Source organism: Scaptodrosophila lebanonensis, unplaced genomic scaffold (genome assembly GCF_003285725.1).
Source record: "Scaptodrosophila lebanonensis strain 11010-0011.00,11010-0021.00 unplaced genomic scaffold, SlebRS2 tig00000113-arrow-arrow-pilon, whole genome shotgun sequence".
In the NCBI taxonomy this organism is placed as follows: domain Eukaryota; kingdom Metazoa; phylum Arthropoda; class Insecta; order Diptera; family Drosophilidae; genus Scaptodrosophila; species Scaptodrosophila lebanonensis.
This window is the reverse complement of record NW_022060575.1, coordinates 238856-308414: the sequence shown is the minus strand read 5'-3', so window position 1 is coordinate 308414 and position 69559 is coordinate 238856. Positions and strand designations below refer to the sequence as shown.

At 38.9% G+C, this 69559-nt stretch overlaps 6 protein-coding genes and 2 non-coding genes across 10 annotated transcripts; 4 read left to right on the top strand and 4 right to left on the bottom strand.

Annotated features, from left to right (window-relative positions):
• The first annotated feature begins 9307 nt into the window (after positions 1–9307).
• LOC115628342 (MIT domain-containing protein 1) lies at positions 9308–10509 on the top strand. Its single transcript, XM_030524406.1, has 3 exons — positions 9308–9745; positions 9809–10008; positions 10080–10509. Exons 1-3 carry the CDS (start codon positions 9380–9382, stop codon positions 10231–10233), a joined length of 720 nt encoding a protein of 239 aa, XP_030380266.1. The 5' UTR covers positions 9308–9379; the 3' UTR covers positions 10234–10509.
• A 19701-nt stretch (positions 10510–30210) lies between these two features.
• Positions 30211–33062, top strand: LOC115628384 (fork head domain-containing protein FD2). Its single transcript, XM_030524468.1, has 3 exons — positions 30211–30575; positions 32244–32490; positions 32556–33062. Exons 1-3 carry the CDS (start codon positions 30211–30213, stop codon positions 33060–33062), a joined length of 1119 nt encoding a protein of 372 aa, XP_030380328.1.
• Positions 33063–33212: 150 nt separating this feature from the next.
• Positions 33213–34871, bottom strand: LOC115628279 (60S ribosomal protein L28). The gene is made up of 4 exons (XM_030524308.1): positions 34844–34871; positions 33967–34066; positions 33542–33784; positions 33213–33351 (listed from the first exon to the last, which is right to left on the bottom strand). Exons 2-4 carry the CDS (start codon positions 34057–34059, stop codon positions 33277–33279), a joined length of 411 nt encoding a protein of 136 aa, XP_030380168.1. The 5' UTR covers positions 34060–34066; positions 34844–34871; the 3' UTR covers positions 33213–33276.
• Positions 34130–34201, bottom strand: LOC115628448. The gene has a single exon (XR_003995799.1). It is a non-coding gene; the product is annotated as a small nucleolar RNA CD11 (small nucleolar RNA).
• LOC115628447 lies at positions 34347–34420 on the bottom strand. Its single transcript, XR_003995798.1, has one exon. It is a non-coding gene; the product is annotated as a small nucleolar RNA CD11 (small nucleolar RNA).
• A 277-nt stretch (positions 34872–35148) lies between the features above and the next one.
• Positions 35149–36126, top strand: LOC115628322 (eukaryotic translation initiation factor eIF1). The gene is made up of 3 exons (XM_030524377.1): positions 35149–35306; positions 35548–35705; positions 35774–36126. The coding sequence occupies exons 1-3, from the start codon at positions 35279–35281 to the stop codon at positions 35918–35920; spliced, it is 333 nt and encodes a 110-aa protein (XP_030380237.1). The 5' UTR covers positions 35149–35278; the 3' UTR covers positions 35921–36126.
• A 239-nt stretch (positions 36127–36365) lies between these two features.
• Positions 36366–49193, top strand: LOC115628440 (la-related protein Larp4B). Of its 3 annotated transcripts, none has more exons than XM_030524544.1 (9): positions 36366–36705; positions 38713–39610; positions 39679–39928; positions 40020–40385; positions 41187–41745; positions 41808–42373; positions 42835–44866; positions 45260–45618; positions 45677–49193. In XM_030524544.1, the coding sequence occupies exons 2-8, from the start codon at positions 38727–38729 to the stop codon at positions 45448–45450; spliced, it is 4848 nt and encodes a 1615-aa protein (XP_030380404.1). In that variant the 5' UTR covers positions 36366–36705; positions 38713–38726; the 3' UTR covers positions 45451–45618; positions 45677–49193. The 3 variants fall into 3 exon arrangements, with proteins under 3 accessions (XP_030380404.1, XP_030380403.1, XP_030380402.1); XM_030524543.1 differs by lacking the exon at positions 36366–36705 and adding an exon at positions 37158–37993 and having other exon boundaries at positions 41187–41733; XM_030524542.1 differs by lacking the exon at positions 36366–36705 and adding an exon at positions 37158–37993.
• A 615-nt stretch (positions 49194–49808) lies between these two features.
• On the bottom strand, positions 49809–52274 carry LOC115628303 (probable protein phosphatase 2C T23F11.1). Its single transcript, XM_030524350.1, has 4 exons — positions 51983–52274; positions 51074–51408; positions 50583–50916; positions 49809–50508 (listed from the first exon to the last, which is right to left on the bottom strand). Exons 2-4 carry the CDS (start codon positions 51356–51358, stop codon positions 49982–49984), a joined length of 1146 nt encoding a protein of 381 aa, XP_030380210.1. The 5' UTR covers positions 51359–51408; positions 51983–52274; the 3' UTR covers positions 49809–49981.
• Between the last annotated feature and the right edge of the window lie 17285 nt (positions 52275–69559).

The window sequence follows — 69559 nt, the reverse complement described above, 5'->3', positions numbered from 1 at the left end:
CATGTGTCGTAGTCGTACGCATGGCATAGCGGTCTGTTTTGTATCTACAAGTACGGACGAATATCTCTTGCTTTTGTTGCGCGTGAATTGTTGGTTTGTTTACTATGCCCTTCAAATTATGCACTATCGCGCGGCCTGCCGCCCCCCCCTCCCCCTCCCCCTGCCTGTCTGTCTGACTGACTGACTAACTGAATGGCCAGAGGGGGCTGAAGGAGACTATGGGAGGAGCATTTGGCCGGGCAAGCAGGCGAACGAAGATTGCATTAAGATAAATTTAACTGAATCAATTTGCTTAATAGCCAATTGAAGAGCATGCCAGCGAAAGAAAAAACAAAGACACTGCCACTGTCACTGCCACTGCCACTGTCGCCCGTTTTAGTGTCATTTATTTTAACGTTGATTTCTTCCTATCCATTTATTTACATTGCATACTTCTGAGCGCCGCAGCTAGAGCCGTAGATACAACTCGGTAATGAAAGCGGAAAAAGAAAGCAATGTGGAGCGCATGGAAGATTGCGACTGTCCAGCAGCACTAACACTAGGTTTTAGCAGCAACTGATTGTTGCCATGGTCTTAATGTGCGCGACCTCTGCTTAAATATAATTTATAAATCTGATACTGGCAGGAAACTTACATAAGAATCAGTATAGTACATTCGACTGTCTATAATTGTGTCCTCTCTTTTAAAAGCAACTATCTACTCGTAAATCGGTGTTTAAGTTATTAAAGCAATGCCCCTTCCCTACTACATACTACATAATATTAGATACAATTTAGCATAACAAAAAATGGTAAATTGTAAATTGTTCATCGATTAACAATACATGATTAAGACAAGTATACAAATGGAGGGATATGGCTGATAATTTATTTACTCTCAAAAAAATTGTGCCTCGCCATTAGGAGCTTATTAAATCGAGTATAACGGTTCGTCCTTCAAGTGAGGTGTTAATAAGATTTAACAGTTACGTATGTAATATGTATTTTTTTCTTGTGCTTCAGTCCAAAATGTTTTTGGATACTATGTCTTCTATGTTGCCATTTTCGATTTCAAAACTTATTAAAATAGGGTTGTGACGTGTTCATTGTTCACCGGCTTTTTTCCTATGTTGGAAAAAAGATATTTAATCGAGTTTAAGGTATATTTTCAATATCTTAAACCTACCTTGCTAAATAGAACAAAAGCTATTATAAAGAAGCACAAGCTCAATTTTTATAAATGGGGTATTTCTGATTGCTGTTCAAAAAATTATGTTGATATTGTCGATCAGTCGCAAAAAACGCTAACACAAATAGCCGCAGATTTCAAAATTTAGTTTGTTTGTATTGCTGGAGTGATCTTTTAATTAATTTCTCTCCACCCCACGTTGTTTGGCGCATCTTTAAAATATGCCTTTCTTAGTGATTGCCGCGCTGCTTATTAATGGTGTAACATTTAAATAGTTAATAAAACCTACAATTATCTCAAAATATGTAATCACATAACAGCTATAGTATTGCAATAGGTCTTCAACAACCACTTGAATCTTTTTTCGACACACCATTTGGAAGATTTAAGATATTTGTTAAAATTAAACATACATTCCAAAAAAGGATTCAATAAAAAAATTGAATTCTTATATCAAAAAAGTAAAAAATTGGAGTTTATATTGGATATTTAAATTTGTTGAATCTTTGGCTTCTCAGCGAAACTTGTCCAAAGGCTCTGTAGAAGAAGTATATGTTTTTACACGTTACTTACACCAAATTGTAGCATCGGTTAATGATATTTAAATAATATGAAATAATATAATTCATAATATTTAACCCAGCGCACAGAACACTTCGGATGGGGCCGTTTTGTTTTCGTTGTGATTTAATTTTATAAAATCATATCTTAAGCAGCAATTGGCCGGCATAATTATCTTGGTACAGACCTACTAGTAAATAACATCATCCGATTTCAGTCAGCCAAAGCATAATTAGAAAGAAAAAACTGAATTATTATAAATAATTATAAAAACATAATTATATGTTCATGCATACATATGTGGTCTTATAATTCTAAGAAGTGAAATTCTGTAACGGACTGACTGATAAAATTTCCTTCAAGGTGTTGGGAGCCGTTCTTATCGCTATTATCTATGTTTTTTTCAAAATATATGTATATTTCAAGATAAGTTAGCAACTTCCGTGCTCCAACATTTCATTGGCCAGTGATATTTCCTTTAGTAAGTTGTATTCACCTTCGAATGCTGTTAATTTTATGGAAAATGATTTTGTCTTTATACTTAAGCTACATTTTAAGCAATGCATTTTAAAATTTAGTGTAGTATGAATATTTGATTTATTTAATGTTGCAATGCTCCAATTATATGTACTATATATAGTATGCCAATAACATACATGAGGAACACTTTAGTTTTATGTTGAGGCTTGCTCGATAAAAAAAGTTGAAGTTCCTTTTAAGTTCATTCTAAGGACTGCTATGAATATCTTATATCTGAGCTATTTTAGGAATGACGAAAACAAAACGAAGCATAACTGGTTTTTCTGCAGTTTTTATCCTTGGAAATAAGAATAAATAAAAATGTGTGCAATTAAGTCTATGGGGATCCGTTCAGGGACACACAAAATCTGTTCACTTAAAATGGCACTACGTACATAGGTGACGTATTGAAGAGTCAGTAAAGACAATATTGCTACGAGTGCTGCTGAATCGCAGTGAAGTGAATCGAATTGATTCGAATTATGAAAGTTGGACTGCCTTATGCGAGTGCTATGTATGTATGTATGTGTATAAGACTGTGTGAGCTGCATGGCAGCTACATGGAACTCTGAATTATGTGTGTGCCCTGGCACTTGGCAATTTCAATTTTGCACCGAAGTCTGGGCACCCGAGGCAATTGCAATCATTTGCCTGCGCCTTGGCCCATATGCCGAGTGCTGGCCCGTGCAGTTGGCCCGCAAACGACGTATACTTTGGCGCTTATATAAGCACAAAATGGCTGGCATTTAGAAGCGGATGTTCCGCTTCGCATTTTGCAACGCAATGATAAACTTCGCTGGATCCGGCTTTCTTCGCACATATGCATGTTCTACATGGGCTTAGGTGTTGTTGCCTGTCCGACCGACCGCGTCAGGTAATTTAGCAGGCGCTGCTTTTTTAACACTCACGCACGCATTTGTGGGAGGTGGGTGGTGGGTGGTGGGCGGTGGGTGGCTTTCAGTGGGCGTGGACTGGGCTAGGTCGCTTTAGTGCCACTGATTTGCATGATACGCTGGAAGGTGCGTAGCTTGACGGCGACGGCGACGGTAAAAATCGTTTTGGTTGGCCGGCCCACGCTTATCGCAGACTAGGGATCTCCGAGAGTTGCTGGATTGAAAGTAATTGCTGCGAAGCGCCCATTTTTCGCACGGATCGCGTACGCACATGTCTATGGAGATAGATAGAAATAGAAATGAAATTTACTTGGCCAGTACAAATGCAACTAATTACAGGGCGCGTTAGTGTTGGCGTCGGCGTTGGTATGTGTGCATGCATTAGTGTTGGTGTTGGCCAAAACAAAGCGGCGGATTTTAATTATCGGTTCGAGCGAACCAACTGTGCGCTCAGCTGTTGCCGGTTCGCTTTTTTATGGGTGCAGGTCTCGGCCTATTTCAAGAAGGCACGCCCTGAACGACAGTTAAGCACAAGCTAACATAAAGCACGCATCGCAATCGATTGATTGTGGCCAAGCACGCAGGCATAGGAAGCGTCGGACAGGATAAATCAACCCATGCCGCTACACCGCTGACATTTAACATCGACCCCCGACGGGTGTGCGTGAATTTCGTTAATGCAGGCAACAGACAACACACAACAGACAACAGGCAACAGGCCCCGGCCCTATAAAAGCCAATATCCAATTCCAGACCACACTCCCGCTTTCGTATTGTTGTGCGTAAATGGACTGAAATCCAATACAGAAATATGCATGATTTCTGATATACGTGTACACACACACACACACACACACATACAGACACACACACACATACAGACACAGACACACATGTGGTTATAACACAGATGTCAAGGAAATATGCGCCGTTTAGTCACAACTGTCAGTTTTCAATTGATTTGTCGAGCGAGCGCCAACAGTTAGCAACCCAATCCCCAATCCCCAGACCCCAAAACTCAAACTGAAGGCCCCAATGGGGAGGCTGGCAGCCATGAGTGCTGCCATGTCAGCTGCCACGCTATTCCAAGGCAACAAGCCAAACTATGAAAATATTAAAGTTCGCTTTCTGACCAGACATAATATGAATTACTCGTATACTCGTACAAGTACTATGGAGTACGAACAGTAGTTCGTGGCTCCGCTTGCCCACTAAAATTGTTTGCCAGTCATCGCCGATGAATGCGGAACAACAGTCCATTTTTGTTTTGTCATTGTTAACATCATCAATTTGTGTACTTTATTTGGGGAACTGACTCACGACAATGCCAAAGGAAACACAATCGGAGATCGGAGGACCAAAGGAGCAAAGGAGCGGAGCAGAAGTGAACAACAAAAACTTTATGACCACAACTTACAAACTGACTTAAGGATTTGAGAATATCCGTATGTATGTATGTATGCCTGAGTGTATGAGTAGCCATACACAACACCACATGTCGGTTAGAAAGTTCAACATAACTGGAAGCCGTGTATTTATATAATATTTCTGTTCATGAGTGAATGGCAAATAAAATAATTCAGCGTACATTTGATTCAAATTATAAAATCAGTTTTAAATAATGGTGTTGTGATATTTCAAATGACTCGTCATTATTTTATTCTTGCAGCTTATGTTCAGATACGCTTGCACAATCTTTGCAGAAGAAATAGATTGCAATGGCGAAAAATATCCAACATTTTGTAAGAAAGATAATAGAAGAATAGAAATAGAAGAAATCTAACGGAATTATAAAATAAATATTCAAACTGTCAATGATCTTATATACTTCTTTAAAATCATAATTTTTCTATTGCCTTTAGTCAGTAGTAATTTATTCCGTCTTTAAACAAAGAAGTATGTAGGCTATTCCAATGTAAAATTGGGAAAGCTTGGTCATTGTCTTTAGAAATGAAGTTCTGTTGGGAAATGATTGTAGCAACTGAAAGTAAAATTCATTTGTTCGTACCTGAGGAATTTTGGAACACCTAACAGACAATACTTATCCTGTTTTTTTTATCTTTTTGCACTTGGTCTTGGAATTGCATGTCGTGCATTGTAAATGGTACACTTTTCTCAAATATAACGTGATTTGTTAGTCAGAAGGCAGTTAAAATTTTTCGCCTCTGGACCATACTTATGCGTAGTTCGTAGCTTTAACATCTTATTACCTGGAAAAATTGCAAAAACCATTTTCCACTAGAGTTTAAGATAGATGTTAATAAATTTTACATTGAAGCTTTTATAAATAACTATATTAGCACTTCAAAATCTTTGCCTTTAAAGTAAGTAATTAAGTAATGAATCGTATTCAAACAAAAACCATAAAATTGTTTAGTTTAGTTGCACAAACCTTTTGCCGTCAAAGCAAGTAATCAAATCCTATGAATATTCAAGAAAATGCTTTAGCAGTTGATGCTTGGATTACACATGAGATTGATTAGACACCATTTCCCCCCCATAAGCTTTGACTACAATTTTCACACAACATGCTCGACAAAAAACATCGTGCTTCCCTTTTTTAAAAGCTTTTTTAATTTTTCTTCAGAAAGAAAAAAATTTGTACATTCTTTTTCATTTGATCATCATTTAACAACGGCATTCTCAATTATCAATTTGGTTTCAATATCTACTCGTAGGTGTATAAAGAACAAGTATTTAATTCAAAAGCTCTAAAACTGTAGGAAGAAGGTACTGATTAATCCATCTGTTTTAATATATAATACTATAAATACAACTATCATTTATCCTTTATAATCTGTATCTCTGTTTAATTCTCAATTAATAATTACAACTTGTACATACATAGCTAATGTTTTAATCAATCTAATCAAATAGTTTGAAGATACAATCCACCCTATTAACAGACTGTTTTTCTATAAGTACATACTATATTGAATATGAGTTGCTTTAAAGCAGAATTGTAATTTCTATTTCGATGAGTGTTGCTGTACTTCATCATATTGATTCGTACAAGCATAGATATAAAGATGAAGCTGCAGTGCGACCACAAAGTCAAATAAACGGTCGGGAATCACATAAATTGGCATTGCCTGAAAGTAAAATGACACCAATTGTTTATTAAATTTTGCACACTTGACGAAAAAGATAAATACAGATAGCATTTTACAACCCAAGGCCAGAAATCAAAACAATTGTAGCCCAATTCAATTGGCGACACGAATGACAGCCACTTACCCATACACACACACACACTCACACACACACACAAACAATATAAGTGTATACAGAGCAAAGTTCATGAGGTTATGATTTGGGCAATTCGCTGTTGGCCGTGTCCGATGTCCCCTGTCCCCATTCCGCTACCCGCGGTCCGCTGTCCACCGCTCCCGTAACCCCAGAGTAAACAGTTACGATTGTGTTACAATTTGTTACATCTGTAAATGTGTGAGAAGCTGAAAGCTCTCGAGGGACTTTTTAGCCAATATAAATTTTGATCCTTCTTGAAAAATGGAAGCAAACATAAATAGCATCAAGTGGAAAACTGAACGTTAACGAACGAACGAACGAGCCAGTGAGCGATTGAAGGACTGGGTGACTTCTCTCATGCTGTAGCAGTGGTGGAGGCGGTGGGGAGTGGGTTGCGGACAGAGTCTGGGTCCCATCGACAACATAAATGAGTGGCGGGCTGAGCGCACATTTAGTAGAAAACACACACATACACACAGACACACACGCATAGAGGCTGAAGGACACACAATGTTAGAGTTCCACATGTATTGTGCGAATGTGTGTAAATGTGTGTTTGCTTGTATTTGTAATAAAAGCGATGAAAATGGCAACAGAAACAACAACAACAGCAGCAACAAAAACAGCAACATAAATGACAAAAGAAAGAAAAACGAAATGGCAAAATAAATTGAAAGAGAAACAAATAAAAATCAACGAGAAAGGCTGCAAAAGTGGCGGAAAAAAGGAAGCCGAGCAAAATGTAGCGCAGTGGCAAACAAATATTGAACGCACGAGGCAAAAAAAAAAAATAATCGTCGATAAAAAGCTGGCGCCAAGATACCCGTAATATGAGCTTACCACTGTCCGCTCCGCCCCCCGCCCACAGCTGGCAAGTGGCTTCTCACATCACAGCGTATTATTGGATGAAAGACATGCGGAAGAGCCTAGAGGCTTGAGCCAAAAGCTGTTGCCTACTTCAGATTGTATTATACTAGTATGTACAACAGATAACCATTCTCTAATTCGAAGAGAGTCAAGCAGTGTCAAGCCCTTGAGGGTTTATACAGACTACGTGGGCTTATTTAAATTTGAGTCCCAATTCACATGAGCGGAAATGTCAGCCTGTAATTCCATGAAGTGTATATAATCGTATACGATTTCTTTTTTAAAGAGATCGTGCCAAAAATCAGGCATAACAATCGTTTTTTAGATTTATTTGATTGATTTTTTAGATATTTGTTCTAAACGAAATCTGATTGCAGACATATGAACAACTATTTTTTTAGTAACCCATTACTGGTACTTCCCATTTCATTAAATTTAAATGATTGGTTCCTCTGTATTCAAGGAGTAATGAACTGAATAATTATCCTACCAACTTTTACAAAATTGGTTACTTGTACAAGTATTGTGGTGACAACTTTGGTTTTTTTGAAGGATTCCGATTCAAGATAATTATTGCATAGCAGCACTTCCGTTTTGGACAGATAACATTTCCTCATAAAACCGTGCTATTCTCGAGTCGCCTTCAACAAAACCGTTACGGCTGTTGTTAAAAATATGGCCTGATGCTTTACATAATGTTATGAAAGATGTAAATTTTTCTTCATTGTTTACGTTATTCCCAATTTATTGATTGAAGGAATAATTGTTACAAATATATTTTATAGTCGCCATGTACCTCATAACTTTAAGTTACGCAAATATTTAGGTAAGCAAGCAATTAGTGTATAATAAAATGTGTGTAATACATTTCTTTTGTTGCGAAAAGTATGCAACACTTTCTTGTCCACACATTTTGTGTATTTTATCTGGGTCTGCTACAAAAACACTTTTTTCGCCGCTTAAAAGTATGCTTTATATATTTCTTTTGGAAGTATAAATAAAACAAATAAAGCTAGTATTTCTATGAAAATGTAGGGATCAAAATTGAATAGAAGAAAAAATACTGTCATGTGAAATGTTGAGCAATAATAAATACTAATAATAAATAAAAATAGCAATCGCCTGCTGGAGTAAAATATTTTGATGCCTATTAACGTTATTTCAACCAAAGCCAAACCTTTAACTGAAAATAGTTCTTTAATACTTTAACATCTCGCATTTTCTTACGTTGTTTTTTTGTGGCTTAAGCATATTTTCAGTTTTCACCTAATGAGTGTCATTATTCAAAAAAAGGAATAATTGGTTACCAAAATAAATATCGGGCCTTATAGCTGGCTGCTGTATTTAAGATTAATTTATTTTAAACATTTGCTGTTTCATATATGTATTAATATGCGTTCAACTGATAAGCAGTCGCTGACGTCATGTCCATCACCAACTCCCTATGGCTTAAAATTTATGACACAAATAAAAATACCAGGCAGCTTTTGGCCTTTGCAAGAGCCAGCACACGCAAGGCAACCGAAGCGTAAACCGTTACGAATTGACATGGGATACGCACACCATCACCCTCGCATCTGCCACCCCCACTTGCAACCTCGACTCTATCCTTTGAGGTCAACAGGCAATCACCTGCAATTTCCGTTGCCAGCCAATACTCAAGAAATTGGAAATACAAATTAATATTTGGCTTAGTAAAATTCAATTTCTTTATGGGCAGTGAAGACAGCGAGTCAACTTGAGAAGTCAAACCATAGGATGTGGCGACACAAATCGCAAGGGCGCCCAAAATCAACTGCTTGCTGCTGGCTGGCGATAAAACGTTTTCATTTTCAGGTAATTGGTTGTAGGGGTCGTAAAACGGAAAGTGAATATTTATGGCAATATCAATTCCATGCCATACGCCATTCGCATCCTCACATTCGTCCTCATTCGATTTGGATGAGAATTCATATTCAAATGGTAACGGTCAGCGCTTCTTCATAACTATCGCTCGCTATTGCAACTCTGCGCCATACAGCTGATGTCAGCAAATTCCAGTTCTTCTTTTGTATACAAGCGCAAGTGAAGCGGGCAACGCTAGAATTTGTTGTATCCAAGAAACAATCAGGAAGACAATGATATGTCTGACGCTATTCAAGCCAAGGAACTGTTAATACGGGCAGTAGAGTGCGATCAATTGGGACGTATTCTGGAGGCCCAGACACTCTACCAAGATGGTATAGAAAAGCTCATGAGCTTCGTGTCGGGAGAGAAAGATGAGGCAAAACGTAAGTCGTATTACAAAAGGATAAACGAATATGTGGAACGGGCCGAAGCTATCAAGGCACGTATCAATGGAAAACTGATGCTCGGCCAGGTGGTGCGACACATATCGATTGAAGAAGACGATTTTGGGTATGATTACGATCAGCTGTTCGGCACGTATATGAATGAAAAAACAGTGGAGATCTTAATAGAGGAGCCCTACGTGACTCTAAACTATCAGGTAATTGTAAATATAATTAATTTCTCGTACGCTTATGTAAATTCTTCATGTTCATTTTCTCAGTATCAAAATCTTGTACGTTTTTTGGAGCTAGCTGCGACCAACTGTTCGAATTTAAAATACTTTCGACTGGTCACCAAGGAAGATCCCAAAGACATTGAACAACAAAAAACGAATTTTGGTCAAATACGGTCGGACTTAAAGAATCGTAATATTACATTCTGTGTCAAGTACGAGGACACGTTACACGATCGAAAAATTTAGTAAGCGTTCGTTGACTCATAACCTCACCGTGCGAATATCTTATCTGTTCCCTGATATTAATTTCTTTCAGCTTAAGCAACGGATTCATTATCAAAATTGGACGTGGATTGCACTTTTACAAAGCTTCTAACCCCATGTACTCAATCGGTTTGGTAAATTACAAGTTTAGAAGGTGTTTACAGACAGATGTGGATATTTGGCGGAATGACAATACGTCGAGTTGAGTGCTATTGCTAATTTACAATTTTCAGATCAAACAAGTTTACTCATGCTGCAATTTTTTACATACATTTTTTAGTATTCATAAAATAAAACTTTATTACTCATTTTTAGAGCTAATCTAAAGAACTTTCCCATAACAATTAATTTTTTAAAAAATATGTTGCGCATCCCATTGAAAATACACGGTGTTGCCCTCCATGCAACCATCAGTCAAGCAATCAGCGATTTTACAAAGTGTTATCGATTTAATTTTTTAATAAAAACTTTATAAAATTTAAGTATTTGTACTTAAGTTCATCACAAGCTATTCACAAAGCACTGTAATTTCTTACAATTGAGCAACGTACAATGTTTTGCTATTACCTCCAGCTTGTTAGTAATTTTTCCAAAACTTTCGACATGCCAATAAAAATATTTTTTCTACCTTTAAATAGTACGTAATGCGAGTATTTTTTTGGGAAAATCCGTTCCTAACTTAAATTAGTGACCGCACGCGTTTAAAAGCCGAGACCGAGCCCGCAGTTGCAGATTTGTGGCTATAAATCTGCCATCAAGATGCCACTGCACAAATATATGGAGAACGAGAACGTTTTCGCATGGGCGTTGCTGTGAATCTGTATTATGTGTATGTGAATGTCTTCTCTCCTCTCTTTGGCAACAAAATGTTGAACGGAACGACCGAGAACAGAGACTGCATATTTAAAATTCATAACTTTCACGCCATTTCGGAGGCAGCACAGCTGGTGAGCTGGCTGTGGATGCTGTTTTGAATGCCGTACCCAGCATGTGGCCAATGCAGTTGCATAAAAGACAGAAACGGAAGCGCGCCTGAGGTACGCAGATCGCTCTCCATTGTCGTACTTAATGCTGACGTTAGCAGCCACGCCACAGCGTCAGGCAGGCGAGAAGGCTGGGCTTAAAGCTCTCCAGGCTCAATGTCTCAATGGATATAATGATGCGAAAGACATGTGCGTGGATAATTAGAACTGTGGCCCAGTACTCTGCACATAGTCCACCTTTTTTGGAGCACAATTTATTTTCAATTTACTTGAAGCCATGCCACAAGGATTTATCAACAGATGAAGGCAATTGTTACGCAGAAGGAAGAAAATGTGCCATGATGAGCCTGGCTAATAAATTGCACCAGAGCTAAAATGCTTTGCTCGCTCGCTTTAAATTTTATGGCGCGTAAGAAGGGCAGAGCAGCACGCTCACTAATGCGACACCGCCCACCATCCTTCGCCTGCCTTCCGGCAGTTCCCCACCCCCCATTTCAACTACCCCTAATTTCGGGTTTAACACGACTGGCTGCAACTGGCTTAAGCTGGCTATTCATTGCTTGGGTATTCTAAACAAGCAACAAGAGCAACGGCTTTCTTCGAATGGGCCGAACTTTTGAGGGGAATGGAGAAGGATTCTAGTGGCCTTGCGGATGAACTTACGATGAACTTAAAAGCCCCCTCCCTCCATCCCAACACTCTGTTCGCTCGAAAAAGCTATTAGCGGACAGTTTTTTCCGCAAAGAAAAAATTCGCAATTACCAAAAACGCATCATTTTAGCTTATTTGCTCAACAATTAAACTTGCCAGTTCCTCAAGCTCCCCATTTATACTCTGTTCTGCAAAGGGAATACTATTTGTTCTTGCAATTCCAAATCAGACAAAACAACCCCAAACCAACTCATGCCAATACCATAACTAATTTCTTTTGCCTGTAGCTATTTCCGAGCCCATGGCACCCCATTCCAGTCAAAATACAGTCAAAACAAAACAAATGGGATCGATTGAGATTGATGTTTCTGACCAAAGTGACCTTTTTGCCAGAGAATAATAAAGTGGTTAAAAAATGTTTGTTTTGCAACAAAAAAAAATCCGATGGTGCTGGAAATTGAAGTAGCATGCATACCTTTCTATATTGCAATATTTTAGAATTACTAAATACTATATTGTAAGTTAGTTCAATATCAGCTTTACTTTATCGACATCGCGAGCCCATGCGGCCCATGAAGCCCAATTTCTTTTACGTCCCTCTGTATAACCTGAGCGTATTACTGCCGCTGTTGATCTTCTTCAGAAATTGCTTTTAATACGCACTGAACGACTAATTATTGACTTAATTACATTCATCAGGACGGAAGATCGCGCACAGCTCTCACCTCTCCCACGTTGATTAAATAATACCATCACCCTTATAATATTATTAAGTTATACTTGGGATAAAGACGAAGAAAAAAATATAGTCTATAAATCTCTTCTATCAAGTTTGGTGGTATCTGTAACCTATAAACAAATCAATCGTTTGCAATTTTAGACGAAAATTTAGAAGAGCCTTTTAAAAATGGGCTTTAAGACAAAGAGGCGATTATAGTTTTTCAACAACAGTTTCAAATCCCTTCAACACATACTCTAGTCCAAAAATCCGACTTAGTCCTTTTAAATTTCTAAGAATCCTTTTAGCTCTACGAAGAGGCTCAGACCTAAATCAGAACTGAACTTATGAACTTATAAAATACTCATATTTGGTACATTATAAGCTGACTTTACTGTATCCCTGCAAACACATCCATAAGAAACTAAACAGGATGCTGCCTGCCTTCTATTATGAGTAGTACATGCTAAGCGAAATGTTTTAGGCTCAGCACATATAACATTACATTTTACGAGATGAATACACACGCACACAGGCACACAGGCACACACACGCACACACATCTACCCACATTAGGAAGAATTTGTAGACATGTACATATGTATGTATGTATGTATGCATAAGTATGTGTATGTATTAATTTCCAATGGCTGCAAATAACCCCACGCCCCCAAAAAGCAGACTAACATACTTACCCGTACAATTGTCGAAGCAAAGATTTGAGAAAGCGCCACGTAATTGACTTTGCCTTTGGTCCTCGTTATTGCTGGTGTTGTTGCTGCTTCTATTGTTGTTGTTGTTGTTTATTGTTGCTGTTGCTTAAAATTATCATAGAGAAATGGTAGCAAGTTGATGGGCAAACATACAAATACATACATATATCGTATTATTATGTGTGCGCGTGGCTTCTGGGAAGGGGTGGGCTAAGCCTTAACCTCAGCCTCGGCCTATCGAAGTTTTTCTTGTTCTCTCATTCTTTTTCTTGTCTTTATTGCTGCCAGCACCATCATCGAGAACATCAGCAACAACAAAACTACATACAATATTAGCAATTCCATAGCGAATGTCCCACTTGTTACGACATCGCTTGGCCTGAGGCTCCGTGTGGGGGTTGAAAATTAGGCCATAACTTTTGTTTTGCTACGTAAAATGGCGCCAAGCAACCTATATATGCCAGACAGCATAACATAAAGTCAACTCAACTGCGATGTGCAAAAGAATTGAAATCAAAACGGTGTGACTGAGTCTACTACAACAACTATCGTACATGCTGAAAAGTCCAAATCACATGTTCGATTTCATATTATAGCGATAGCTAATTGTGTTCGAGAGACTTGGGGCCAGAGAATCAGAATCGCAGAGTCGCAGGTACGCTGGCATAAAAACTAACCTTTGTCTTTCTACCCGTCTAGCAGTATTTAGAAATCACAAGCTACCTATTGGGTCGTTCAGTAAGTAATTTCGTTTGATGACAACAGCTGATCTTGTTGAATTTTTTCGCAGCCAACTTCACTTTTAACCACTTGACCGTTCTATACAGGGTGCGCCATCTTTTATGTCGGTATGTAAACATTGAATATATTTGAAAATAAACAACCGATTTTCAAGTATGAGATATTTTTATTTAATTTGGTTCTGTACAATTTCTTCCGACTAATTTTTAAACATTGGTCTATTCAAGTCAATCGGTTCACTAATGACACAGTTATTCAATATTTACATACCGACATAAAAGGCACACCCTGGCGCACCCTGTATTTGAACAGCTGATATATAGTAATAAGGCTTTTTTGTAAAAAATGTAGTTACATTATTTGGATGACAGAAGCTTCACCTCAAATCAGGACGTCAGAAACCACTTGGACCAGTTTTTTGCCTGCAAGGATAAAACATTTTATGGACGTGAAATCAATATCTTGCCCGAAAGATGAAAAAGGTATTGGATCAATATAGGGAATATAAAATTTCATAAAATGTTTTACACAATAAAAAAATCGTATTTAAATTTAAAAAAAACGAAATTACTTAGTGAACGACCCAATACAATAGCGGCTACTATCAGCTGTGTAGAACATATTAGGCCATGAAATGGAAGTGGATCTGTCCCAGTTGTCCACTCATTCTAAACCGAATATTTATAGAATAGTATCTCCATACCGGCTTTGTGGTTAGCCTTCGTGTCCCAGTAGGTAGTCCTTGGTGACATTTAGCGGCAAGAGAGCGATGGAGAACTGTGCCGATATGCGTGTATGTGTGTGTGTGTGTGTGGGTGTGTCATGTTAATGATGTTCCTTTAGCCACTTCTCCGGCAGCTGCTGCTGCTTCTTGAGCCAGTGACCGCATCACTCCGCTTACTTGCCCAATAAAGGGCAACCGCATCATTAAGGTTCGGCCGGCCATTAGAAAACGAAACTGAATGACAACTGCTATAGAAAATATCTACACATATACGACTATGTACATACATATGTACATACATATCTGTATAGAGGATACCCAGCAGCCCCAAATATGAAGTAAAGTGATTTTCAAATATGGCAGGCACTTTAGCAGTTGTTGCTGTCGCCGCCCCGTGCGAGATTAAAAGCTGTCACAAACCAAACAAAGGCAACCGCAGCAAATGCTACAAGAGCTACAACAACAACTGACAAAGGATAAGCAGAGCAGCAGAGCACCACCACCACCACCAGCACCACTAACAACAATAGCCATTTTGTTATTGTGCGCTTTCTATATATACTTGTGTTTATATATACATGCACATATTCATACATATATATTTGCAATGTATGCCGATTTATAATCAATCAATGTCAGCACAAATTCGAAGCGAGCGATGGCAACCATGGGACGTGGAACGTATGCCATTCTGGCCGAGGCAGGCATCCACAGCCCAAGCCATAGCCATAGCCATAGGCACAGGCATCAGTATAATACTCAACACCGTTCATTAGGCTATAGACGTCACGCCAAGGATCTAGCAAAGGCGCGTTATTTATAGTGCGCGCCGCATTAATGCATAATCGACGTCAATCTAATGCGCACCTAATGCTCCTGCTCCCCCATCGAGCCCATTAAAGGGCTGGTCAAACGACGCTTTTTGCGTTGCCAACTGCCAAGGCCAATGGTTAGTCCCATGTAAGACGCTTTAAAGTGGCTCACTGCTTAATGACCAAGCTGACAGCACTGACAAGTAAGTCTCCCGGATTAATAACACTGAGCAACAGCAGATTCGTTACAACAAGCAACAACAACATCAAGAGCCAACCGAAGCCGATGAAGCTAAAATACTCTTTATCTTGTACAAGTAAATGCGATTTTATCTTCATTTGAAAAATATATGAAAAAGTGCGTTATCTACCTGAGGCTAACATTATTGCCTGGACAATTCCCAAACAAAAGCAATCGAATTCATCCTCTCTTTACTGGAAGCACATCCCTTCTGCTATTTCCGAGAGAATCCTTGTACATCTCACCTATGACTCGGGGCTAGTTTGTCGGACGGACTTTTAAATCTTTCCCCATCGACTTGGGGACTATTTACTCTCTAAATTTCTCTTTTATTTTCTACTTTTTGTAATTTAATTCCTTTTCAATATTTTCCATTCTTTTCTATTTATATTAAAGTGTTTCAAATAACTTGTATGTATAAGTTTTGTCTTTTTTCTTTTTGAATCGAATCGTCCCATAAGCAGTCTTAAAATATATACTTGTATGTATATATAAATGCCAAACTGTAATGTTATTTGTAACATATTGACATCAAAAATAAATGGAAAAGACAATTTGTGAGTTGAATCGAAGCCCACCTGGTCGGTAAGAAAATTTCTCCAACAAACCAGATTCATTATTATAATTACTATTCATTTAGTAAAATTGAAATGCATACTATACATACTATGCTCTACTAAAAGTTTCGTTATAAATAAATATATCTATTGCTATGCTGTGGGATTCAATACCACTTTATAATGATAAAACGTCTGTAAATATTAATACACAAGATTAATATTGTTACGGTTAGAGAAGCATAGATAGAAAAATTAAACGAAAACACTGTCAATGTTTGTTGACCTAAATAAATAAAAAAAAAATAAAAAGAAAAACATTTTATTAGTATGTATTTAATAATAGTATTATGAATGATTCAACCTCAGATTTAAAGTTGATCTTGTCGTTTGCAGAAGAGTAATTTTCATAATTTATTCTTCTGGGAGTCGTGTACGAATCTTGTTCCAAAAATTATAAATGATTTGTTTATCAAAGACATGTTTATGAATATATTTAAAATTTGTTTGGTTCCTTCCGTTCTCTATTTAAAAATACTTATATATGTATAGTATGTTGCGTTTTCAGGAAACTGGGAGTAAAATATGAAATAATTACGAATGGTTTATAAACTTTAAAGTATTTTGGTACCAACCCAATATTTGGCGACGATCGGATTTGATTTCATAACGAAATGCTTACCATTTTTTAAGCATGAAAACCGATTAATGAGAGTTTACCACAAGGTAATGATATTCTTATACAAAGATGAAATAGATTATGCTTTTCAGCAAGGTTTTACTTAGGGATTTAAAGAAGTATGATATTAATTAATTTAATTGAATGTTTAATTGAATTTTAATTTGAACCGTTGTTAGTGAAGTTCGAGCTTCTTGAAGCTTTGAAAATGCAGAATATCCGAAATCAGAACCCTTTTACTATACCATTATTATTTTTTATGAAGATGATACAAAGTCCGCCACGAGCCCACATCCGCCTTAGTAAAAAGAAGAAGCAACCAAATCGCGATGTGCCTCTGTCTATTTCTTTAGCTATTCCTGACAGAGTTGAAGATTTCACTCAGAAAATATGTAAAGATCGACCAGTAACCAAAACTGCATATATATATATATATACATATATTGGCAATGTTGTTATCTGATCTAGCATCACTCGTGAGAAAGGCGACCACTAATAACCAACTGAAAAGTAAAAAAATAGTACTTTCGAATAAAAAATTATAGGACAGTTGGACAAATAGTTTAGTTTTCGGCCCATGTCCATGGAGGAATGACGTTGTTGGAAGGCACAGACGAAGATAACTGCTTAGCTCGTTGCTAATAAAATTGTTTATGGCTTTGTAGAGCAGTGTAATGAGCGGCGCGACTATATTAAATTTGCCCACAATTGCAGCACAAGAAGCGAAATTGTAATTTGAGTAATTAAAAGTTGACACGATAGTCGAATGAGATGACAGGGGCGCGAGCAGGTGGGGGCAGGTAAATAGTAAGTAAGAAGGTAAGTAGGTCATAATCTTTGTGGCAGCAGCGTTGGCAGCCCTTTCACCAAATTAAGCATAACTAAAGACATATTAATGCGCAAAGAGGCTGAAGGTAAAGGTGGAGATGTACATACAAACTCGTATACAAGTATAATGTATATACCAGGTATATTATATAGTACGACTATAAGCAAGGCAGTCAATGTCAAACCACAGACTATTAAATACACACGCAGGCACGCGAAAGTGCTGGAAAACAAAGCTAAGCCTGAAGCTGAGACAGAAGCTGGAGCAGAAGCAGAAGCATAAGCAGAAGCTGAAGGAGCAGCTTCCATAATTCGCTTGACGACTGAATTCGTGGGGAGTAAAAGCCATTAAAGTAACAACCAGGCAGGCACAGCACGTTTTTACGGCAGGCGACAACCATCGGAGGGTTTGACTTTGGGCGGTTGGTGCTGTTGGGGGAGGGGGTGGGGGTGGAAAACCCAATCGTAAGGGCACACCGTCATAAACGATGGCGACGACGACGACGACGACGACGACGAAGTCGTTCCCATTGCCGTTGTCGTTTTCGTCGTCGTCGTCGGCATTTAGAAAGCGCAGATATTCTTGTCAAAACGATAAGCGCGCCAGCATTTTTATGCCAAGTGCTCAGTGCTGCGCCTTTAAACGGTTTGTGGGACTGGCTGACTGGCTGACTGACTGCCTGACTGCGCTGGCAAGGGTGTTGGATTCTAGATGCTGATGCTGAATGCTGAATGCTGGCACAGTCCCCGGCTTGTGGCACATTGTCATTTATGTATCTATTCTTGGCGCCTTTTCTTTTACAAAGCGCATCGGTTAAATGCCTTACGGTAATTTCATTCACTTACGCGCACATAACTTGCAGAACTCACGTATTCGCACTTTCGGGGCTCAAAGTTATAGCCTAAGCCGTATGCGTGCAAAAAGGTGCGTCGTAATGACAGAGCACTTGCCGCATATTTATATGCATGTGTGTGATGTGTGATTCGCTTGAGGCGGGGTCTCAGTCAGACTCCCCCTCCCCCCCCTCTGATAAGACTGCTTTAAATCCGGGGTGGAGTAGGTAAGAGCAGTAAGAGTAGGTTGTTCCAAATTAAAATGCTGTCCAGCGTTTTGAACATTTATTTGTATTTTAAATTTCAACCTGCTAATGAGCTAATGAGCTCTAACAACAAACAAATACTTTCGGTAAACATAAATCTCCGGCAATGGCCGCAGTTGTGGCCGCGAAATATGGATTGCTGCCTAATCACCTACAACATTCTTTTTTTTGCGCCCTTGGTCGTGCATCAAGCGCCCATAAGCCGCACAAATCCGAAAATATTTCACAAGTTTATCCCCTTAGGTGGGATTTTGTGGGCAGCACCGGCAAAAAAAAAAACACAAGAAAAAAACCGAAAGCCAAAGAATTTGCACGTTAATCAAAATGTAAGGGCCGTGGCAGTTGGAGTTGGCAAGTTTACACACTGAGCCGCCAGATATGGGCACACGATGGCTAAGAAGAAGACAAGAAGAAGAAATAGGACAGACAGGAGCAGAAGCAGTTTCAGATACTTGAACAAGTCGCCACCGCACAGTACAGCAAACGCATCAGGCCAAAATTTTAATGGCTCAATAAAAATGCCATTTACGTTCCTCCCTCTACTTTCTTTTTTTTTTTTGTCCGCCTGCAGTTGGACGTAAGCAAAGTTTGCCTTAAAGGCGGGAGCGCAAAACAAAACGCAAACAAAGCTTAACACATTTCCCCAAAATGCTTATCTAATCACCGTGAAGTATCTTGACACCTGGAAATGCGCCTGCAGTGCCTCCAGCGCCTCCAGAATAGCTGTCAAGCTCCCTGACTGCCTTCTTCTTCCTCCAAATGCACAAAACTGTCTAAGACGACGACGGGCCATATTGGGCAGCAGAAGACGGGGAGGCGGCATTAATCTGCAATTGGGCAAAGGGCATATAAGTAATCCAACGGACTGGCAATTATTAGGCAGCGTTCCCCCGCCACCAGACCTCAATCAATTGTAAATCACAATTTAAAATGATTGATAGCAGAAAGTCGTGGAGGAAGTTGGCCCACCATCGATTTCGCTTTGATTTCAACAACCAGCGGACTAGTTGCACGTACATACATATGTACATATGTATGTATGTATGTACGTACGAGTATAGTATGTTCTTGTCTGTAGTATACGAGTACTATATGTGGGAGTGTGTATGAGCATTTTTGCCACCCATTTTGTTTTTGCTGCGCTTTATCAAACAGAAAATTTAAAAAACAAATAGTAGAGCAACAGAAACAACAACAATAACGTGGGGAACAGCAATAACAACATACTGCCGCGTTTGCCATTAATTTTTTATTGGTTCTCTGAAAACCGATTCATGCCTTTACACAGATTTCCCAAACATTTAAAAGTGCGAAAAGATCAAAGTGAATTCCTACTTATTGTCTTGTGCCGCCTTTTGTGCCCATCATTTTGTTTGTCCATGTATGTGTGCATGTGTGTGTGTGAATGTATCTATGCCCTTGTCTTGCAGCCACTGCCCCTAATCCGGAGTTCAGCATCCAAGACAGTCCAACGCTTAACAAGATGTTGAAACAAAATGCCACAAAACTATAAATTCCATAGTTCACCCGCAGTCTCAGACTCTAGCCCCATACTTGTTGCCCCTCTGCCAAGGGCGTAAGCAGGGGGGACAGGCCGTTGCCCCCCCTAGAAAAAATTCTGCCATATAAAGTCGACCACACGTTCATTATTATGACGCATTTTTTCGCCTTAAAATGGATCTGAGTTGGATTTGTTGAAGTTTTTTCATTGATCATATGCATGAGTTATTTTTTAGATGCATCGTGCATTACCCTTTGGTAAAAGCTGCCTACGCCCTTGCCTTCTGCCCCTCGCCATCGTTTTGTTGCTGCAACTTCTTGTTGATGTTGATGATGTGGCGTATTTGCTTGTAAACACCGTGCATGGCCAGAGTCACAACAATTTGATGACTTCGGCGCACTGCTCCGCTAATTGTGGCTACCATTTCCAGGTACAACACGCTGCAATAACAAATCGTTAAAGCCATGCACGCGGAAAAAAAGAAAAGGACGTTTAAGAAGGTAATTCATTCCATACTCCAGTGGAATTCATTTGCAGTCCCATTAAAACAGATTAAAACCAAAATCTTTTATGTCTATTTTATGTCTTTCAGTGTGAAGCACCATTAAGACAAATAATATAATGTCATTTAATTTCAATATTTATCGAAAAATCAAACCAAGCTTCAACATATGACTAATTTAAATGATTAAATGATTTTTTCTTATCATTCTTGCAACATTGAGATTTAAATTTCGACACAAACTCCCTGTTAGTAGTTTTCTTCGGACTGCAGTTTTAAGGCTTATGAATGTAATTTTGGATAAAAAATTAAACTTTTTAGTTACTGTTCGGTTCAACATACGGCCATCGTGTGATCAGTGTTTGATGTCGAAGCTGGTTTTATAAATCAATATTATAAGGCACTTTTTGAGACATGGGATTTTGATTAGTTTGCTTATTACGTGACGTTCTGCATCTTCAGTTTAAATCCAACCGTTGCCTAAGAAATTAAATATTTGAACTCCTTTTTTGGCATACACTTGGACTGATCGTATTTATGTACAAGTTTAGGGCACAACATATAGCTGGAAAGTAGGACAGGCGAGATCAGCTATAATCCCAAATACTGTAAGAAGTTGTTATTTTATTATTTTTCCAATTATGTAGATAGGAAGCAAAAAGAATTCAAACAAATGGATTTCATTTTTTGTACGGGCCAATAGCTCAACAAGCTAACATGAATCCCATAATGTTTGTTTCATCGCATAAAGCATGATTTTAAAAGTACTCCAGTTTTAAAAATTCTGGAAGAGTGGTCTCATATCTAATAAATGTCTATCTGTCGTGTTAAGGCCTAATCTGCAGGCCTATTCCACAGAAGAAAAAAATTAATAAAAGAAAAAAAAAATTTTTTAATAGTGGGCCTTGAAATGTAATATCCAAAAATATGCGTGCTAGTGATTGGGTAAATTCGTTCATTTTTTGAAAAGCTAAGACGTCTATCCATTTCAGCTGAACTTTTCCTTCTTCTTCTTCGGTAACTGGGATTAGGAGACCGAGTTATAAAACCCATGGTGCCCTTTTTGTGGATTCTAGAACCGAACGCGTTGTTGGAGCGATTTTCTTTTTTAACTTTCTCTGAGTGTAGCTTTGGCAATCCATCTCCGATTTCGTCTCTGGACCACCCAAACGGCAGGTGAAAGTCGGGCAGTGGAGGAAAGTTGAAGTTTCTAGGTCTTAAATTAAATCAGCAACTACAAACTGATATTATGGTAGTGCTGCCAAACCACATATCAAACTTCCCTGACATGAGTATGTATACATATACATACCTATGTATATGTACATGTAAGTGTACATATATATGTATGTATGTTAGAGTACGCGTGGTTGTGTGTGGTGAACTATTTACAATGTAGCCTGCACCTCGTGCCAAGTGGTTTTGGCTGATGCTGCCGTTGTTTTTATAAAAAAAAAAAAAAAAAAATCCAACAACAAGCCCGGCAGCTCGGCTGCTCGACAACTCGGCAACTTTTGACGCCACTCTGTCTGCCGTGCCCGTGCCTCGCCCGGCCCGGCCCGGCACGGCCCAGCCCATGCCAGGCGACAGCGCAGTCCCCGGCCTCGGCATTCATAAAAAATGCTATGTATGTGTGTATGTGTGTGCCCTTTTATTTCGTCACTTGTGGAGAACGCAACCGGAGGGCAGGAGTCTTGTGTTGTTTACACGTGCAGCGTGCAGCCGCCTTTGTTGCACCGCTGCCGCTGCCGCTGCTGCTGCTGCTGCTGCTGCTGCCACTGGCACTGCCTCTGTCGATATGCGTGTGTTCCCGCCCAGCCAGACAGCAGGGCGGTATAAGCGGCTGGCTGGTCGGTTGGACTGTTGGGGGACTGGCACTGCATGAAGTTTGCATACAAACATACAGAAATACATAAACACATTGCGATTGCCAAGTGCTGGGCAACCACCCCCACCACCACCCCCACCCCCTTCCTAAATACCGCCCATGCTGACTTTCACATGAAAATAAACAATTCGTTGTCTCTGCCATAATATTGCCGCACGGAGACAGAGGAGTGGGAGAGTCAGCTTCCTCGGCAATCGACGCCACAATGTCTGTGCCAAAGCGTCCTTCCATTTACTCGCAGCTCTCTGCCCCTCTCCCTGGCACACCTGGACGGAATTCGGGTGGGTGTTACATCGATGGGTTGCCATTGCCTGCTTTTAATAACGCATCAAATTGAAAGTAGCTGTCACCTCATTCATCGACAGCTGCCGTCAAAACAAATGCCTCTGCTATCTATTGATGGAGTCAAGTGTGCAGATAATTTTCACTTTTATAAAGACACGCTGCCAACCGTCGCCAATTTAGTGGAATGCTGATTATACCCTGCACCCGAAGCACACAAGGGTATCTTGGAAACAATCCTTTAAACGTTACGTTTTAAGTTCGCCTAATCAGTTTAATGAGAAAGTCTATTTAGACGGGTCAGTGCCTGACCGTATGAGCACTCAGATCTCGGAAGGTACTATAAAAGAGCTAGAGTCAAACAAAAATCTTTAAAGCTCTTTTAGGTATAATATTGCATCGAGTCATCAGAATAATTAACTTGTAAGGACAAGTCTAGGCTATCCAATATTTCCCTTTTCGTATGAAAATTCTGCATTCGAAAATAAGGCTGATGCTTATATGAAAAGATAGGTGTCCAGAGAACAGCCTGCGGAGAATAGTCTGGTGTCTTTTTTATGATGATGCTGCGTTTATTTCAAACACAATATGGAGATGGTACGACTAAGAAAAAGTTGATACATCAGGAGGAAGCCTTATTATTTGGATTGGAAAATATATTGGGGAGTCTCCTAAGGGCGCTAATAGCTAATCTCAGTTTAGGAGTAAGACTAAAATTCATCTATATTCATCTTTTTGGTTCAAATATAAGATAAGATGACAATCCTAATTTATAAAATGGGAAACGTATCAATGCAAGTAAATGGAAGAACTTATTTAAAATGCATGCATAAAATAATTATTAATTATTTAATATTGAAGACGATTCCTCTTTTTATCCTCCACCAGTTTTTGACCTTCAACTCATATGCCAAAATAGAAAATATTTAACAGGACGTCAATCTGTTTTATATATTTAAGTAAACATAGCTTTAGTAGTAATGGTTAATTAAAATTATTAGGATAAAGTTATAAATTTTTAAGCCAATGATAATTGTTTATTATTTTATTTTTTAATAGCAACAGTTTTAATGGGACGTAGATCACATTTATACTTAGGCCTAATTCGAATTGGCAAAAGATTTAAAATTTTCACAAATGGAGTCACATAATTGAAAATAATTCCAGTTCCTGCCTACAAGGGCTCTTTAAGGCTCTTCACGACATTTTGTCAATTGAGCGCAATTCGTGATGCTTTCAGTGACTTGCAGCTTTTGTTTCACAAAAATTGTATTACTTTGATTATCAGGCCTTCATCTTTACCGTTGTTACCGCCTTCAACCCAATTTTTTTTTTTTTTTTAATTTAGTCATATTGTAATACAATTACATAGCTCGATTACTTCTGAGAAGTGTCTTGTCTGTGCAAAGAAATTACAAGTATATTGACAAATATTGCAAATATTAGTACGATCGAGAAACTGAATGCATATAGATTTTGCGGGTCTTCCAAGGTATGTTAAAGTCAACAAAATTTATTCCAATAAATTGGTAGTCTATTATTTTTTTGGGTTTCCCCCTGGAAACTCGTCAACCTATCACAACCATTTGTTTGCCAAAGTCATAACAAAATAAAAAAACAATTTACAACGAGAGTAAACAGTGAGAAACCTCTTCATATCTAGAGGCTCAGATTTGGCACCCATTGACCTCTTTCTATTGCCTGATCTTTAAATAAGGCCCATCAGGCCGTACTTATCCAGTCTTTTCAGAAAGAAGTTAGTCAATCGCTACCGACATTGGATTCTGAGCAGGCAATACATACTAATTTATACATGGGTTCAAAATGAGAATAATTTGGACCATATTGACCATTTCACATATTCGTTTATGTATGTTTATTTTAAACAATTCTTAGAACCAAAAACTATTGCTGAAAGTATTTTATTCAAACAACTTTAAACATTAATCAAACACAATTTTATTGCGTTACATTTCTCAACTTCGCGGCTGGCTCTTTCTACAAGTATTAGATATGATTCGGAAATTATGTGCATTTAGCAAGAAAATTTGTACCTACTTGTAATAATGAAGGAAGACATTAACGATTGTGTTCGCGTACTTTATACTACTAGTATTGCACTATGTACTTGTATAATCGCTGGCGATCAACAATTTAGTTAAATGGGATTAATAAAGCCGGCGCGGCAGGGCGCTGGGCGCGCACGCACCCTGTAACTCATAAATCCCATACATCTTTAAGCAGCACCGTGCCAGTCCATTGATGCCGTGGCCCCCACGCTCTCGAGCACCGCAACCAGCTGGCCCAATCTTTGGAATAAACACACACACACACACACACACACACACACATACTCGTATGTATGTATGTAATACGCATTGCAGGCGCTCTTTGAAGTGCAAATTACCCGCGGGGTCAAACGGCAGTTCTGAGGTACTGAGCCCGTTGAGGATGGATGTGGTTGGTTGGTGGGTGGGTGGAGGCAGGTGGGGGACAGTTAACAATGCTTGGCCATAATACATCTCGAAAATATCTTTAATGGCTCTTCCTTTGCGGCCACTTGAGATCTTTGAAGCTGTTTTGTACACATATTGGTACGAGTATTTTAATGTGGTCGATATTCTAAATTTAAACAAATAAACAAACATGCAACAAATGCCTCAAAGTTGTTTAAAGTTTATTGTTTTTAAACCTGTGAAGTGAAACTGTTTAATTTTGTTCACTAGCCGCTAATTTGGCACTAAAACGTGTGCAAAATTCATTCATTTATTTGAGATTCATTCTGGAAAATCCGATCCAGAGGAAAACAAAAAGTCTCAGTGCCGCTCACACCCCTCCCCTACCCACCCGCTACCGCTCCGCCCTGCCACGCATTGTGAGCTTCCGTAGCGCCTTTTATTATTTTTTTGTTTTTGTATTCTTTCAGCCTCCCGAATGGCCACGCAACTAGTGTCAAAAATCGCATAAATTTCCGGCTACACAAGCGCTTTGAGTGAAAGTGTGCCATTTAATGGCCACCAAAGGTCACGTTCACGTCACCGGAATAGCTAATGGGCGCCCGCGCCCCCAATCTGACACTTCAGGTAATGTGGATAATTTGCTGTCAATGATGTGTAACGCCATAGTCGTCCCGTTCCTTGTATTTGTTGTCAAACAAGAGCACGCAGCTAATTGTCTGTGTTGCATTTTATGACGCCTATAAATAGGCACTACTATATAGCTAGTATATACATACAAGTATGTATGTACATAAGTAGCTCCGCAGCTCTTGTAGCTGTTATGGCCGTTCAGACACCCTTCAATTTTGACAATTGAACAAACCGACAGATCTCGTCGATCAGACCGCAACACGCACGAATTACAACTGATCGATGATTTGTTGTTTTGATTTAAAAGCAACTGCATCTCAGCATCGCCATTGATTTGTACAAAGGAGCATCCGTTGAGTGAAGATCCCAGAATTTTGAGTAGGTGTTGAGTGCATCAAATACTCCTACTCCCAGTCCCACTCCCACTCCTACTCCCCCTACCGCGTGATACATAAATCAGTGGTGACACGAGTAGGTCGGGCACTAAACTATAATTTGTGAACAACTCTTATTATTCTAATTTTTGTTTCTCTGTTCTGAAGGAGGCTTGGCAAACCGATATTGCCACAGAATAAAATAAACAAGTCTATGGGCGTTTTATGGCTTAACGTGACGATTAGTCAAAACTAAATAAAACATTGTTGTTTTAGAGTTTTTGTATATGTTTGCTTTTTGCGTGCTACAGACCGGCAATAAAAAACAATATTTGTTTCCAATACTATTCTTCGTATAGGTCTAAAAATAAGCAACAAAAACACAACATCTTCGGATCGGGAGCGACATATGCGGCATTAGAAATCGGCTCACAGGGCACGTTCATTTTATAATGGTGCTGATTAGAAAACGACTAGACGACCACTTCACATGGCGGCTGCAAGCCTAGGATAACCCATTGTTTTATGACCCATTTTTCCAGCGGTAAACGATCGTAAAACCTAAAGAGACAGAGTGAGAGCGTGAAAAATCCTTTGTATCTGCTCGTCAATTACACATGTGGATTTTACATACTCATACACTCATACTATATATGTGTGTCTGTTTTTGTCTGCGGGATCGTATAAGAAATTGCTCAACGTACTGTTCAGTACTTGCATTTTCAATTGGCTTCTATTTATTGTTTTTATTTCTTTAAAATGATCTCTGCTTTCTACTTAAGATATTTAGTCTGTTAAAACAGAACCGTTCTGTGCTCTCTCATCGGTCGTAAAACTACGTCTGCATAGTCCTGTATACTCGAATGTATACAAAAATGTTTTACGACCTTTTAAGATATGGCAAAGACTTTCGTTTCGTTTCTTGAAAAATCAAAATCGTCGTGCAAATGCCGCACTTGACTAGCTGTGAAAAGTCGTAAAATAGAAAATAGTCTTCCGTTTAAGATAGCAGAGCCACAGATCATTATAACGGTCGTATAATGCTGCACAGATAAGTCAGATCTGGTATCAGTGAACTCCTATTCCGGCTTACATGTATGTGGACATGTTTTTAAAGTTTGTCATAGAAAAGCTGGTTTGTAGAGCTAGACAATAAATGTGATCAATGGTTCTTTTCAAACTTTTAAACTTTTTTTTTACTACTTTCTGTGTTTATGGCCTATTTTTAATCCAATTCAAATTATTCACTTTACTTAAAAACATTATGAATTTACAAGTGAGGCAAAAATATCTTAATGTCTTTTCTATTCAATTAAACAAAAGTAAGAAATAAAACAAGCTAAACAACAATTGTGTACAGCTTAATGCCATAACGTAACTTTTTACTAAACTAAGGTAATACAAGTGTTTTTATTATTTATAAATTATACATTATTCATATTTAATTATAAAACAATTTATATCGATTTTTCTGCGTGTCTAAATATTTGTATATCCTTGTTTTTTAATGCGAACTGTACATTTTCATGAGTGTGAGGGTATACTAGTGTTGATATGTACTATAAGCTTGTAACACAGCTTGATCGGTTGTCCGTCCATCTGTCTGTTTTAATTTTAAACTTTGCATTATCCTTTTAACGAACATTGATGTCAAGTCCCACAATGTAATGCTATTATTTTGATTTGACAATGATTTGATTTCAATTGGTTTTTGTGGCATAAGATTGCTTCTTTCTAAAGATATGGTAAGATACATATGTATATACATAGGTTCCGTGCCGAAGAAGAAAAATGTTTAGCTCGGTTATTATCTAAATACTGAATATTTCGAATACCTCATATTTTTTACAATTCTTAGTCAACTCTAAGTGATTCTATGACTAAGTTTACGTTTAAAACGTTTTACAGTGAAATTCTGTTCCATAAAACATAATGATACGTCTGGACATTTAATCAAAATTTAAATTTTTTGGGCCCCCTTTGGCAAAAGCTGCCTACGCCCTTGAGTCTGGACATCAAAATCCTGGCTTAATAGGGTAGTTAGAGTTACTAGTAAGTAACGGAAGTAGTCGCACGAACATCAGCACTGAGAGACCTCTACAAAGAAGTCTGGGAATTCCAGTTGAGCCTTCGCGTCTACTTATCAATGTTATGTCTGCCTTTCCAATTAATCCTATCTAACGTAATAGTTCGCGAAAACTGGAAAAACTTTACTGTTCAGATTTGTAATCCGGACATTTGCCTTAGTATTAGACTAATCCTAATTATAAACGCATAAAATAATATGAGGTTTTTTTATTAGAAATATTTGAAGAAGGGAAAAAAATTAAAATAATTATTGCATTTGTATTTTTAAAAAACAACCTAGTATTTTATTTTGCATACATTCTCTACATTTAGACAACGGCAACTGGGGTTATACATACTTGTATTATATTAGTGCTGGCAAGTTTTATAAAATCCATATATCTGTTAAATACATAATGAATTTATACAGCAATGGCTATTAAATCAGTCGTGACCAGCTTCGCGGCACTGATAAGCCAATATTTATTTACTTAGAAGCAACTATATTGTTCATCTAATCTGTCTTGGTCGAAAATGTTTATTATAATTATAATAATTAATTAATAGTATCTGTCAGGCAGTTGCCATAAAACATAAACTTTCAAATATTTTCCACATTTCTTAAACAGTTGTAAAACGATTATTTGTTAATTTGAATAATAAATTGCTGTATCAGTTATGTATATACTCGTACGCTTCGTTATAGTTGGAATTTTCCTGACTATGTGCAAACATTTTTGCGCGTTTTTGATTTGTTGGATTATTATTTTAAAAATGATTCCAGCACAATACTAAATACACCCACAAAGCCGCTTAGGCTCCGCCCCTTTAAGAAATATTCAAACAAATGAGAGAAACGGTGAGAAGAGATCTCCAGCCGCTCATGCTCATGCCTCGAGCATATGGTTATTTATATTTAAACAAACATTGGATGAGTATGCCGCGTATTCAGAAGAGAGACGCCCCTGATTGCAATGCACCAATGAAGCCGCTGCACTGTCATCTACAATTTTTTATAAGTGATGATCTCATAATAAATGAGGTCAAGACTTGATCCTTTTTGTGAATTATTGGCTTTGATGGGCGTCAAGTGTTTATTTAATATGTAGCCGGATTTTTCCGCAACTGACTCAAATATGCATTAAATTAGAAATATATAGCTTGACAGACACCATTCTTAACAAATCCTATTGCTGATGCTGATTAAGCACATATTATTGTATAAACAAGCAATAAATACTATGGGAATCAAGCTCCTGACAGTCTACAGGCTGCACAGACGCACGCTCTCTCTAGGAAAAAGATCTACATACACCTACATTTCTGAATGTATGTACAAGTAGATGTGTATGCAGATTGGTATGTACATACATGCATATGTATGTATGTATTTTTAGTCCAATACGCTCTCCCCATACACACACACACACATGCACACATGATTTACAAATGCTCTACCCGAACAGCCAGCCCACAAATTCGATTTATTTCTCGATCGGACTTCTTGGTGGACGCAGCCAGCACGCGTGCAGCAAACCGAAGTTCGGAGAACTTTCATAAGTGCCGTTAAAAATCGTTTACCGCTATTAATTAAGAATCAAAGTGAAGTGATAAATCCAGAATTTAAGGATTCATATCCTTGTAAAATTTCAATAACAAGTTATTGCGCAAAAGTTGTAACACAAACAAAGAACAATAAAATTGGAATTTCAATAAATAATATAATAACTACTATGCTACCAACATCTTGCTACGCTAGTCCCTCGTCACAGCAAGACACTGATGAACTGGTGAACTCGTTGATCGGGTCTCCGGACTATATGCGTTGTAATCCGTTGTTTGCGAATGCCGTCGGAGCCGTGAATATCGATAGCCTGGCGTGTACGGGATTTCCTTCTGCTTTCTACTACCAGGGCATGGATAATTTTCTAGGTCTGCATAACAATGGACTCTGGACTCTGCCCATCTCATTCCTGCACAACACACATCGGCCCGAGAAACCGCCGTTCTCCTATATAGCACTCATTGCCATGGCCATTAGCAGTGCGCCCAATCAACGTCTAACTCTGAGCGGAATCTACAAATTCATTATGGATAAGTAAGTGAATAGAGGACTTTATAATGAATCCATATTAAAAAAAATATATATATAAAATATAAAATATAAACATAACACCTAATTGGCACACAACTTCCAGTTAATGAGCAATAGAAAATCGAACTCGAAGTTTTGTTTTTGTTAAATAATCCTATGTATTTATCCACAAACATACTTATAAAAATAGCATTTTAAATTTCACAAAAATCGAGCTCATTGGATCATTACACGATAATTATACATATTTCCATACATACGAGTATATGCATGTCATCTTTTACTAGCTACTAAAATATTTAACAAATTATTTGAAATGCGAAAAATGCATTAACAGCCCAAAAAGTATGACACTTTGATTTCGTTTTTCGTTCCGATTTTAACGTTGTAAAGAATTATTATGATTTATTAATTTTAAACAAATATTTATTCGTCATACATTTGAGTGTGGTATGAGTAGAGAGTACGAGATCATGACAAGTTTCTCTAGCTCTTAATTCAGAGTGTCTCAGTCAAGTCAAGGGATATACGAATGCGAGAGATACTTTTGTAGACTATTGCATTTAGTCTTGCTTGAACATGTCGTAGAGTCTTCAAAATTTATTCGGCTTATATCTAGACTAAACACTTAGCATTATCCATGTCTTGTGTTGGAAAATGATGAAGTGCGTTACTTAGAATGCGAGAGATACTTTTGTAGGCTATTGCATTTGGTCTTGCTTGAACATGTTGTAGCGTGTCTTCAAAAATTCAATATCGGCTAAAAGCTTGAGCTATATGTATGTACGTTCTTTAACATTTTCACGTTCGCCATTTCGATATTGTTCATATGTTAAATAAACAGTCTTCCGCCTATAACTTACTCTTTAATAAAATAAGTTACTTTTTAATGTTTCTATAAATATTCAGTCTCTCTTCCTTCTTCACGTTACGCATTCCTGACGAACAGACAGACAAGAAAAAGAGTTTAAATTTACATTTCGATTGGCTTATTGCAAAGTTGGCTCAAAATCAATTTTCAAATTCATACCAATCAGGCAGACTATACTCATATAAAGTCAAAATATAGTAAAAAAAAGAAAAGCTTAAAAATGTTTATATACTTGTAATCTCTCAATGCAAACATATTTTGAACTAACCTAATGCAACTGGTAAATAAATTATTAAAAGCGACCTCATTAAAACTATAATAATGTCTAAATTTTTACAAGTACATAGTTTTTGCATAACCAACAATTTATCGAACATTTTTAATATATCCAATATATGCAACCATATATTGACTTTTTAGGTTACAGCACGAGCCCTAGAAATAGAGAAGTCTATTATGATTTTGAATACGAAAAAACGAGCCGAATAGGGGAACACGCACAATACTGAACACTTCTGAAAGTAAATTATCCAAACCAATTTGTGATTATTAAATTATAACGGTGATTTCGGCCACGCTCAAGTTAAACTGTTGATCCTTAAATATATGTAATCGACCAAATGAACCGATTTTATTGAAATTGTGCTTATATATATATATTCTTTTGTTTTTAGTTCAACACTTCTCCTAAGAGAAGTGCTCTAAAATATAAAAAACCAACAGGACATTTTGGCGTTCGCAAGCTCTGAATACGTATGCACATTTAAAATTAACCAAAGTATTCCTATTGATCCATTCAGATTTCCCTACTATCGGGAAAACAAACAAGGCTGGCAGAACTCCATTAGACACAATCTGTCGTTGAACGATTGCTTTGTGAAGGTGCCACGCGACAAGAATACTATTGACGATAACGATGGCGCTGGTAAGGGCAGTTACTGGATGTTGGACGCATCTGCAAGCGATATGTTCGAGCAGGGGAACTACCGACGACGCCGCACCAGACGACAACGACATTGCTCCAGTGCCGGTCGCTACGATCGGGATGTGACAAAGGTATAGTTTCGCAATATAAAAGGTTAAAACTGTATACTGATTATTTATTCCAACAGGAGGGAACTAGCAATAATGATAATGGCGAGCCGAGATTGGCAACCGATTCACTGGCCGATTTCGAATTATTTTGCAATGACAGCGGATCTACATCGAGACCGAATTATTCCGATCGTATTACAGAACTACATCGTCAGTATTTATCCGTGTCATTTGGCTTTAACAATCTGTTCAGCAATGACACGCGAGATGGCACAAGAAATTTAAACAGCAACAGCGTCACTATCCCTAAGGACCCATCTATTGCAAACTCAGCCGACAGTACTTGTCCAAACATAGCCGAGAACGCCACGGAAAACCCGCTGCACGAAGAACTACATTCCCCAAGTGCTTTCTCACCGCCGCCAAACCGGAGAAAACGGGAGGCATACGATCAACAACCATCCCCAACCGATGCCTTTAAGGGATTACATGATCTGTTTAACGACACACCTACGCCACCTAAAGCAAACAATCGAACGAAGTCAACTTTGTTCACAATTGAGAATATTATTGGAAAACCATAACCGCAGATTTTTGTAGCTAGGAATAAAACTGTCTTGAAAAAAATACATACAGATGTTTGCATGCAATTTATCAGATAGCTTAGCAAGCCTTGAAGTCTAGTGATCAAGATTAAACAGTGTTTACGACTAGCAAAAAAGATGCTCATTGAATTCGATTTTAGGTTTTTCTTTATTCTTTTAATAGAAAACGGTTCCACATATCCCTACGTTGCATTTATTCGGGCTTCTTGGCCTTAACTTGGGTGGGCTTCTGGGAACGTAGAACAGCTGACGCACGGCGGAGGGCAGCCTGAAATGAGACCATAAAGTTTTCATTACTATCGTTTGTTTACACCTACATAAATGACATAGTTATATTGGAACATCAGACAAGATTTTCAACACGATCATTCTGCGATCTTGGTAGTTGTAGCATAAAAAATGAATATCATCATAACAGGAGAAACGCTATTATTAAGCGAAGTTACTAGAACATGTACCTGTGTCAGGTCCTTGCGGTACTTGGAGCCGGTCAACAAGTTTTTCAACTTCTTCAGAGAGCGTCTGGGTCCAGCCTTGAAGTTAACGCGCACGGTATTTTTAGCAGGACGCTGGACATATTTGCCCTTCTTCAGGACAACTGTGAAGCCTTTCTTATCGGCAGCGGGCACAACACCGACAGTTTTCTTGTGCACAATGCCGCTGTATCGGTACGAGCTGACATTGGTCAAGTTGCTGGGCTCCTGCAGAGATATAAAAAAACGTTATACGGAGATACTTCGGACTTGAAATTTTACAATGATGCAGCCGACTTGTTCAGAATTAGTTTACTATCAAGTTGTATTCAAATATCATTGTGAAAGTTTATAAGTTGGAAACATCATTAAGTATGTACAATGTATGTAAGACATATTTGTGAACTTACTGTGCTGAAGGGTTTCTTCACATCACGCTTCTTAAGCAAGAAAGCGTTATTATTGCGAATGATCAACCAATTTAGGTGCGAAGAGGTAGCCATCTTACGTCTGCAAAAAATGTAATTCCATTAATATCCGACTGTATAGAAATGGCGCTTATGGCAGTTTTTGTTTTGTTTTCAGCCTTGGGTGATGAATATAGTCTTCAAGAACTCTTCCGTCAAATCAATCATCATGAAAAACGAAGAAGTAATTCTTAGACAATCACATGTGCTCACCTTTGGTGTGGCCACAAGATACAACAAAAGCACCAACCGCAAACATGAAAAGGAAAGAAAATTTGTTAAACGTGAAAGGAAAAACAGGCTACCATATCTCAGATTCTGCTTTTTTGTTTTCAGTCTTGGGTGATGAATATAGTCTTCAAGAACTCTTCCGCCAATTCAATCATCATGGAAAACAGAAAAATAATTCTGCGACAAACACATGTGCTTACCTTCGGTATGGAGAAAAGACACCAAAAATGCACCAGCCACAAGCGTGAAATGAAAAGAAACTTTATTAGTTCTTGAATCAGCCACTGGCTTGCCTTTATCTGATTTTCTGCTAGTAGTTTCAGGGTATTACATATTTTATTTCTTCACAGATCCGCATATTGTATAAATCATTTAAAAACATTTTTACTCTCCGCTGTCACCGTGCACGTGTGCCGCAACAAACTGCAACTGCAAATTTACCTCCAAAATAATTCATAATTGCGTCCACTGCTACCCGAACATGTGGCACGGTAATACCAGTCAGTGAAAAGTTTAACATATTGAACCTACGCACACAACCTAAGAAGCTATAACTTAACCAATTCAAGACACGCTACAAAATGCCTACCTCTTCACGACGAAAATTCAGCAGGAAAGAGCTGTAGCAGCTGCAGCAAAAAGTGAAGTTGGCTGCGATTATTTACGCACGGTTGCTTCGGTTTAGTATTTTTGTGACAGTGTATCCAAAACATATATAGTAAACATACGACTTACTATTTGTTAAAAAATAGGACCTAAATAGTGTAGCAAGTATCATGATTATTCAAAATAATAAATGTTTGTCAATGTCGATGATATAACAGCATTTGAACTTTTTCACACGACAACCATATGTGTGGTCGAGGGTGTAATTTAACCATTGTGTTAGCAGACAACACTGTCGACTTGTCAATTTCTGTCAAACACATTTTCAGAAAATCAGTAATTAATAAATTAATAGTTCGAATAACAACAATCGTTCCACGAAGTTTTTGTTTTAGGCTGTGGTTTATTTTATTGTCGTATGTCCATCCAGAATTTAAACACTCGAGGTAAGTGTCGTGTGGGCAAGGCAAGCTAAGTAACACTCGCTTACACAGCAATAATTTACGCATGTACAGAAAAATGGCTGCTGTACGCCAGCGCCAGTCATAATGTACATGCACACATGCATATGTACATATGTATATACGCATGTATGTAAGTCGGCATTGCCCCCACTTACAATACTAACACAATTATGTACATACATATGTCTATAAACGAACGTGTGCACTATTGTTTATGCTTCAGACCCCTTTGCTGATGCAATCAAGGGCAATGATGATGATATTCAAGACGGACTTGTGCACATAAGAATCCAGCAGAGGAACGGTCGAAAGACATTGACCACTGTGCAGGGCTTATCCGCGGAGTATGACTTGAAGAAGATAGTCCGCTCCTGTAAAAAGGTGAGTCACATTCAATTTTGTTCAAGTCAAAATAAATGAAATACAAATTTGGAATTTGTTTGATCTAGGAATTTGCTTGCAATGGGACTGTAATCGAACATCCGGAATATGGTGAAGTTCTGCAACTACAGGGCGATCAACGTGAGAATATTTGCCAATGGTTGACCAAGGTGGGATTAGCTAAGCCTGATCAATTGAAAGTGCACGGCTTTTAAATTGATGCCAAGGAACAAACAGTGTGGATTTTTTCCTAAGTCTTTCATTCTTAAGCTAAACCAAACTTGCAAAGTTCTTTGTTCAGAATAACTAACAACACTCCTGATAGAACATTTATATAAAGACAAAGCAATAGACCATTAACTGCGAACAATGTTAATCATAAAGAGTTAAATAAAATTAAATGTTCAATTTAACAACAATACTATATTGAAACTGCAATATATGCATATAAGATAAATCTTGACCAGCACGCATTTGGAGCGACTGTGTTATCAGGTGCAAGGTTATTCGTATCAAAGAGTGCGCCATGTTGATGACGTATGCATTGCTAAAGTGCTTTGGTATTTTATCGGTTAAAGCACTTTTTCATTTAGTATGGTCACACTGTCACCGCGTGTTGTATGTGTATCTGTGGGCATAGCGGAGCGCTCGAAATTTCAGTTTTGTATAGTAAAAAAAGAATTGTTTGACAACAATATCATATCGTGAGCGTTATTCGCGAGCATTATTATAGTTTCATCGCATAAGTACGGGCGTCGGGGTTCGCATACAGATACGTGTACTTTTTGTATTGTTCGAAACGTGGAACGCTTGGTGTTTCGTTTGACAACCTTTGCCGTATATCGTTCCATCATCGCTCTAGAAGCCACACATAACAAGTGGTTTTCATTTTTACAACAAAAGTCCAGTTTGATAGTGTTTTTGTGCAGCCATCGCGAAGTTGGCAAAGGCCTGATTTGATTTCATGTGAATTTGATTAAAAATATAGCGAGATCTGACAGTAAGTAATTTAATTTTTTTCGTAGTTGACTACTTAGTAATTTGTAGATTTTTCGAGTGGCAATTTCGCTCTAGTAAATTTGTTTAATTAGCGGCAATAAATTGTTTTTATATATATTTCATTCCCATCGTTCTTGGTACAAATCCATGACGTAGATGCATAATTAAAAAAACAACATCATACATTAACTTAATTGCAACGCCACAGTTATTCAGTAAACGTTGTAATGTAAAATTTGGCTGGTTTCAGTTAACATTTCAAAGGCAGCAGCTGCCTGTATCAAACAATGCAACCTTGTCCCCATGTGCAATCGGAGGCTTTTAGACGCTTTTTATCGGAACAGTTGACAAAGGCACGGCGAAAGTTTTTCTATAGCGATGATACGTCAAATTTTGGCTTTATAAAAATTTTCGCGTGACGAGTTCGTTTGTTATTGCAAAAAGTTGATTGTATTATTTAAAACATTGAAAACACCAAATATTTAATTATTTAACTTTTGTGGGTACGGCTGGTGCAAAATTGGGCGTGAAATCAAAAAATCAATTGCAAGTTCTCTGCTTGGCCGATTTCAATTTTATTCTCTGTCTCAGCGTATTATTTGTGTGGTGAAGTGGGCAGGCAAAATTGTGTGCAAAAACAGCAGAAACAGCAATCGAAGAGAATAGAAAGCGAAAATAGCTACGGGAAAAGAAAACTAAATGAGAACAAAAATTAAGTCATTCAAGCCACAGCCACGGAAAAACAGACGGCAACGACAACGACAACGTCGTCTACGTCTGCGACAGTCGCAGTCGTCGGTCGCTGAGAAGGAGAAGTTGATGAAAATGAGCAGAGATGAAAAACTAGTGCAGAATTATAAATAAATAAATAAAACCAAATATCAGTGGCGGCGCAGATACACATATATGCGTTTATTATCGTATTACTACAATCACAATCAAGCTGCACACACAATAAGAACATCAAGTGAAAATCAAATTTTCCAAATAAAAGCCTCAACTGGGTGGCAATAGCAAAAGCAGAAGCAGTTCCGAGTGGATACACGTTTGTGTGTGCGTGTGTGTGTGAGTGAGTGTGTGTGTGTGTGTATGTGTGTGTGTGCGCCTCTGCCTGCCTAGCTGTGTGTGAACGTGAACGCGTTTCATCAACGTCGTTTGGGCTGTCGCTGTTTTTCTGTCACTGGTCGGTGTCGGGCGTTCGTTCGAAAGAGGGAAAAAAAAGTGCCGAGTGTGTCTTTGTGTGGAATTCTTGATAATTCCAACATACGTTACCATGGAATATTACCTAGGTTAGTAGTATTTGCATTTAAATTTACAAACAAATGCCGGGGCGTGCTCCTAAAATGCCCCCACCCCCGCACACCCCTGCATATAGTGTGCATATGTTGGTGGTACATACACAGAAGGCACGCATACATACATACATACATACTTCTGTACATAGCTGCATTTACTATATTATTTAAGGTGAGGCGAAACTTTTGCACGCAGCTCCGTTTGTGGTTATGTTAGAATTAAATTATCGTATCTGCCAGTGTTTTTAGTGTATGTGTGTGCTTTGTGCAATATTAAAACCGATTAGACCTATTTTCAATGGCATAATGCCATTAAGAAAGAAAAAATTGTACACCGATTTCTAGCTATTTGGTTCTCTTTCAATTTATCTGCTTAGCATTTTCAATGCATGCACGCACTTATCCATTCATACATACAAACCTACATATGTAGTATGTACATACATACATACATATGTCTCTTCTATACCCCTTCTAAATATGCTAAGAAAGAGGGCGTTGTAGATCGCCAAATTTTTCTTCACACAGCTTCGTTCAGGATATTTTCCACTTTTTTTTTTATTTATCAGCAATTTCCAAGTTAATTAGATAACATTTGAGTATTGAGAGCTACATAACACGGTCTGGTTTGCTCATTTGACATCTCCCATATATGTATACATGCATACATGAATCAACTAATTGTATTTAATTTATTAATTTTTGTATCGCAGGAGGATACATTTATATGAACGGAGATGGAGTCAAAATCCAGCCGTCTGTTTACACGAATGTTCCTGTCGAAACGGCAATGTTAGCTACGAACTTGTTCAGCACTACAACTCAAATAGCAGCCCCAGCAGCGCACATACCGTTGATCACAGCAGCTCCTGCACCTCCCTCAGCTCCAGCTGGTGCAGCCCACTCACAGGCTTTGCAAGTGGCTTCGGTCCCGGTACCGCAACAGCCTCCAGCACAGCACCATCAGCAGCTAATATCGCATACACACGCCGCCGCCCACACTCACACCCACGTGGCAGTTGCGGCCGCAGCAGCAGCTCATCAGCAACAACATCAGCAACAACAACAGCAACAACAACAGCAGCAACAACAACAGCAATCACCACAAACAATCCAAACCGTGCAAGCGGTAGCGCCTACTTCGATTCAAACCACCGGAGGTGCTCCAGTTCACCTGCAAACCCATCCATTGCAATACGGACATCCCCCTCCCCAGCCGCCGCAGGGCATCGCCACAGCGGGCGCAGCTGTCGCTGGCGAACCTATTCAGGCCACTGCACTCGATAATCCCGAATACGCCATCATGAATGGAGCCATAACCCAAGATGGACAAGTCGTCTGTTACACAACTGATGCGCTGGTACCTGGTGTTAATAATACGAATTTAGTTGCTATCGAATCACAGCAGCCGCACATTGTTGTTCCTGCTAATGGGCCGTTGCCGGATCCGCACGGACTTGTGCACCAGCAGCCGCAGCAGATACAACAACAGCAATTGGCAGCTGGTAACATTAACCACAATGCGGGCGCAGCTGCTGGCGATGACCCTGGCATGCCTTTGGACAAACTCAAACAAATGTTAGCTACCCAACTAGAGTATTACTTTTCAAGGTAAACACCACTCGCAGACTTTATAAATATACAAATTCATGACCACCTTTTTGCATTACTCATTGTAGGGAGAATCTAGCGAACGATACTTATTTGCTGTCGCAAATGGATAGCGATCAATATGTACTCATATGGACTGTGGCTAATTTTAATCTTGTTAAGAAACTTACCAAGGATATAAAATTAATAACCGAAGTACTACGCGAATCACCGAACGTGCAGGTAGATGACGAAGGCCTGCGCGTGCGTCCAAATCACAAGCGTTGCATCATCATACTTCGCGAGATACCTGACAACACACCAATGGATGACGTCAAGGTGCGCTTGGCCCATATATGATAATATGAATAGTAGAATTCTCAGCTCTAACATTGCTTCTATCCATATGTCTCTCTCTTTAATTTTGTAGGCTATATTCAATAACGAGAGCTGTCCACGTCCCATCTCATGTGAATTTGCTGGCAATATGTCCTGGTATATTACTTTTGAATCGGACGATGATGCGCAGAAGGCCTACAAATATCTACGGGAGGAGGTTAAGGAGTTTCAAGGCAAACCGATTATGGCCAGAATCAAGCCGAAATCATTTCTGAATAGAATAGCACCAGTACCAAATTTGAAAAACGGCTTTCGTCTCACCTCACCACCGACTTCAGGTGTCTATGATCCGGCCGCTGCTGCTGCCGTTACATATAATACGGCACAGCGATTTGTTTATGCTCCGAATGGCGCCGTAGCTCCTTCACCCGTCTCATATAATGGCCAAGTGTTGATTGTAAGTAGAGCTTGGTTTTATTTACAGTAGTAATAGCCAATTGGCAGAGTTTGGATTGAGCGAGTCACGCTATCGTCTAGACATAAACAAATTTCCTATTTGTTATTATGAAACCAAATCTCTTGGGAAATAATTTTAACAAACTACTTAGCTTAGGCTATTGAATATACTCTTTATTTATTGTAGGCTCAATACGCTATTTTATACATAAAAGATTCGTCATGGGAGTGCAATGTTGTGTATAAAAATGGAATAGTATCAATTATCGAAATATGTGTTTGCTGTAAAATAATCTTAATCTGTGGAATAGTGAGTCTGCTGTCCGCGTTTTATGGAATTTCGTAAATTGGTACTACCTATACGTAGATCTTAGATGATAATAAATAGATACTTAAATCCAGGAAAATATGTGTATAAGCTTTGCTGGATTTTGCTTCTTTAATTATACTTTTTAGAAAGACAAAGGTCGGTAGTTTACTTTCATAGCCATTTGTGAAGCTATTTTTTTTTATTGTTAACTAGTATTATTTGTATCATCATGCCAATTATATGTTAGAATTTTCCGTTTTTCTATAGGACACAGAAAGGACTTCAAATATTAAGATGGGTATGTTTTACAAGCTCTCAGAACCATAGCTTGTAAAACATACCCATAGTTTTTGATAATTTTTCCGGATTTGGAAATTAGTGTTTCGCCAGTTATGCAAATTTATCATGCGAACAAATGGCTTAACCGATTTCTTCATAAATCGGTTACTAATTTGCATAATCATATTAAAAACGCACTCCGTTCGTTCACAGCCATTTCAGCAACAACAATTCTATCCTGGAATTGTCACGCCCTGGCAGACAACCACTGTGGCAGCTTCAGCGCCACATGGTCAGAGTTTCTATGAAATTGGAGGAAATATATTTGCAACCAATGGCTTAGCTCCACAGGCTGTGACTGCTAATTTCACAAACACACCGCCTCCCACCGCACAAACAATTGCAACGACAAAACCTCAGGGAGGCGGTGGTGGTGGGAGATACGGCACCCATCGCAGCAATCTGAACAATCTTGGCAGCGTAAACTCTGGACAACGTGAACAGAGGAGCAAGCCGCCACGCAATACGCAGACGCAGTCTCACCTACAAGGTGGCAATATTATACAATTGTCCGGAGCCATACCGAGCGGCATGGTTAGTGTAGTGCCGGCTACCATTGTCGATCCTATACAACAGTCGCCACTGCAACAGCAGGCGCAGGCTCATCAAATTCAGCAGCCAACGAGTACTGGCCACAGCCAGCATCAGCAAATGGCCACCTCGAGTACAGCTGGCAACACGCGGCATTATGCGTTAAAAGGTAATTGGAAAGGTAAACATATGAGTTTGGCGCCGAATATGTTGTAGTATCATAACATTCTTTTACATTCTCAGGCGGCATACCAAAAAATATGGATAAAACCTATGGCGGAGGATTGGGTGGTGTGACCACCCATCATCACTTCAGCCAACAAGTGCAAACGCTTTCTGGTCATGCGTCTACAGTCCAGCAACAACAGCATCAGCAGCAGTCACAAAATCAATCACAGCAGCAACACTACCAATTGCCTTCCTCCAGTGCATCGTCCACCCCACACACATCCTATGCCACCTCACAAGCCACGGCGGCCTTGACTATGGCGCCACAGCAGTCGCAGCATCACCATCTTGTTGTTCACCATCAGCAGCAACAGCAACAACAACAACAACAAGCTGTGCTTCAGCAACAGCAGCAGCAGGCTGAAATTCAAGAATCAGAAACTGTAGAGCTGCAGCAGCACACTTCACATATACAGCATACCTCGCAGCCAAATCGTAGCAACATGTCCGCTAGCTCCACATCGTCACTGGCAACGTCAATTGGTGTAACAAACAAGGAGCCCCTGCACTGGACTCGACCACACAGACGACGTAGACGTGAGGACGATGGCATCAACTACTCGCCGAGTGGTCGTGTTAATGTAGGTTTTGGGGTTGGGCAGAAAATATGCCCTAAACTGCTGTTTAGATGGTGCAATGCAATATAATTCTAGTAGGAGCACAAACTTAAATTCCTTTATAGCATTATTCATCTCTTTGTAAACTACATTTCTCATGTACACTCGTAATTAGTATTTAAAATAAGCGTATGATGGTTATTATTGTCAAGGTAATGACCATATATGCATAGGTTGGGATTATAGGAAATGCTTCTTTCATAAGGCGTACGCATATGATTGTGGGGTTTTAGGTAATGCTTAAAAATATAAAGAAGGTTAGAATTAGGGATTCAAATTCAGCCTCAATATTAGCCATCTGACATTTGTTGCTTAGAGAAAACAATAGACTTAGTTTTTTTTTTTTTTTTTAATTGTTCTACACCGTCTGATCGGCACTTGGGCGTCACAACTATCAGCTGCTAATTGGTTGCATTTATTCACAGATCTATGGCACATCACCGAATACACATCACAATCAACAGCAAATGTTGTCCTCATCGGCAACGACATCTAGCAATGTGCCACAACCTAGCGGTGGAGGTGGCGGGCAGCATCGCGGCGGTGGCGAAGGCGGTCATCACGGATCCACCTATACCACGCACCGTGAGACGGAGCATCGTGGAGGCTATAAGGGGAACAACTACAATCCCCATTACAATAGCACACATCATGCACAGCACTCGGGAATGTCGAGTGGTACACACCATCATCATCACAGTGCGCTGTCCTCGTCACAGCACCATTTATCGGGTGGCCAGCAGGGCTCCGGAGGCAGTCATCATTACCACAATCATCATCATCATCATAACTCTATTGGTAGCAATGTTGGTAATAGCGGTGGAATTGCTGTCAGTAGCGGTGGCGGTGGCAATAATAATGTCGGCAGTAACGCTTCTGGTGGCGGTGTCAGCAACGAACGTGGCGGTGGGAATTTGCATCATGCCGGCAATCCCTACCAAGGTCACAGTGCCCATCATCAGCAGCAGCAACAACAACAACAGCAGCAACAGCCAGCGGCTCCTGTACAGCCGCCACAATTTGATTTAGAGGCAACTGCCTTTCCACCACTGCCAGCGACCTCGGCTTCAGCTTCCTCTGCGGTGGCACCACATGCTCCTCATGCCAGCAACGCTGCCATTCATAACAATGCCTCCTCGTCGTCGTCGTTAGGACATAAACAAAACAATCAAACTCAGGCACACCATCAAATACAAAGTTCCCATGGTGCTTCCAGTGGCGCACATGCCGCCATAATCGAGACCAGTGCCGCAGGTGGCGGCGGTGTCACATCTGAAGATTTGCCTTTGAGCAATCATCAACAGGGCGAGGGTGCAGCGGGCTCTCTACATTTATCCAACAGTTCCTCTAGTGCGGCTAATAATTGGGCCGAGAATCGCTTGTCGGATGTGGTGCGCACAGGTGGTGGTGGTGCCAAAAGCAAATCACGCAAGGATTCCGCCCACAATAGAAACCATCAACAACAACAACAGCAGCAACAGATTTTGTCACACTATCAATCGTCTGCCATTGATTTTGTAGCCAACTCTGAGGATGTGCCGGCGCGCTCTTTAGGAAACAATACTAAAAATTTTAATAAGCAAGGCTTTAGTAACAATTCGATCAATGTGATAAAGTGTATAACACCAAATATCAACCCCAGCGGTAGTAGCAGCAACAACAATAAGATAAACAATAACAACACGACGGCGACGACACGCGTTGAAAATGCATCTGGTGATGAAGCAGCAGTTGGCGCTACAATTCTAGATAAACCAAACAAGACTGAGGATGACACACATCCAATGCAAGGCAAAAATAACAATAACCATCGTTTAGTTGAAAGCGTTGGATATGGCCACAACGATTATAATATTGCCGAGCAACAGCAGCACCATGTCAAGAGCCAAAGTAACGCATATGCCGGCAATGTGCGTGTGGCCTCTGCTGTCCAGCCTATCGTTCATGTTTCGGGCTCTGGCGCTGGCGCCTGTAGCGTGACGACATTGATAACAAATCTGACTGATTGCAGCTTAAGTCAGCACAAGAAGCCACCATCTGTGGCTGCACTGCATGCCAAGAAGGAGGCCTCCTCGAACAAGGATGGGAGCAAACACAAAAGTGTTGCTACATCCACAAATTCGGTTTCGACTGAAAACATTGCCGCGGCTTCGGCCAGCAAACTGAGCTATGCCCAGGTAGCTCAGCACCACAAAGCTTCAACCGATAGCAAGGACGGATCGACGGGTACTATGTCACCAACCGCCGGCAATAAACTAGAGCTTGCCCTCGGTGATCAAACGGGAGCTGCGACACTCACCGATAAGTTGATTGAAAAACCCGGCCTCGGACAAATTGATAAGACGCGCAACTTAGCGCCAGCGGCTAATGCTGCTTCGACTAAAGCTAATACATGCCAACAGACAACTAATGTGACCACAAATGCCGCTACCTCGATTAGCTCCGCCAAGGATAAAGGTAAGCTGAATTCAACAATGTTTTTTTTTCTTGCATTCTGATAATCGCCGAATCAAGCATATAATACAAGTAGCTTATGGTACAGTGATACTTTATAGCTTGTGATACTGATATCATTAAATAAGAATTAATTAAAATAATTCAATTATAGACATTACACGTATTTTATATCGCTAGTGAAGTGAAGTCATTAACTTCCTTTTCTTTTACATCACGAGATTTAAAAACTAATTTTGAAATGTTTGGACCATATGTGGCATACTCCCAAAACTTTTGATCAAGTTCGATGTTTTGGTATCCTGTTTAGACATAGACGAAAGATCTTGATTAGGAGATATTGGCGTGAAAACACTCCTGCTTAACGATATAATTTTTCGTTTTAATTTTTTTCAGATACTGCTCAACGGGATGGACGACAGAATGCAGCGCTGATCGCATCTCCAAGTGGTGGGAATGCTCGCCACCAGAGCAAGGAAAAGCATTACAACTCAGCAGAGCACTCTGCAAACATTAGTGCTAGTAACAGCGGTGGTGGAGGTGGCGGCGGAGGAGGCGGACGCAAGTCCAGAGGCAATAACTCTTAAAAAGGGGGAGGGACGGCCGCAATAGTGGAGACAAGTTTTGAGTAATTTGCATGATGCTTTACCTTTGCATCCAGTGTACATAAATTCCATATGTAAATACATCAACGTTTTTGTTATATCTATAAGCGTATACAAATAGATATTTATGTCCACTTATGAGGCAAATAGGTGAGTTATCATTGAAATTGTATCCTATACAATTTTCGTAATTCAATGTTGTTTTCAGTTGCCGCACTAATCGGCCCGCAGAGCACACAGAGAGCCGCACGCTGCAACTTGGACCAGTTATCATAATAGTAGGCAAAGGAATAATGGTGCATAATTTTTATGAGTATATATGTATAACCAGCAGTTAATGCAACACTTAATCTACGTTTTTACCTAAGCTTGAAGGGTACACATAGATTAGCACAACAATAAGAAAGTATACAGAACAATATGCCTAGATTAAGTTGCAACACTTGCATGTAGTTAGCGCCACGAAGCATCGAAATGAATGGAAAGAAACCGGGCAGATAATACCTACATACTTTTCATTTTTTTTAATCATATGTGCTACTTGATTACAAGAAAAATAATGATTATAGTATCGCTAGTCCTGACAACGCGAATCTAACGAAAAGTATATTTAAACATCGGCCAGTGCCGGTGTTGGAGTTTTATATAATTTTTTTTTTCACTATACATATAAACGAAACCACATTAATATCAGTTGGTCTTCTTTGAACATGTCACAGTTTACTTTTGATAATCCCCCGGGTCCTTGTACTTAGCTCACGTCATAAACGGATCCATTTCCAAAAAGTCGATTTGAAATTCATGCAGACCAACTGTCTAACAAATGTTTGTGGACTCACTATGAATTAAACATATGTATTACATACCTACACATTCTCGACCACCCCCTTCCACAATCACAATGCCACAACCACCAACGCCCATAAACACACACAGCCACATATATACACGCACTTGGGTATATGTATCTTAATTTTATATGTATACATTTTAAAATTGCATTTTTTCTACATAAAGGCAATTTTCTCAGTTTGATGGTTTCACGTATTTCAACAAATAACAAGTTATGCATTGCTAATAACTAAACTTTATAAAGCGTAGACAGATCATAAGACAACTATCTAATATTATTGATTTACTTTGTAACCATGTATTTCTGTATATACTACGATATTTCACACACTCATCAGCACACAAACATATAACTACATACACACTAAACAAAAAGGTGCCATAAAAGAAATACTAAACACACACAACACACACCATTTTATAAGGCTTAGGACAAATCAAATAGGAATTGTACATTTTTAATAAGCTTTTTTCTGGATTTTGTGAATGCTCCTTGTCTTTTTGGTTGTCCAACGAAGTACATACTTAAATTTGTATACATACAAACACAAACTCAAGTCACTGAAGCTCATATCATCATTACTATCAAAAATGTTTATTTTGCGTGACCTAGAGTTAATTTTGGTTTTTACTTTTCGTTACGCACAAATTAAAATTTTTATTTTTGCAAACTTGTTTGATGATGTAATTTAAGCTTAAGACAGGAATCGGCATTAAAAACAAGAAATAATAACAGATAAACTAAAGGCATAAGATATATAAAACTATTGTAAGTGATAAGATTAGATATGCGTAGATATTCACACTTAATAATATACAAAGAAAAAAAACTTGTAAGTTTCAGAACAAACAGGTCCGCCCTTCTTGTTAGAGCATAAAACCAAAACCCGAAATTACGGTTACTTACTTCCGAATTCCAATCAATCAATTATTAGCAGAGAGACCAAAATTAAAATCCTACTCAAGAAGAACGAAATGAAAATTGATCAGTCCTACACATGCATGTAATTTTTATTTCGAGGACTTTAACATTTTAGTTTAAACCTAAAAACTCTTTCACAAGACTTCCAACCAATGAGAAAATACAAAACAACATATATTTATAAATCTGTAAATATATTTTGTTTCTATGAAAACAATCGAATAAGCTAAGTGCCTATACTAAATATATATGCTGCAGGTTGTACGGTCGGTCCACTGAGATGCATATAGAGTTCTATTTCGACAATTATGTATAGGCTAATACACTATTTCTTGAACATTGATTAGGTCTTGGCCAGTTCTTCCAATCAGTCCTGCTGAGCGGCCGACTATCCGATAGTTTCAAGAAATAGTGTCGCACATTGTGTCCTCTCTCAGTGGCCTGCTGCGTACTCCAAAACAATTTAATTGTAAGATTCATAGCTGTATTGACACACCTATTTGACGGGTGCAGTGTTTCCCAACCACTCTCGCATTTGTAATCGAAACTCGCAAACGCGATCAGTGTTGTTGTTGTTTTGTTACTCTGAGAAGGTAACACTGCACTCGTTGCTTACGGCCACTGTACAGTTGTTCTTCGATAGTGCGGGTGACTTTGACTGCTTTAAAGAGTAAAGAATGAATATAAAAAACAAATTACCAAGTAGAGCATGAATGGCAATGCATTGTGTTGTTGGCACGAATTTCCAGCGTTAAGATTGCGATTGTTAACAATTGGAGTTTTGCTTACCGGGAAGGCTTTAATCATTTTCTGGCTTTCTCAGTGTAGGGGGACTCTCCGATTTGAGCCAATTTCAATTACGCAAAAGAATGATGTGATATTATTCAATTGAAAATTCAATTGTATGCGAAAAACAAAAAATAAATAAATAAAATGGAAAATTGATTGCCAACAGTTTGCTTGCATAGTTCGTAGAGGTAGCGAAAAGAAACATTGTTGATGTTAAATAATTTTAAGGCGATGAAATTGAATATGAATTACATAATTAAATTGTTATTGTAAAATTTCAGTTTTTAAGTTATTTATTGTATGTTTAAGCAGCAGATATGACACCTTGTTATATTACAAACAATATTATGAAGACACGCCCATAGTTATGTATCTGTATCTTTCAAAATGTCAGCCATCCATTAACACCACCTACACATGAAAACAAATTTTGTATAGTTTGGTTTCCTGTTGTTTTTTTTTTTTTTTCTTTCTTCAAATGCTTTGTTGCTAATTATAGTAAATTCAAAAAGTCAGAGTCATTTTTATAGCTTTGAAGCGATTATTATTTATTATAGTAAGCCCTTCCCAAGGACGCCACGAATGCTACGGCTTATTCACCATTCATTTCGTGTCGCTGTGTCTAGTCCCCATTGTTTTTGGCACAGGACCTCGCTATTTAATACACCTGCTGGAACTGCCACTTACTATCATTTATTTAGCTTTAGCTTTCTGAAATAATTCTATATAATCTTTCAAATGGGTTTGACTTATTAGGTATATATATATGAATGAATGTAGAAAGGAGCCGTGGCAATAGCGGGGTAGATCCTTGAGAAGGATGAGTTAGATACTTTGTTTTGGAGAAACGGTGTGTTTATTATAATTTTACCGGAAAGCTTATTTTTTTTTTTTGAATAGCATCAATGAAAAAGATATGCTTACGCACATTGTTATAACTAATGTCTGTTAAACAAAGGAAGTAATATGTAATGATAAAATATATATTCATTGTACCAAAATTGATAAATGTAAAGTTAAAGATTATAAAATTACATATGACTAAAGTATAACTATGTAACTATGTAATAACATACAATATCCCTATGAAAACAGAACTATTCAGAGAATTATTGAAAGTGTAAAATGCATACTTATAAATAAAATATAATAAACAAACCAACACAATACACTGAGAAACAAACAATAAACACGCAGCGTAATTCATTTTCAGCAAATCTGTATCGTTAAGAGTGAAATTTGTACGTTAAAACAAAAAACAAAAAAAAACAAATGATAAAAGCAAAAATAAATCTAATAAATAAATATAGCAAAGTTAAATCAAATTTATACTTATGAGCTAACTAACACAAAATAAAGGAAAAAAAACTTAACGACACGAAAAACACGTAAAAAACAACTCATATTTTATTTTACTGTATCATATATTATACATAAATACGAAAAATCAAATAAAACGCATGCAACAAAAGGGCAGTGCATAATGTAGATTAAATGTAGATAGCTGAAACCAATAAAAAAAAGTTAACCAGAAAAAGCTGTACACAACATTTTAAACTGGTGCTTGCTTAAGTGAGGAAAGCAATTATATGGGCCGATTATGCAAGGGAACATGTGTTCAGGCTACTGTCATCCAGGAGTTATATTTATTATTTTTTGTTTCATAAATATTTGCTTAGTTGTCCTAACAATTTCATTGACCAACCAGAAAAGTCCACAGATAAACGAGAAATACATATTTCAGCAGCACCGTCACAAAATAGAAAAACTTCCTCGCTAGGGTGGTTTTTGGATACAACAAATTTAATGGAAAAACAAATTGCAAGGATTGTACAAAACTTAACCAAAAACACTCGCTAAACATCATTAAGTATAAATTTGACTTAAATGGTATTGCAAATACCCTAATTAATTGTATTATTATAATTATTAATGTTATTGTAAGGCGCACTAGTAGATAAAAGGGTGTAACTGTGCCCCAGATGCGGGCGATGCAGTCTCTTTGTCCCCTTTATTATCGGAACTATTAGCTGCTGTACTCTCGGCCGTCAGACTAGGACTTGCAACATTCGTAGCCGGCTGTTGTTCTTGACTCGTTGCTTCGTTAATTTTGTTATCGGTATCGGTTGTGGCTGCCACATCTGGATCTGGGTTAGACCCGCCATAAGACATATTCTGTGAAGATTTATTGCTATTCGCACAACGCGCGATCAAGTCGTCGTATGGTTTATCGTGGAGCAGACAGACCAGAACCACTGTCATATTATCACCACCCAGACCGCCCATCTGGCAGTCGGGCGCAAGACAATGATTCATCAGTTCCTCGCATATCTCCTCTGGATACATGCCCATGCCGATGCGCGATCGACAGAATTGCAGAACTTCCGCATTACTCATCACATCCCAAATGCCATCACAAGCCAGCAAAATGAATTCCCAATCCTCCAATATCTTACGCGTCTCTACGTCCGGGTAGGCTGCGAGAGACCAGAAGTAGATGAGTTTATTAATAACAATAAGACAACAAAGTGCTTTGTGCCTATTTACATACCTGTAACGATTTGCTCTTCCGGCTTTTTGTTTGCATTTCGCTTGAAAACGAAATCTCCTAGTGCCCGTGAGAGTGCAAGATTTCCATTAACACGGTTGAATTCCACCCAGCCCCCGCCCTCGTTAATGCGTTTCGATTCTGCTTCATTATTCGGCTTGTGGTCAATCGAAAGTACCTCTAGTTCGCCATTTACGCAGGCAATGGCGCGTGAGTCGCCGGCATTGGCGCAATACAATATGTTGTCCTTGATAAGTACGACCACGGCTGTAGAACCGGCCATTTGTTCGCCACATGAGTCATTGTGTAGCATTTCGTAATCCATGTCTAAAAATCCCTGGTAAATTACAAGTACAAGTGCATAAGTTAACTACAGAATGACACTTTAATATAAATCGTATTTGTACGAAACGTATCTTTATGGAAACGTTTTTTTTTTTTTTTTAAATCTCTAACGATATTTAATAAATAAATTAGTTGCACAAAATACGTACTTGCTTCAGGGCCTTTACAATATCGTTCTCGTTATATTCGGGTCGCTTTAGTATAAACTTGTGTAAATGTTTACCACAGTATTGGGCCACTGTTGCCCCGCCATGTCCATCGTACACAGCGAAAAATGCTGCTCCAGGATCATCGGGAAGCGAGAGTATGTGTGTGTGTGAGTCCTCCATGTTTATGCGCCAGCCTTGCATGCAACTAGAGCCCACGCGATATACCTGGTTTTGGCAATAAGACGATTCCTTCGCCGTGACAGGCTCTGATAGTGTTTGTCCCATTCTGACTTATACGCACGATTGGTATCGATGATTTAGGAAGATTTGAATATCTGGGCAGGCATATGAAGAATTAATATTATTCAGATTTTTCATAGACATGACAACATGGACATTAAGATTAGCATATCAACGTTGCAGCGCCTTATTGTTAACTTAATGATATGGCGGACATAAGATCTAATAAAACAAACAGCTGAACTTCTAGATTAGCAATAGAACAGACGTAGCTAGCTGACGGATAAAAACATTGCTTGAGACGTAGCAATGATATAAAATGATGGGGCGAACGCGTTTGTGTGGGCGCTTTTTAAAGTGCTCGGCAAACACAAACAAAAAACGATTAAATATTCGCGTGCAACGCGCACATAGCCCTTGGTCATGAAAATAAGGAAGTAGTGAAACTTAAAAATAAAAATAAATTGGACAGAGCAAAGGGCAGGCAGGGGCCAGAACCCAGTCCAGATAAAACCTGATAAGACATGCACAAACAAAGCCGCATGTTTCACAATTAGTTGGCACACTTTTTTAACTGCCAACGGTCTGATAGGCGAAAACGGACCTGAAGATTTGCAATTTGAAAAAACAATACAAAGGCTTCTGGTACTCTAATTTTCGATTGCTCACCTGGGGCTGTTGTTGGCGTTGATAATACATGAACCACTTTTAATCAGTGCCGTTTAAATGAGCTTCACTGCGGGACGTCGTCAGTTTTTTTCTTGGTAAGTTGGTATTGGTAGGCAGGCAGCAGCAGCGGCAGAGCGTGGTCTTGTTGTTTTTGTTAATGGCACGGAAAATGCGCCAATTAAATGCGAATCTTTGCTCTCAATCTGAGGGACTTTTTGTGTTTTGTTGTTGGCACTGGAGCAACAACTCTGAATCTTAAGCTTTTGGATGAATTTAATGCACGCCTTACTTAATGTACAAATATTATTTTTTCTGTTGGCTCTCGTGCTAACCTACTATGTTAAATGGAAATGTGCTAATCAAAGACATTGTTTTCATTTTGTACATTTTGTAATGCACCGAGTTGGCAGCACTGAAAACAGCAGACCAGCTGTTTGACTACTGCCGTTACAGTTCAAAATGTAATACTCACCCCTTTGTCTTATTAACAGTTAGCTGTTGTCTCTTAGTAGGTTTTATATATGTAATTGATGTAGATTAAATCATTGTGGCAGGAGGAGTGTATTTAAAAATAAAACGTCTGTGCACACTCCAACTCTTCAAGCTTTCTTCCACAACTCCCATCCCATTGTTATCGCGTAGTTGTTGATGCTTTTGGTTGCCGTTGTTACTGTTGTGGTCGCCTCTGCCGCTGCGCTGTCGCTGCTGCTGTGTTGTTTCGCTCTAGAGTGCATTGAATTTTGCGAATTTTGTTTTGCGGCAAATACTAAATTTCAAGGACAAATGACGTCAGCTAAACATTTTCGTTGTTGTTTTTGGTGGTGTATTTGTTGTCCAGTGGCGCACATGGACAGGGGGTCTCTGCTCCTCATTTAGATATAAATACATTTACAATCCACACCTACGCCACTGTCCGCAATCGCTTACTTTTATTATCGTTTTTTTTTTGTTTGCATGTTGCTTCTTTTTTCTGTTATGTGGGATTGACTCTGCATTTTTTCGCGTTTCTAAAAAATACATTATTAAATATTTGCACAGCAGCAGCAACAGCAAATACAACAGCAATGGAGAGTATAGCTTAAACTCTTATGTATATGTACATATATTCTGTTTTGATGAAATATTTTTATCATAGAACTGCTAGGGTAATGCGAACTGTTTGTGACAACAACGTCAATGATCTTAGCAGCTAAAGAAATTTGCAAGTAGGGAGGGTTTGAATTTTGACAATACTTGTGTATAGAGCAGTATTTGGCACTTGTTTAGATCGATTATTGGATTTTCGTCTATTTCCAACTCGCTTGATTTTCTGTTGGCTGTGGAATAATAAAATGGTCTGCCACTTTACAGAGGAAAGAACAGTTTTAAAAATTAGGTCGTTATGACGCTTAGAATATTAAAGGTACAAATGTATGGACTCGTACATACACATTAAGTTTGTTAACAAGTTGAACGAGTGCTTAAAAACAAGTTCCCTTTCTTATAGTATGTATGTATGCACATAAATCGCACTTAAAAACGAATTTTCTTATGCCGTATACCTAAGAATGAAAGCGTATTTTAAGAATTCTAAATATGACCGGTGCGTATGAACATTAAAACCTTTTTATCCTTAACCCTGGAAATGTATCGCTCTTTAGACCCCCTTTAAGGGTATTGGCAGTCGAAACGACTACTATCAACTTTGAGTCAACCAAACAGAAACAAAAATAATAAAATATATTACAAATTCAATTTGTAATGATTTAATGTTAACCCTGAATATTATTGCATCATTATATAAGATAGTTCATAGTAGTATTACAAGTACTTCACCCTAAGGGTAAAAAGGTAAACTAGAAAGTCTAAGAGCAATACTAATAACTTGCTAATAAGCACTCATGCCTCCTCCCCTTCAACCAATAGCTGTCAGATTTATAACAACCGGAGACACTCAAACAGATGAACTGCCTCTACACAGCTTTAGTAAAAGTTTTTGAAAAATCAACTTAGACGAATTAAATCATCTTGTGGGCTAGAAAGAATGCACAAATGCAAAGGATCAAATGCAAGGATCATTGGAAGTCAAATCGCCACATCTGCCTTCATGAATAATGAAATAGAACGAGCCTTCCCTTAGTTCGTAGTACATATACTAACATACATACATATGTACGTATGTATACATACATGAACATTGCAATGATTTCTTTATGTTTATGACTTTTGTTATCGCCTCCTCGCTGGCGCTTTGTGGATTCATTGAAAGTGCAAGCGCAGCACGCATTTTATTTCCCAACCTCGAGCAACGCGCATTTAATATGCATTTAACGTCTGCAGTCGATCCATAGCCCTCCCTCCTCAATGCCCCCTGCACTATTCGCCGCGTTTCCCGCGCTAAATTTCCATATTGTTTGTCAGTCGTTTAAGTTGCAGTTGGACGCACGCATCAGCGCAATAGCGACGACATTATCGCGTACAGCCCCCGTTCCCGATCCAGAACCGTGTTCCCGTAACATCCCACAAGAACACTTTCAAACCGTATGCAGGCTGCATGCAAATGTGAGACCGCAGAGAACGAAGCAGATGGACAGATGGATGGATGGATGGATGGATGGCTGAACGAGCTGGCTTGCCTATGGACAGACCCACAGATATCGCAGCAGTTCAATCACATTGCACAAAAGTTCGAGGTCAGTTATAAAAATATATGCTGCCCCTCCCTGGTTGGGACTCTTTAGAGCGTCGCCTCTCTCACTCTCTCTATAGTATTATTCTCTGCCTCTCATTCCGATTTGTTTTGTATTAATTTGTTCGCATTTCAGCGGCGACAAAATAAATTTCTTTGTCTTTGCACAAATGGTCGGACCCGGCCCAGGGACCAAATCAAAGGGTTGCTGTTGCTAGCAGACCACAAAGGCTTTTGTTTCAGTGCAGAGTCCCTGGAGGGCTGCTGCTAGCCGGCCATTCAAGTGTAAGTAGGCCACTAGAGTGCCCTGTAACTCGAGTATCAGTAATGAGAGGGAGAGAGAGCGAGAAAGAACAGGAGGCTCTGCAATTGTGTAATGCAATGTTTTGAGAGGGCATTGACTCGCGCCTCAAGGATAATGGAAAGTTAATGTTTGTGGTTGTGTTTGAACCACAAACGGCCAGATCTTAGCCAGACGAAGCGATCACAAAGCACAATGAAAAGCGATAGAGCACACAAAGCTGACCAAGTTGTCCCAGACAACAGTGGGGCAAGGCGATGGCATTAGCCGATGGCTATTTGGGACCAGACCGGAATGTTGTTGAACTTAATTTCAGTTTGCGACTGCCTTCGCTATTCTTGCTGTTGCCGTTGTTGTTGTCGCAATGAAATGAAATTTCGATAATTTCCAGAGAATTCATGCCACAGATTTGGTGCAACTTTGCCGCGGCCAGCCCGCATTGCCTGTGCGATGAACTGACGGCCAAACTAGTTGGACGACTCTCCCTCCCCCCCCAGTTCCTGATGTCTCTTATATTGAGCTTAGCTTGGGGCTTGGAAATTGTTGTTGCTGTTCTTGTTATTGTTGCTGCTGTTTTAAGGATCGCGAGTCCGACGCTTAACCATGCGCATGCGCATCTCGCTCGTTCGCTTACTTGCTTCACTCCAGGCAGGTTCATTAACTTGTTTGCTCAGTTGGTGTGTTTTTTTGGGCCATACATGTAGTCGTCGTTGCCGGCACCATCACCATAGCAGTTCCTGCCACCGCCACCGCCGCCATAACCAGCATCCGCAACCAGACAATAATGATCTTCACTGGAAATGCGCGCCCCGAGTTTGCCCCTGTATAGTAGTTCTCGTGGTTCTGTTGGCTGCGGTTGTTGTTGTTGCTGGTGACTTAGTTGCCACACCCATGGATTAGCAGCTACAGGAAAAATATTTCACTTGAACTCGATTCAAGGAAGCATCTCGCTTTGGTAAAGTGATAGTTCAGATTTGAAGACAGCTGCTTTTTTATCTGAAGCATATGGACAAGATTTACGACTTATTTTAAAATATCTCAGATTATCCTTGTTCTGTATTTTTCCAATAATTTATATAATATTTATTCTATTCTCTTTGCGGAGTTCACAATAATATCTCAATTCTCTTACGTTAAATGAATGTGAACTATTCCCCGTTCGGAAGAATGTGTGCATTACGGATGTACATTTATTTAGTTCGTCAGAGTAAATGCTTTGATTTATTACTTATTATGTTCGAATTAGACGTTAGTGGGCTGTCAGAACCTCATTTAAGCTAAAATAGTTTCTTTTGTTCGTTAGAAGATAACCATACTAATGTTCTTCTGGGTAATACTTTATATAGCATAACAAAACGTTTTTATCTATGAGTCATACATCGTCTATGTTATCTGGCGCGTTGTAGTGTCCAATTTCCTACAGGGGCAATCATAAATGATTTGAGTTGTCATACTCTTATATTTTATCTATTATGCTGCGGTCACCTTGGATAAGCGGAGCAGCATCATACGATTTTGCCGTTGCTTATCAGTACATACGTTTTTTTGCAGACTTCGGCTAAGCGCTAATGTTGTTGTTGATTCAAGATCGGCTTTGGCTGAAAATTGCATAGGGCTAGCTAAAGTGTTTGCATGGGGTACAGTTCACTTCTATACCGACTTCTGAGTGAAGCAGACTAAGTCTGACAAGTGATTGTGTCCAAGAGCCGATTATAATACATTGCACGTGGGAAAAAAAATAATTAACAAGAATTGAATTTAACGAAAAGTTAAAGTAAATATAAATTCCCCAAAATCAGTGTTTATTCAGTTTTTCTACTGGAGTGGCCAGGTAAGTTAGTGTCGTTCTATTATGAATATAGCCTACAATTTCAACTAATTACAGTGCCTAGTGCCAGTGCCCTTACCCTCACCCTTGGGTTTTTGATTCCTGATTAGGGTCGCCCCAAATCTCGGGTATATGTCACATATATATATCTATGCGTGGTAAATCTTCGCACGCATAAGCAAACGTGGAGGTTCATATAAAACCCACTTATCTGACGGTGACGTCATGACTAGGCTGCAGTCGCCGCTTTAGTTACTGGCGACAGCGCTGCAAGCGTCGCTGCGACCGTTTTCTGTATTTCGGCAACTGCGCTGTGGCTGTTTTTTATATCAATTGGAGCTGCAGCTGTTTCATCAAATTGGAGGCGTGGTGATTTCTAAGCCTAGCCAGATGCTGTCTAACGGGACAATGTTTGAATACTTTTTTTCTGAGCGTCGCCGAAATGTATTTCTGGATCGCCGAAGGAAAAATGCGATGCCATCTCTGAAACGACCAATTTTCCCAATGATGTGCTAGGTCTTTTCGCTTTGCTTTATATAATGAAAATCGTGGATCACTCTTAAGTGACTAAAAAGAATTGCTAATTTATTTGTATTTTTTTTTATCAGGCAATTCGGGTGCTGCGTCACATTACGTCACTTCAGGTTAAAAATAGTTTTTTTCTTTAAAGTGTTCTTAATATCTTAACTGATTTGAAAAGAAAAAAGGAAGAAATGTTAAATGAAATGATAATGGACCATGCGTTAAAAAAAACAAAAAGTAAAATACTTTAATTTAATTTTTTCTTAATTTAATTTTTTTTAATTGTAATCTTTAAAAGTTTCAACTCACGCATGTTTATGTAAAAGTTTGATCCACTATAATTGTAATTTTTCTAAGAATTCCAGCATGGTCTCATTGAGCTCAACGACGGCATTGCTTGGTAAGTCCAACCTATGTATTTTTATAGTTGATCATGACTCCTTTACATAACCTACATGCGTTTAATTTAAACCAGTTATTTGAAACTATACCCGCCTATTTCTTTCTATATTTAATTTAATTGTATTTTTTATTAATATTCTCCTAATTATTTCGGAACTATGTTTACTTATTAATTTTCAACGGTCAACACATTTGATTCAATTCGAATTTGAAACAATGAATTTTAATTCCCTCTTTAAGGTACAAATAAACCAAGAAATTTTTGAATTATTAGAAAAATAGACATGAACGCTTAAAATTTATTTCTAAGGGTCTATCGCTGGACATCAGGCCAATGACTGAACAAACCGAGTAGCTTAATTAGAAGTTATAGTAGGGACAACGCTTAATTACCAACATCGGTGTTGTCTAGGTAGGGTGGGTAAAGAATAGGGTTCCACCAACATCAGGATACCCTCACAAATCGATCTAATTCGCGGTTGCATCTGTCGATTATATGCTAAATTATTTCGGGGAATATTGCTAGTAGTTTGCATGTACTTTAGTTTCTTTCTTTGTCATGTGCACTTAATTATTGTGGCAGTGTGTTACCTGGTAGGAGTGAGGAAGAACCCCACCCCATCCGACGAGCTAATCCCGAGCATAGCGAGAAGTGCACGCCTCCTATCTCCTCCATGGTCAGGAATTTACTTCGATAGAATAATTTTCTGTTTAATCCACCGGCACGCTACACAATTGGCGCCCAAACGTGAGGCCAAACCTAATTCGGCTTTATCTAATTCAATAAGTACAGAATTCGACCTAGATTTCTGACTCGGTCTATAGGGAAAGAATTACTAGAGAAGGTATTAGCGAACAGCTGTTTATGAATTGGTTAGCTTCGCGGCAAAAGGCTCGAAAAATCCATCCAAAATAATTTTCATTTTTTTTCCTAATATTCATATAGAGATCGGATGAAGGATAGGTATAAATATGGCACGGAACCTCGGTATTAGGAATTTTGTTACGATTCGTTGAATACGGATCGAGCAACCATATCGAATCTGGTCTTTAAATATTTTATGCTGAAAGAACTCGTGTCATAGTACCTGGAAACTGCGATTGCAATTCGGTAAATACCAGATTGGTCGACCAGTACTTAACCGAATGTTCAAATGGCTCTTATTGTTTATTCGACTCCCCAACCGAGTTACTCGAAAGAGAACTTTAGGCTTGGAATAGCAGATCTCTGAAGAAGCTTCGGAAGTCTGACCAGCAAAAATATTCTTTCTTTAGTGACTTGGAAATAGCGAAGAGTAGTTTTACAGTATCACATGCAATTGACAGATTTAGGAATAAGATTGGTTTGTTTTGTTTGTTTAGTATTTGGCATTTTTGAAAGGCGATAGACCTAAAATTACACGATATTGGGTCACAGATTTTTATTATTATTGTTTTCTTTTGATTAAAACTACATAAAGAACTTTTTTAGTGTAATTGAAAGATGCCCGTGACACGTAGTCCTGAAGGCAACACTGCCTCTGGTTTCTCGCCTCAGCAGTGTGCTATTTGTAATGATGCCTTGGGTCAGAATCAGTTGGTTGCTACAACACCGTGCCAACACCACTTTCATAGTACTTGTATGGTACAGTACATAAAAACTAATAAAGGTTGCCCTATATGCAACGTAGCCATTGACTCAGACTGTCTGAGTTATGAGGGAAACAATTTAGCAGTTGAGTTAGAAGCCGAAGTCGGACCGATAGAGGTTCCTGAAGTGGTTGTAAGACAAACCACTCAAGCTGACACCCATCCAATAGGCAAAGCCAGTGGTAAGCCACGTGGAAAAGGTAGGCCGCATAGAGGTCAAGGCGCGTACCCACGTAGTCGTATGCAAACTCGTTCACAAACCCGGTACCCCAGTGACTTAGTAGGAAGTCGTATATCCTTGGGAAGCTTAGGGAATCACTCCATAGGTGGCGAGACCAATGAAAGTATGACGAACTATATCCACTCGGCCATACAGGAACAACAAAGAAATATGATGTCGGAAATTAGTAATCTAATTAAGACATCAATTGAAAGTTCACTTCAGGTTCGAATGAATAGTCTGAATATTAACAACAATCCATCTTCGGCAAATGTTAGTCACAGTCCGCAACTGAGTGAGCGAGATCAGCACAGCTCAGGAAGAGGTGCTAGAAGTAGATCTCAAGCCGAAGAAAATTCTAATATAGGCCATTCGGGTAGTGGGAATCGAAATATCGTGCCTGAAAAAGCTGCCAATATCTTGGCTAGTTGGCGACTCAAATTCGATGGCTCAAAAGATGCGATGCCCGTCGATGAATTTCTATATCGACTGCGCTCTTTGACTGCCCAGACTCTAAATAATGATTACAACTTGCTTTGCGACAATTTGCATTTGCTTTTCGCAGCGAAAGCAAGCGATTGGTTTTGGAGTTTCCACAGGAAACATAGTGAGTTCTCTTGGCAGGCGTTTTCCGCCGCCTTTAGGCAAAGGTTCGACGATGCCAAGGATGACTTTGATTTATGGGAGCTCATCCGAAGACGGCGTCAAAAGGAGACAGAGTCCTTTGATGATTATCAGATGGCTTTAGAAGAGTTAGTTAATCGAATTTCCCAGGAGATAAGTGAACAAAAGTTAGTCGATATTTTAATTCGTAATTCTAAGAATTCGCTTCGGTATGAACTTCTACATCTTAAGATTGCCAATAGAAATGAATTGAGATTAGAAGTCAGAAAGCATGAGAACTTTCTGAAAGACACTAGCCTTCCTGTACTCCGACCAAAGCACTTTAAGCCAAACGTTTCCGAGGTTCAAGAAGATTTCACAGATGCTGAAGAGGAAAACATTTCAGAAATAGTTCGTAAACGCCTTGTGTGTTGGAACTGTGACAAAGCCGGTCACCGTTTCGATGATTGCATGGGGGAGAGACGTATCTTTTGTTATGGCTGTGGAGCCAAAAATACGTACAAGCCTCAATGCGAAAAGTGCAACCCGGAAAACGGCAAGAAGGGTGTGCCAGACAGGTCTACCAGTGTGACACATCCGAAAACCAGTTAGATACTAATAAAACAGAAATTATGTTGGATAAAGATAAGGACCAAGACATTGAAGATAGCTTGGCCGAACAGAATATACAGGAAAATTTGAATAGGATTGAACATACAATTACAAGTAATGATAATTATATAGATAGCAATGTTAGTTATTTTAGTAATATTTCTAGACCCAAGCGGTCTACAACTAGATTAAGGAGATATTGGAAAGATATAAAAACAGTCAGAAAGAAACTGATCTCGGCAATTTTTATGAGTTCAGACAATAGACTGTACACGGACTTGACAATAGAAGGACAAACGTATAAAGCACTGCTAGACTCTGGCGCAACCGTCAGCTGTATTGGTGGTAAAGCAGCGGAATATTTTCAACAGCACCCCAAGGCAAAAAGGTGTTCAGGGAAAATAAGAACCGCAAGCCATGAGTCTTGTGTAGTAAAAGCAAGATTAACCATGCCAATTCAATTCCGTACCCAAAAAGACGAAATGCAGTTTTTTGTAATACCAGCTTTGAAGCAAGAGATTTATCTAGGCATGGATTTCTTTCAAAGATTTGGTCTGTTAACGAGTCTTTTAGACGATAATCCTACCATTTGTGAACTAGATACTGGCAAAGACGCGTCCGACGAAGACAAGCCGAAAATGCATGTTTTAAGTAGGGAACAAAAAGCTAGACTAGAGACTGTCATAAATGCATTTCCGTCATTCGAGCGAGAAGGCTTAGGGAGAACTAGCCTAATACAGCATTCGATTGTTATGGAAACAAAAATTCCAGTCAAACAAAGACACTGGCCTATCTCACCGGCCAAGGAAAAACTAATGTTTGACGAGGTTGAGAAAATGATATCCCTAGGAGTAATAGAACCTTCGAACAGTCCTTGGAGCAGTAATTGCGTCTTGGTACAAAAAGGATCTAAAAATCGACTTTGCTTAGACTCCAGGGAAATTAATAAGCATACCCGCAAAGATGCATATCCGTTGCCACATATAGACGGCATCCTCAGTCGACTGCCACCGGCAAGATATATTACTGGCTTGGACATGAAGCACGCCTACTGGCAAATTCCGCTAGATGAGTCTTCACGGCAATATACGGCCTTCACGGTGCCAAATCGGCCCTTATACCAATACAAGGTTATGCCGTTCGGTCTTACCAATGCCGCACAAACACTTTGCCGGCTCATGGACCAGGTAATACCGGCCCAATTGCGCACTAGAGTATTCGTATACTTAGACGATTTACTAGTGTTGTCTGATGACTTTGATTCACACCTACTGTTGTTGCAAGAAGTAGCTTTACATTTGCGCAAGGCAAACCTTACTATCAACATTAAAAAGTCAAACTTTTGCATGACTGAAATAAAATATTTGGGGTTTTTAATTGGCGAAGGCGAACTCCGCACTGACCCTAGTAAAATACATGCTATTACTAATTTTCCTATTCCTAAAACAGTCAAGCAACTTAGACGGTTCTTAGGAATGGCAGGTTGGTACCGCCGATTTGTCGATAACTTTTCTACGACAAGTGTCCCATTAACGGACCTTCTGAAAAACCCCAAGTCATTCGCTTGGAATCCCGACGCGGATAAAGCTTTTACACAATTAAAACATAGCTTGACCTCAGCACCAGTATTATGTGCTCCTGACTTTTCAAAACCTTTTCTTTTGATTTGCGACGCCAGTACGCATGGCATCGGCTGTGTCTTAGCACAGAAAAATGAAACAGGTGATGAATTACCAATTGCTTTTATGTCGGGGAAGCTTTCGAAGGCGCAGAGCAAATATACTGTTACTGAATTGGAGTGTCTTGCAGTATTGAAAGGAATTAAGAAATTCCGGCCATATATTGAGGGACAAGACTTTGAAGTGGTCACTGACCATGCCTCATTAAAATGGTTAAGTGCGCAGAAAGATTTAACTGGTCGATTGGCACGATGGGCAATCAAATTGCAAGGTTTTAATTACAAGATTAGCCATAGAAAGGGATCTGAAAATGTAGTCGCTGACACACTTTCCAGGCAGGAGGAATTGGCCGAAGTGGAGTTAGATGAACAAGGCCCTATAGTCAATGTTAGGTCACCTACGTTTAAATCTGTTGCATACACAAATTTGATAGAACAAGTTCAAAACGCTCCAGCAAAATTACCCGATTTAAAGGTCGTTGATAATTTTGTTTATAAAAGAACACAGTCCACCACAGAGATCCCTGGCCAATATTCTTGGAAGTTGTGGATTCCTAATGAACTCACTGCTGATGTAATTTCAAGGGCACACAATCCTCCAAATGCAGCCCATTGTGGCATGGCAAAAACAATTGAAAAGTTGCGAAGATATGTGTTTTGGCCGAAAATGGCGAGTCAAATAAAAGAGTATATTTCCAACTGCGAAGTATGCCATCAGACAAAAAACCCTAATAAAGTTTTAAGACCTCCTCTAGGAAAGCCGATGGTTTCTGATAGGCCGTTCCAAAAACTTTATATGGATCTTTTAGGTCCATACCCTAGATCGAAAATGGGAAATATAGGGCTTTTGATAATCGTAGATCATTGCACAAAGTTTCATTTTTTTTGTCCTTTAAAAAAATTTACTTCGCATAGAATTTGTGAATATCTTGAAAATACACTTTTTCCAACCTTCGGAGTCCCTGAAACCATACTAACCGATAATGGTTCCCAATTTGTTTCCGGTGCATTCAAAGCATTCTTAACGCGATTTGGAGTCTCTCAAATCTGCACGGCCATTTATTCGCCTCAAGCAAATGCTAGTGAGAGACTAAATCGAACACTCTTAGCTGCTATTCGTGCCTATATTGGCAAAGACCACACCAACTGGGATGCCAAACTATCAGGAATAAGTGCGGCTTTAAGAGGAAGTGTCCACCGAAGTACTGGATACTCACCGTATTTTACGGTCTTTGGCCAAAACATGGTTATGAATGGCAAAGACTACGACCTACTCAGGCGACTGCAATTGCTTACAGATGATATAAGAATTAACCCGCCCGATGCTTTGCAAATTATACGGCAAGCAGCCCAAACAGCTATTTCTGATGCACATGAGAAAAATGCTAAATCGTATAATTTGAGGAGTAGAAAAATACAATTCAAAGTTGGCGAAAAAGTTTACGCCCGAAATTTCTGTCAAAGCAATGCTAGTAAGAAATTCAGCTCTAAGCTAGCACCAGTTTTCATTCCTGCAGAGGTAATACGAAAAGTAAGCCCATCCTTTTACCAATTGGCCAACGCAGAGGGAAAAAGTATAGGCGTTTTTCACCTCAAAGATCTGCAAAAGGGTGTGAAATAATGTGCTAGAAAATTGTACTTTTTTCAGTTTATGCCCCACTGGTGAAACCAGCGTTCCATCAACTGTGCTGTAGTGTCCAATTTCCTACAGGGGCAATCATAAATGATTTGAGTTGTCATACTCTTATATTTTATCTATTATGCTGCGGTCACCTTGGATAAGCGGAGCAGCATCATACGATTTTGCCGTTGCTTATCAGTACATACGTTTTTTTGCAGACTTCGGCTAAGCGCTAATGTTGTTGTTGATTCAAGATCGGCTTTGGCTGAAAATTGCATAGGGCTAGCTAAAGTGTTTGCATGGGGTACAGTTCACTTCTATACCGACTTCTGAGTGAAGCAGACTAAGTCTGACAAGTGATTGTGTCCAAGAGCCGATTATAATACATTGCACGTGGGAAAAAAAATAATTAACAAGAATTGAATTTAACGAAAAGTTAAAGTAAATATAAATTCCCCAAAACCAGTGTTTATTCAGTTTTTCTACTGGAGTGGCCAGGTAAGTTAGTGTCGTTCTATTATGAATATAGCCTACAATTTCAACTAATTACAGTGCCTAGTGCCAGTGCCCTTACCCTCACCCTTGGGTTTTTGATTCCTGATTAGGGTCGCCCCAAATCTCGGGTATATGTCACATATATATATCTATGCGTGGTAAATCTTCGCACGCATAAGCAAACGTGGAGGTTCATATAAAACCCACTTATCTGACGGTGACGTCATGACTAGGCTGCAGTCGCCGCTTTAGTTACTGGCGACAGCGCTGCAAGCGTCGCTGCGACCGTTTTCTGTATTTCGGCAACTGCGCTGTGGCTGTTTTTTATATCAATTGGAGCTGCAGCTGTTTCATCAAATTGGAGGCGTGGTGATTTCTAAGCCTAGCCAGATGCTGTCTAACGGGACAATATTTGAATACTTTTTTTCTGAGCGTCGCCGAAATGTATTTCTGGATCGCCGAAGGAAAAATGCGATGCCATCTCTGAAACGACCAATTTTCCCAATGATGTGCTAGGTCTTTTCGCTTTGCTTTATATAATGAAAATCGTGGATCACTCTTAAGTGACTAAAAAGAATTGCTAATTTATTTGTATTTTTTTTTATCAGGCAATTCGGGTGCTGCGTCACATTACGTCACTTCAGGTTAAAAATAGTTTTTTTCTTTAAAGTGTTCTTAATATCTTAACTGATTTGAAAAGAAAAAAGGAAGAAATGTTAAATGAAATGATAATGGACCATGCGTTAAAAAAAACAAAAAGTAAAATACTTTAATTTAATTTTTTCTTAATTTAATTTTTTTTAATTGTAATCTTTAAAAGTTTCAACTCACGCATGTTTATGTAAAAGTTTGATCCACTATAATTGTAATTTTTCTAAGAATTCCAGCATGGTCTCATTGAGCTCAACGACGGCATTGCTTGGTAAGTCCAACCTATGTATTTTTATAGTTGATCATGACTCCTTTACATAACCTACATGCGTTTAATTTAAACCAGTTATTTGAAACTATACCCGCCTATTTCTTTCTATATTTAATTTAATTGTATTTTTTATTAATATTCTCCTAATTATTTCGGAACTATGTTTACTTATTAATTTTCAACGGTCAACACATTTGATTCAATTCGAATTTGAAACAATGAATTTTAATTCCCTCTTTAAGGTACAAATAAACCAAGAAATTTTTGAATTATTAGAAAAATAGACATGAACGCTTAAAATTTATTTCTAAGGGTCTATCGCTGGACATCAGGCCAATGACTGAACAAACCGAGTAGCTTAATTAGAAGTTATAGTAGGGACAACGCTTAATTACCAACATCGGTGTTGTCTAGGTAGGGTGGGTAAAGAATAGGGTTCCACCAACATCAGGATACCCTCACAAATCGATCTAATTCGCGGTTGCATCTGTCGATTATATGCTAAATTATTTCGGGGAATATTGCTAGTAGTTTGCATGTACTTTAGTTTCTTTCTTTGTCATGTGCACTTAATTATTGTGGCAGTGTGTTACCTGGTAGGAGTGAGGAAGAACCCCACCCCATCCGACGAGCTAATCCCGAGCATAGCGAGAAGTGCACGCCTCCTATCTCCTCCATGGTCAGGAATTTACTTCGATAGAATAATTTTCTGTTTAATCCACCGGCACGCTACAGCGTTCGATCTATAGTTTATTACTTTCGATTCGTCCAGATACTTTGTTTTTGAATTTCTTGTCCTCATAACACTTACATTTACAAGGAGCTGTGGGAACTTTGAATTTCTTTTAAAAATCTCTTTAAATAATTCAATTTTCATGGAAAATATTTGAAGAAATATCTTTGAGGAAAATATAGTATATAGCAGGCAACAAATCACTTATTCTTAAGTATTTCCCCCTAATCCCCCCCCCCCCCCCCCCCCCCCCCTAACCCCCGTCTACGCCTTCGGTTCAAAATATCAGGTTTTGCTGAACTCTCCAAAAATGGTAGTTTTATTATCAAGGCCACAAGGAGTTTGAAAATTAGCGCTATCAAAAGTTGAAGATGCTTTTCTCATTCACCGGCAAAGAGTTTTCACTGTAATTGGGTTTGATGCGATCCAAGGAAACATTTGGCTGCAATGAATGCTTTTGCGAACTGGTTTCGATTTCAATTCATTTATAAACTTGGCCTAGCAACCAATTGAAAGCCCCAACATTGCTCATTTCTCTGTCGGCTCAGATAAGAACGGCGCGGCACCACGATTGAGCCTAGCCTGTAATGGCCCTGATTAATAGTGCGAGTCGTTGGCATATAGTCCCAGCTACGACTTAGTGAATCGAATGCGTGGCATGAATCACCGGCTCGACTCGCTGATGACCATAATGTGTAAGCCACAATCAATAAAGTAACCACAAAAAGAGCGCCCCCCAATTAGCGCCGATCCAAAGATTTACGAACAGAAATTGAGGCACCGAGTGCGGAAGTGCTTTTGCGCTTTCTTGCGCTTTCTTGCCAAGAATGAATCACTGGTTTCATCGTAACGCTGGAGACAGTGGCCTGCTCACGTCCACGCCCGCACGTGCGACACTTGAAGCGTTGGCCGGGCATAAACCCAAAACAATGGCTAGTATTTATATATACATATGTATGTTTTTATATACATACATATACTTATATATATATATAGTATATTTACTTAGTATATGTATATATACTTGTACGTGTAGGAGTGCAATGCGAGCGGCGACAATGGCAAAGTAAACACGGTCTCGCCAAGGCGAATGGAACGCCATGAAATGCAGCGCCAGCGAAAAGCGCCTGATGATCGCATCATGACGCACAGGCGGCGGGTGGAGCAGTGGAGCGGTAGATGGGCGACGACGACCACAACATTGACGGAAGTTGGCGCATTGGAGACGACAACAGCAACATCGACGATAAACGCACAGTGGTGCGAAAAAATACTTTAATCTCAAAATCAATCCTCACCTATTCAGAATTGCTGAGATTACTGGACAGATTCTTTCGTTACTATTCCCTGTACCTGTAATTAGTGTAATTAGTTTATATAATTAATTTATTTATATTCATATCCATCCAGAAAAGGCTATAATAAAATGCCACGTCACACTTGAAATTAAACAAGCCTGCATTTTTTAAATGAAATGCTATATTTATTATTAAATACAACTAATCTTACTAAATATAAAAGTAAAAAATATATATAATTGTTGATTATATGGGATGAGATTATAATTTTCTATTATTATTTAACTTACACTTTATTTATATTTTGGATAAATATATAAATGCCACAAAACTTGTAGAATTTATCCAATGCTGTTAAAAGTATTTTACAAACTTCTTATTACATGCTAGAAAATATTTTAACATTATGTTTAAATTTATAATTACATTGAGGAAATGTCGCCGTTGAAAATACTTCTATAAGTGTTTGTATTTGCTTTCTTCGACTGTTTTACTATCCCTAAAGTTCAGATGAGTCAGCTATTACGAACTTGAGTCCGCTCCGAAACGTGAGTAACAGTTTATCGAAATTTCATAAAATGGAAACAGACACTTGTTTTTTTGTAGTTTAACTCCCACAATTTTATTGTTTTCCATATAAATTGGTATTTAGTCTACGAGCTTTCAGAAGAAATAAATATAAGTTTACTAATAGCTTTTCAATTTCAATATCTATAAAGAGAATTTTCGATAAACTTGTTATGTTAACAAAAAATGGCAAAAAACAAATAAATGATAGGCTTCCAGGAGCAGGCTAGTTTAGAAAAAAATGTTTTCTACAGAACAGTTTCATGGCTTTGCATCGTAAAACATTCTGAAATCAAATACATAACGCTGTACTGAAAATGATTTAAAATTAATTTCATTTTAAAATACATCAATGTATATTATATGTCTGCAGTTATGTTTAATAAAGATTAAATTTCAATAAACTCGGTTCCAATTTTTTAAGAAGAATGAAATGCTAGCTTGGGGCAGAAGTAATTGCCATGTTGTTGTTTGAGTACATAATTCCAAGAAATAAGGAAATAATAATATTCTAAGATACGGAAAACAACTAATAGCGGTTGAGCAGGACGTTTGCGGATGTCTGCATTAGAAAAAAACAAATTTTTTAAGTATGTACATAGTTTGTTCTATGTGTTCTCGTTTTTTCAGTTCTAGTACGACTTTTGAATAACTCATATCAGATTGGGCCACTGTGCGAAGACTTGTACGATGGTGGCGTCGCAGGCGCTGCGGTTGCACTGTAAAATATTGCACTGGCCTTGGAGAGGCACGCATGCATGTACGAGTAGCATATGAATGTATGAATGTATTTGTATGCATGCATGTATGAGTGTACATGTAGCTTGTCTGGATGACTGGCTGTCAAGACGATTAACAGCAACAACGACATTAACTGTGGCCCTGGCGTTGGTGTTGGCCGCCAGGAGCAAAAATTAACGCACCATATTGTGCGCATCTGGAGATTGCTCATATAATTCTGAATACATATGTATGTATGTGTATGTCTGCAGAGGATCTGTTGCATATGTATAGGTACATCTGTATATTCTGGCGTCTGCTGGGTGTCAACATTTAACCGCATGTCGTCTTCGTCGAAACCACCGCCACCGCCACCGCATCAGACGAGCACATCCCTATGGAGTGCAAGCCGATGAAGAAATGAACTTGTGACTCAGGCGAATCGCTTAACACCCGCATCTAGGCACATGTTGTCGCGCTACTTAAATGGAGTTCTTGCTGAGCATTGAGCTACTCCTTTCGTTGCTGCATCTTTAACCGGAAAGCACGCGCATTCCAGTTGGTTGTGTCATGTTACCAGCCCAGAGAAAACTGCTCACCATTATATACATATGAATATATGTAAGTGAAAAATAAGTTAGCATATAAGGATTAGTCACTTATCGAAGTTAGCAGAGAATATCAAAGTAACTATGGAAAAAGCGGACTCAATTCAGAAGCGAAATTTTTCATTAAGTCAAGACTTAGAAATTTTAGAA

Bases quoted from the DNA above. Each gene is read 5' to 3' on its own strand.
- LOC115628279 (XM_030524308.1), bottom strand. From the start codon at position 34,059: ATGGCTACCTCTTCGCACCTAAATTGGTTGATCATTCGCAATAATAAC. The intron at 33,785-33,966 runs GTAAGTTCACAA...ATATCTCTGCAG, and splicing joins TGAAGAAACCCTTCAGCACA to GAGCCCAGCAACTTGACCAA. The intron at 33,352-33,541 runs GTACATGTTCTA...GTCTCATTTCAG, and splicing joins ACCGCAAGGACCTGACACAG to GCTGCCCTCCGCCGTGCGTC.
- LOC115628342 (XM_030524406.1), top strand. From the start codon at position 9,380: ATGTCTGACGCTATTCAAGCCAAGGAACTGTTAATACGGGCAGTAGAG. The intron at 9,746-9,808 runs GTAATTGTAAAT...TCATTTTCTCAG, and splicing joins ACGTGACTCTAAACTATCAG to TATCAAAATCTTGTACGTTT. The intron at 10,009-10,079 runs GTAAGCGTTCGT...AATTTCTTTCAG, and splicing joins TTACACGATCGAAAAATTTA to CTTAAGCAACGGATTCATTA.
- LOC115628322 (XM_030524377.1), top strand. From the start codon at position 35,279: ATGTCCATCCAGAATTTAAACACTCGAG. The intron at 35,307-35,547 runs GTAAGTGTCGTG...TTTATGCTTCAG, and splicing joins CCAGAATTTAAACACTCGAG to ACCCCTTTGCTGATGCAATC. The intron at 35,706-35,773 runs GTGAGTCACATT...TGTTTGATCTAG, and splicing joins TAGTCCGCTCCTGTAAAAAG to GAATTTGCTTGCAATGGGAC.
- LOC115628384 (XM_030524468.1), top strand. From the start codon at position 30,211: ATGCTACCAACATCTTGCTACGCTAGTCCCTCGTCACAGCAAGACACT. The intron at 30,576-32,243 runs GTAAGTGAATAG...TGATCCATTCAG, and splicing joins TACAAATTCATTATGGATAA to ATTTCCCTACTATCGGGAAA. The intron at 32,491-32,555 runs GTGACAAAGGTA...TTATTCCAACAG, and splicing joins CCGGTCGCTACGATCGGGAT to GAGGGAACTAGCAATAATGA.
- LOC115628303 (XM_030524350.1), bottom strand. From the start codon at position 51,358: ATGGGACAAACACTATCAGAGCCTGTCACGGCGAAGGAATCGTCTTAT. The intron at 50,917-51,073 runs GTACGTATTTTG...GTAATTTACCAG, and splicing joins TTGTAAAGGCCCTGAAGCAA to GGATTTTTAGACATGGATTA. The intron at 50,509-50,582 runs GTATGTAAATAG...GGTCTCTCGCAG, and splicing joins GGAAGAGCAAATCGTTACAG to CCTACCCGGACGTAGAGACG.
- LOC115628440 (XM_030524542.1), top strand. The intron at 41,746-41,807 runs GTAAACATATGA...TTACATTCTCAG, and splicing joins GTTAAAAGGTAATTGGAAAG to GCGGCATACCAAAAAATATG. The intron at 44,867-45,259 runs GTAAGCTGAATT...AATTTTTTTCAG, and splicing joins TAGCTCCGCCAAGGATAAAG to ATACTGCTCAACGGGATGGA.